Source organism: Cryptomeria japonica, chromosome 11 (assembly GCF_030272615.1).
Source record: "Cryptomeria japonica chromosome 11, Sugi_1.0, whole genome shotgun sequence".
In the NCBI taxonomy this organism is placed as follows: Eukaryota; Viridiplantae; Streptophyta; class Pinopsida; order Cupressales; family Cupressaceae; genus Cryptomeria; species Cryptomeria japonica.
Genome location: NC_081415.1, coordinates 51393574 through 51465662, shown reverse-complemented (window position 1 = coordinate 51465662; position 72089 = coordinate 51393574). Strand labels below are relative to the sequence as shown.

The following is a 72089-nucleotide window of genomic DNA, read 5'->3' as shown; positions in this document are numbered from 1 at the left end:
GACCTTACCCAAAACATCATATTATGAACCTCAAGTCAAACCTTCATGGTGGAGGGATACTGAGCATTGCGACTTCCATCAAGGGAAAGGACGTAAGACAAGCAATTGTCACAGATTGAAAGTTCTTATTCAGGATCTTATTGACTGAGGTGAAATCAAAATTGAAGGACATGACCCAAAGACAACAAACAATGATCATCTCATGTTTAAAAATCCACTTCCATCACAAGATCAAAGGGGTCCTTCCACTTTAGGGAGAAACACAAATACCACCGATTATACGCAAGCCGCATATAATTACACTGTGAATCACCTATATGATGCCAGTGAACAAATTGCAACTATTACCATCAAAAATCCCAGCTCCACTTGCAATGTTGTTACATGTCGCGACAAGATTACCATAAAAGCAGCTCCACGAGACATCACATCTATCCCAAAGCAGTATAACCTTGTGGACCAATTAGATAAAACGCTCGCACGGATATCTATCTTAGAGCTATTGCGCCTATCTCCATCTCATAAAACAATCCTTCTAGCAACCTCATAACGCCTCACTCCACATTGAAGGGTTTATCAACCAACATATGATCAAGCGAGTCTTGATCGATAATGGAGTAGGCCCGAATATTTGTACACTACAATTAGTCACTGCATTGGGATATGCAATTGAATCAGTGGATCCCCGCAAGAAGATCACAATCAAAGCTTATGATGATGCAGAGCGTTCATCAAAAGGAGTTGTTGTACTACCAATCCAAGTGGGCCCCGTGGTGAAACACATCATATGTCAGGTTCTGGACCTTCCTCTACCATACAATTTGTTGTTGGGAAGACCTTGGATACATGCCATGCAAGCTGTCCCATCCACTTACCATCAGTGTATCAAGTTCTCGCATACTGGTGTAGAAATCATGATCCTAGGCGATGCAAACCCCTTTGCATATTGTCATAACATAAGTCATCAACCAGAGATTACCATTCCCAACAATAGAGAAGCCATCTCCTCCACATCATACGTAAGTCCAATGTCTCTTTCCAGTTCAAACACAACTATACCCAAGCAAGAGAAGCTCAAGATGAAAATAGCAGAGGAAGGTCCTGGAGAATACAATCTAAGCCAATTCTATTGTGTTGGGCAAATTCCTACTTTTCCTAAAACACATGGCAAACCTCAACAGGTACTACAAATGTCACTGGTCCAACCAACATGTACTTTGATACCTTTCATCCTTGGAAAGAGTCAAGAAGAGGAAACCAAAGATGAAGACTTAGCAGAATGGATCTATAAAGATCCTATCACCACTGACATTCCGCAAGCTATGCTTCCCACATATCAATATGGCAAAGGTCTTCTTATTATGTAAAGAATGGGATATGATGGCCAAAGTGCTTTGGGGCATTGTAAGCAAGGGCGACATGAGCCGCTGCAGCCGAAATTAAAACCCAAAGATAACATAGGCTTAGGCTTTCAAAAGGAGACCCTTCCTGAGCTCAGATTTAAAGCGAAACCCAACAAACCACTATATCAACCTACTACAAAGAGGTCGCCTTTGATTATAAAAGCAGCACCCAAAAACATAGCAATTGCCCCTTTAAGGCTAAAAATCCTAGCAAAACCATCTACAATGCCAGTCATCCCATTAATCGAACCAACAACACTATCAACAGTGACAATAACATCAGTAGTCCCCTTAGCAGGAGCAACTATATCAGAATTCCCAACAGTATTGACAACACTGGCAGTTCCAACAGAAGCAGCAGATTCATCACTACCAATACTTCCTGTATCAGAGTCATTGATCCCCATAATTCTTCTTGTAGCACCGATCATTTCATCTACAAAAGTACATCAACCGATCACACTTGCAGTATTTAACTCAAAAGATATCCCAGTATGGTACAGTAATCGACTCCTGGAAAGTGACTCAGAAACTGACTCGCATGAGTGGGAATTTGATTTAGTGCAGCTTAACACTTCAGATGAGGAAGACACATCACCACCTCCACCCCACAAAGACATCCCTATTTATGGAGAAGCACAAATAAAGACCTCTTGGGTTGTTGAACCGGAAACTTCTTCCACAGACCCTACGTCACATCCTACGCCTGATTCTGACAGGGAGAGTACCATCAACGACCTTCACCACAATGTCTTAACCCTCACTGACACATCTAACAAACTCAACCTAATCAATGAGGCAATGCCCATTATCCATCCTAAACTCATCAAATGGAACCAACCTAATCTCCCATGTCTTGACCATTTCCAAAACGATGAGGCGCTCATTGACTTCTTGGAACTATGGGATAACATACCAAGTGGGGATCACAAAGCTGGATTCGCCATTGACCTTAATAGTGCAACATACTTTGGGGCGGATGCCAAACCTTTTAGCTACAAATATATAACAATAAAACATGGATCTTCCAGTGAAAACCACACTGTGGCACTGTTTGATCCCACAAAAATAAAAAGAAAGAGTGTATCCAATGGTGAAAACCTCTCTGAGGTACCTGAGGATGAAAGGTTTGACATCCTCCCCTCTCGTACACAGCAGGAATGATCAACGATTCTCATCGAAGAAACCAAAGAATACAATGTGGGGACTCCTGAAACTACTCACCACATACATCTGGCATCTCTTTTAACTTCAGAGGAAAAACCCAAGTTTGTCGAATTCTTCTAGAAGCACCAGATTAACTTTGCATGGTCATATGCAGACATGTCTGGTCTTGATCTGGATTTAGTCATGCATCACCTCACTGTAGCAGAAGGAGCCAAGCCTGTCAAGCAGAAGCTTCGCAAGATGCATCCTCATGTTGCAGTACTAGTCAAAGTAGAACTTGAGAAACTCCTAGATGTTGGTTTCATTTGACCAATTGATTATGCAGATTGGATCTCCAATATTGTGCCTGCCGGCAAACCAAATGGGGGCATTCGTATTTGTACTAACTTTAGAGATTTGAACAAGGCATGTCCTAAAGATGACTTCCCCCTACCAAATATCATCACAGTAGACCTAACAGCAAGACATGCCATGCTTTCACTCATGGATGGTTTTTCAGGATACAATCAGATAAAGATCGCACCAGAAGATCAACATAAGACAACCTTCACATGCCTATGAGGCACATACTATCGGAATGTAATGCCTTTCGGTCTAAAGAATGCAAGAGCGACCTATCAATGAGCAATGACCACTATCTTCCATGATATGATGCATACCACAATGGAAGATTGTGTTGATGACTTACTGGCAAAATCTCTCACAAGAGAAGGTCATCGGGAAATATTAGAGAAAATCTTTGATAGACTGGAACAATATCATGTTCGACTCAACCCAAAGAAATGTGTCTTTGGAGTAACCTTAGGGAAGCTTCTAGGGTACATTGTCTCGAGCAAAGGCATTGAGGTTGACCCAGCAAAGGTCAAAGCAATCATGGACATGCCACCTCCAAAGAACATTAGCCAGCTAAGGACACTACAAGGGCGGCTTCAATCTATCCACAGATTCATTGCACAACTGGCAGATAAATGTCACCCATTTACACACCTTCTACATAAAAATATCTGCTTTCAGTGGGATGTTAGATGCCAGCAAGCATTCCAGATGCTTAAAGATTATCTCATGAATACGCCATTGTTGATCCCACCAGATCCCAGTAAGCCTCTATTGCTCTATATTTCAGCAACAAGTACAACATTGGGTGTACTATTGGCACAACACAATGCAGAAGGGAAAGAGTGTGTTGTTTACTACATCTCTTGCACATTGGCTGGCTATGAACTCAATTACACCCCTATTGAGCGAGCTTGCCTAGCAGTAATCTTGGCAGCCACTAAACTAAGGCACTATCTATTAACACATAAAGTATAACTCATTGCAAAGATCGATCCACTCAAGTACTTACTCAACAAAGCAGCATTGACAAGCCACTTGGCCAAATGGGTAATGATTCTTAGTGAATTTGATATCGAGTATGTGGACCGTAAGACTATCAAAGGACAAGTCATTGCAGATCAGTTGGTCGATGCTCCCCTCATAGGCGATCATCCCCTCATTTCCAATTTTCCAGATGAAGAGATATTCATGATCACAACAACACAGCCATGGAAACTCTACTTTGATGGTTCATACACTAGGCTTGGCTCGGGGGTAGGCATTTTGTTTATCACACCTCAAGGTGACAACATCCTTAAGTATTACAGGCTCACATTTCCATGCACAAACAACATAGCTGAATATGAGGCCTTGATCACAGGACTCAGGCTAGCCATACAATGGAAGTTACAAGAACTACAAGTATATTGCGACTCCCAACTAGTCATTCGACAAGCCATTGATGAATATCAGACTAAAGATGACAAACTCATGTCGTACAAACAAATGGTGGAAAGTTTAAAGGCATCATTTACTACTATCACCTTTGAGCAGATACCAAGAGATCAGAATCAAGCTGCTAATGCTATGGCTACTATTGCATCTCTTATAGATCTTTCAAAAAATTCAACACGCTATGAGTTCTTGGTCGAACAGCTTTGGATTTCCGCTTATGATATCCCCGAATCCGAGATGATATATCATCTTGTCAGTTCTAAATTCCCATGGTACGGTGAGTTTTACACCTACCTCCACGATCACACACTTCCTCCTAATCAATAGAATAACCAACGTAAAACCTTCATCCGTCAAACCGCTCGATATACCATTATTGTTGAAACCCTATACTGACGCAGTCTTGATGGTACTCTCCTTCGATGTCTGGAACAGGATGAGATAACAAAGGCCTTGGAAGAAGTACATGAAGGAATTTGTGGAACTCATGCAAGTGGCCCGTCACTAGCTAAGAAGATCATACAAGCTGGATACTATTGTCCATCAATGGAAAAAGACTCCTACTACTTTGTCAGAAAGTGCAAAAAATGGCAAGTTCATGGAGACCTGATACATGCACCAGCACAGGAATTGCAACCAATCACAACACCATGGCCCTTTTGTCAATGGGGACTTGACCTTGTGGGTAAAATCCATCCATCTTCATCCAACGACCACAAATTCATTATTACTGCCACCAAATACTTCACAAAGTGGATCGAAGTTGTTCCACTTACTCAAGTTACCGACAAGCAGATCGCCTCATTCATCCTTAATTACATCATCTGCCGGTATGGTGTACCCATGTCCATCATCACAGATAATGGGCTTCCTTTCAAAAATCAGGATGTCTGTGAACTCTGTGAAAAATTTCACATCCAACACCACTTTTCCACTCCCTATTACCCACAAGGCAATGATCAGGCCGAAGCATCAAACAAGAACAAATTAAGAATCCTCAAGAAGACTGTCAATGATGTCGGTCGTGATTGACACGTTCAATTGAATCCAGCACTATGGGCGTATCAAACTAGCATTCGAACGCCTACAGGCGCAACTCCCTACTCACTAGTCTATGGCGTAGAAGCTATCTTACCTATCGAGGTTGAGATACCATCTCTACGGGTTTCCTTGCACTATCTCATCGATGATGAAGTATACAGAGTATCCCGTCTCCAAGACTTAAAGCTACTTGATGAGAAACGACAAGCTGCATATAATCACCTCAAGGCCTATCAACTGCGTATGAGCAGAAGCTATAATCATCAAGTTAGACCTTGCACATTCGAGGTAGGTGATCTTGTTCTTCGAGAGAATCCTCGTAACCAACTAAACAGAGAACATCAGGGAAAGTTTGAATCAAACTAGCTAGGTCCATATGTTATCACTATTTTATTTGGGTTCGAGGCATATCAGTTGGCTACTTCAAAAGGAGGACCGCTAGCAGATCCGATCAACAACATGCACCTCAAATGGTTTTATACCTAAAAAGCTATACAAAGCATCAGGCTCCCATACATACCAGAAAAAAAAACCAAAAACATTCAGAAAAATGTCCTGAAGAAAATACAAAAAAATCAAAATTGTAAAGAAAAATCATGCATCCAAACGGTGAACAACCACTCTGGTGGCACCTTGGGTAAGTGCGATGGTGAAAACATGGCAAATAGGTGCCACTCATAAAGGCTATCACTCCATTGTCTTTCAAGCTTGTTGCGATCACATTCATTTCATACATACATCCATCAGTCCAAAACCATGGCTTCTTATTGATCTGCAATCCAAGATAGTACTTCATGCGTCTTGCATCCCACTTTTTCATAGTCATGTCTAAACTGGGGGCAATGCCCTGAATCTATTGATGGAAGTGGATTCTACATTACTTGTGATTCGTTGGGTTCTTCATTCAAAACTGTCTCACAAAATACCAAAAACATTCAAAATCACAAAAATCCAAAAACATCAAAAAACATCAAACAAAAACATGGCAACACCTTGTACATACTCATCCGAGCTGATACCAAACAAACATTGTGAAATACTCAAAATGATGATCACTTATCAAATTGACCAAACAACCAACATCAACACACAAACTGTCTTAACAAGGATGCATCCTTCCTTACCAAAACAAAGACAAGATGACATTTTCTTTGACAATAAAATCATGTTTAAGATATCAAGTACTTGGTTGATTTGTAGGTTATTTATTCATTTATATCAGGTTCCGATGCTACTCTGGGATATCCACAAGTGATTAAGAGTAGCCGAGATGGTTCCGATGACATTGTTTGTATGTCTTCTGCAAATTATTCCGATGAAGTTCTGGGGCATGTACTAATGGTGTCTACGTGGGAAGTTCACTAAGTTACGTGATCTTATGCAAAAATACAGTCACAGATCACTACGGCTTGCTGACTACAACGTATACCTCAACCATATGAGCATGAACCATTATCGAGGATCCATATTCTTTATTCTTTATATATGTTGTTTGCTTACAGGTACAATGCTCCATCTTTGGTTCCTACTGCCTCATCCATGCTCGATAATGATTTATCTCTTACTACGGTATGAACTTGTCTTAGGATATGATCGACAAAAGATCAAGGAGGATGTTCCAAGTCATGCATGAAAGGAGATAATCCTTGTCTGTTCTGCAAGCAATACTCAGGTCAACTTGATCCATTATATCAAGTTGCTTGTATTAACTTGCTATATCAAAATCCATGTAAGAAATACTCAGGTCATCTTGAATCATTATGTCAAGTTGCTTGTATTTTTCTTATAACATTTTAAAGCTCAATGATGAAAAATAAAGCACTATGGATTGTTATTCCATCTCATCTGTATATATTGCATTTTGTTGCATTCCATCCATCCATACATTCATAATAGATGCATATCGTGCATACATAGTAATGACAATGGATACTCTATTTTCCTCTTCTTCCATAGGAATGCGTCATAGGTCCTCCATTTCTTCTATCTAACATCGAACCCCACCCTCACCCTCCACATATTGGTAATCAACATCACATACCCTACATCATCTCCCATCAACTTAATCAAGCCAATTACTTTGTCTACGCAGGCACATTAACTCACACACACCTAGACTATCAATAGATACTCTGATCAAGTATCTTCGGATCTCAACAGGTAATCGATTATGGCAAACCTAGACTACAACAAGCATTTAACATAATGACCTAGTCTCAACGGGGCTACTATGATTCACCACAACCATCCATCACACGCACACACTATCAATTGATCAACCAATCAAACACAATCATAATGGACAATTACATCAATTTTCTAAGTCTCAATGAGTATTTTGCTTCAAATACCTTGACTTCATCGGGCAATTACATCAATTGTCTAAGTCACCATCAAGTCACTTTAATTCACTTACTCAGACTTTATCCTGTCCAAGTGAACAACTAACATCAACTATCATGCTTTGACTCGACCGAGACAATTAAACCGATTGCACCAGATTGTCCAACCAATTTTGATCAATTGTACAGTATCAATCAAAAGCACAACACCACATTTGCACCGTATCTCCTGCATAACCTACGGGTACTCAATGGCTTGCCATTTCTCCATATTCACTCTGTTTTCTTCCATTCTTTCACCATTATTGCTAATTTCTTTTATTCTACCTCCCCTCCACTTCTTTCTCTTTTTTGAGAGATCACTCGATTTTTCAAAAAAATTTAGCCCATCTCTCGAGGGGGCATACCACCCACTAAATTAACATTTATGGGGCATATTTCTTCACACATATTTTTCTTTCTTTGAAACGACGCGATAAAAATGCACCGTCTCAAAGAGGGGCAAATGTAGTCACATAAATTTGTCCACTTAATTAAATGAATATTTAATATTTATTTGATTATTCAACCATCAACCAGTAATTAATTAAATTAATATTTAATTAATTCATCTTAACCCTCTTCTCATATTAATTAAATAAATTATTCAATTTATTTGATTTAATTCACTTAACCAAATTCAGACCATTAATTAAATAAATAAATCATATTTGTTTAATTAAATCTTCTCTCACATTTAAATAAATTAATATTTATTTAAATCCCCCAAAATTCCATCTCTCACATTTAAATAAATTAACATTTATTTAAATCACCTTTATCCTCCACCCACTTGCATTTTCCTACAAATGCAAGTTGCACAACTATTTTAAATAAATAAATTATTTATTTAAAATCCTATTTATCCTCATCCACTTGAAACCTTTAATGGTTGCCCTTAAAGTCTTCAAACTTAATGGCTTCCTTCTAGAGTCTTTCCCTTAAAGTCTTCAAACTTAATGGCTTCCTTCTAGAGTCATCTTAAGCCTTTAAAGGTTTCCCTTAAAGTCTTCAAGCATTTAATGCTTTATCTTCCTTTTTCTCATGTAAATAAATTAAGATTTATTTAAATCCAAAATTCACATTCACATTTAAATAAATAAATATTTATTTAAATATCTATCCAAATACAAATTATACCATTTAATTGAAATAAATGATTTTATTTCAATTGAAAATCCCAAAATTCCTCCCACTTGCATTCTCCTACAAAACCCACTTGCAATCCTAACCCCCTTCTAGATTCTTCTAACCCCTTCCTAATTAGCCTAATCCATCCCCTAAATATTGTCTCATTCCTAAGCAACTTGGAGTCACTTCTCAAAGCCCTCAAAGTCTTTGAAAGACATTTAAGGCTTTAAGTCTTCAAATGGTTAACCTCTAAAGTCTTCCAAACCATTAAACACTCTTACATAACCATTTATGGTTAACTCACCTTTTACCTTTGGTTAGAGACTTTCCTCTAACTTAACCATCCTTTTGACTCGTGTGTCTCTTCAAATCATTTATTTCTTTGACTAAGGTAACTATTTAACCCTTGCACATTCATTTATCCCTTGGATAAAAGGAATATCCATTAACCTAACCCTAACTCAACCCCCTAGGGTAACCATCATGTCCCCTCAAGCATTCAATGCTCCTTATCTCTCCTCTCAAGCCTCCTCATGGTGACACTTGTCAACATGGGATTGGGTTGAAAGTCTCACATGGATTGAATATCTTTCAATCCTAACCCTTGTTAAGATTGCTCAATCTTAACCCTTTATTTCCCCATTTCTTCTATAAATAGAACCCTTCTCCTCAAGCAAAGGAAGGAAGCATTAGAGTATTGTTGTTATAATGGTATTGGCATAGAGATTTTTCATAGCATCACTATCTACACTTGCATAGCTTTTGTTTATCATTTTCAACCATCTTGAATCTCCATATGGCATCCATGGCTAGTTCTAAAAGCTGAGAGCTACACTCGTGTGGAACTTGGAGAGGAGAGGAACAAGGGAGGAACAACTATGAGCATCTTGATTAGCATTTGGAGGAGTATAGTTTATCTATTCTATATTTGTATGCTTTCTATTTCATGCTTAATATCTCTCTTGATATGCCTGTTTAGGATAATCTTTTGTTGCTAACACTAAGGTTTGTTTCTTATGCTCTTGTGTGTGTTGTCATCAAACAAATTTTTTAATCTTTTTTGTATAGCATCAGGTTGGATATTCCCCCCTTGAGACACATGGCACTTTTGCCACATGTCTCCTCCCTTGGACACTTGCCCTCTCATGAACAAGGTTCCTTGACACTTATCACCACAGAGATGACAAATGTCCCTTCCTCCAACCTCTTCTCCAACTTCTCTAATCTTAGCCCTTCGTATCTTTTGATCAAATCTGGACCGTCGATTCCTGCCACCTCAGCTTTGGCCTTGTAATTCCTATAAATACCCCTCATTTTGGAGCAATTAAAATCCCTTGCATCCTAGATTTCAGCATCATTACTATAGTCATTTTTAATCTCAATCATCTAGCATAATTAGCATCTTAGATTAATCATGCATACAATCATGTGTCTCATATCATTTTAGATTAATCTAGCTTGATTTGTTAATCTTGCATTCATTTAGTTTTGCATTCATATAGATTAAATCCTCCGTCTTGGTGTAGTCAAGTCACTGGTATTGCTTAGACAAATCTGAGAGCAAATCTATACTCGCATCTTTTAGGAGGCAATAGATCGATTTGTTATGGTTTTACATTTATTGATTTTGATCAACTAACCATGCATGTAATGATTTATTGAGTGTTTGTATTGCAGATGCAGATTCCAGATTTCACGCAAACACCTAGTGTACCTCTTTTCTTAGAAATTATGGAAAAAGAGTGCCAAGAAGAAGAAGACAAACTTAGCAATCTCTCAAAGGGAAGTTGTCATAAGGTAGAACCCTTCTAGTCAAACACCCTCATAATCACTAATGTTCGATAATCCACAACTTAAATGTATGTTCACATCAAGAGATTAGATGCCTATGAATCCCAAAGTGCTCAAATAAATATTACCTTCATTGGCTCAAAGAATGTGACAGGGGAACAAAAACATTCCTACATCTCCTCAATTGCAAACACCATACAAAATGTATGTATGAGATAAAAGGAAAAGATAATGCCTTGTTTAACAACCAAGATAATATTATGTGGATCTTTCATGAATATTATAAATATCTATTTATTTTTAAGAATATAAGAAACAAACTAGGGTGTTGAACCTTAAACACAAAGGTCCCAAGGGCATATCAAAATAGGCTCATGGGACTTTAACAACACACTAACAGTGTAAAATTGTTCATAGTTTTTATCAAAAAAAAAAGCAGAGAAAAACATATAATTAACCAAACAACTACCTCCAATCTTTAATAAGGAACTTATAAATTTCTCCATGGTTGGTACTAGTGGTAGATTTCATATCACTCTCGTGGCATTCGAACTTCGTTGCCAACAAGACACGGAGTGTAGTCGTCAAACTATACATGACTTTCGAGTTGGATTGAGAGATGATTCTCATATTTCCTTCTAGTTTCTCGACTTTGGTAGAAGCTTCCATACTTTAGCAAAAGAAGACTCTTGATTTGCTTAAAATATTTGACATGGTAGATTGCAAGCATGCATCCACTCTATTGTATTAAGATATGACATTGTCTTCCAATTTAATTACAACCACAATTGATGTTACATTATATCAAGGTAGTTAGTTGGTGGTATTTTTACTTGAGACACAATTGATGGATGTTGTGTAATTCACCCAAATAAGTGGTGATAAAACTATGATAATATTTGTGTTTAGAATGTAAGAAATGCTTTGAAGGTTATACCTTATTTTATAGATGTTGGTAAAATAAATCTAGGGCGCATTATTATGATTTGGGATAAAATAAAGAACTAAATCTTAATTTGAATGAATATCAAGTTTTTTATAATTTTTTCGTAACCTATATCTTATTTTGATGAGCTTGTGAGATGTCTTGTCTCATCCCATTGATTATTTGGAGGAGTGAAATAGCTTGTTGGGATCTTAGGTAGGTATTAGAATTTTTTTAGTAGTGTACAAGGTTGATTTGAATGTGTGTATGTGTGTGTTCAAATCATTATATTTGAGTATGAGACTTGGGAAATATCATTCATTCAATTTATAGTTAGGACTACAATGCCATAATTAAACTTTAGCACTAGAACTAAACACTAGAAAAAAGCTCTAGTATCCTTCCTAGGTGTTAGCGTCCCTCTAGGGAGTTGTAGTCTAGTTATTTACTCAAATTTTTGTGAACCCTCAAACAACAAAACTTTCATCACCTTTTTATACTAAATATCCTAAGTAAAAATTGTCCCCCTCATTCTATTGTCTCACATGTTGTCACTTCATTGATAAGTGTCCAAATACATAGGTTATCTTATGTTTTGTATTAAGAAGCATTCCCTTACATAAAATAGATCAATTATCATTCTAATTGGTTGAGGGATCACACACCCAAGTTGTGTGAACTCTTGTGTATTTTTTCCCCTAATATTTAGGTTTTATTTGAGTTGTCATTGAATGAACCATTGGTATCTATCATCCTCATCCTATTCCATGTGTTTGTAAGAGAATGAGACCATGGACTTGTGTTCGATTATCATTGTGGAGTAAATACCATCCTATCATATGATCATTGTGGTGACTTTATCACATGATTAACAAAGTCTTTTTCTTGTGGCACCTTTTTTGGAGCAATTGTGATATCACAGTGTGTGTTATTGTGATTGGCATGACACTTTATGTGCACTTTAGCATGCATCATGGTATATAAATGTCGTATCGTAAATGCATAAAAAACAAATCATCTAGTTTTGTTTGTCAATGTCTTGAGCATATAATTGGAGGTTATATTTATGATGGATTTATTAAACATTATGATAATATAAGAGCATGTACCCTTATTAACACGTTGACTCATCATGTAGGGGGCTTTAGAATTTGGGCACCATATTTGGATCATGGAATTGGTCTATGATTGTTTATTATATTAGATTTCCTTAAACTTGGGTGTTGAATTGGATCCATGCACAAGTTGTATGATTGACTTGCAAGTATTGTTATGCTATCAAAATATAACAAGCTCATTGATAGCAAGTCAAAATTTCACAATTTTTTTCTTGTTTCAGAATTTTAACTAAATTAGATTATTTTGGTTGAGTTAATATTCAATAGTATTGAATAAATACTTAGGAATCAATAGTAGCCAATTTGGACTAACTTGTCCAATATGAGACAATAAATGAATATACAATTCAAGCTCTTCTATCCATTAGACGATCAAAACAACATGATTAATTCATACCATATCTCCATCCAATATGGGATGGGCACTCGAAGTAGCCGTATAGGCCTATAAGGATAATAATAAATATACTCTGGCTAGAGACTTTAACACATCAGGACCAATTGGGTCCTAAGTAACAAAAAATTACAACATGCCCATTATATTGTACTAAGGTTTTTTAATGTCTTGAAAATATATTGCACCCTTCCTTGGGTTTTTGGGAACTAGGCAAGTACAATACTAATCCACCATGAATATTCTCCTAGCTAGAAAAAATTATCATAATTTATTCTTATACCAATTAGGTTAAGAATTTTGTCTTTAGGAAATAAGTCATAAAACCTCACAATATCCTTTGTATTTGAGTATTGGAAACATCCATCATTTTCTAGACTACCTACATATCTTGTATCCAATGGTATCAAGATACTAGAGAATTAGGCATATGAAATATGTAGTTTTATTTGAAATTTTACACTTGACCTTTTCTAAGGTCTTATTTCCCTAGATAGTTCTTCGTCGGGTACCACTCACTCAAATGAATTAGAGACAAAAACCCAAAAAAGCATCTACTTATAAAAAATATTTTCATGTGTACATACCTAAAACATATCTTCAATTTTCTTATTCCACAAGGTTACTAGTTTTATGTATTGGATGAAATACCCAATACTTTAGAAGTATACTTTTCTAATATGCATCTTAAATTCAATGGTTTCATTATAACTTTACTCGAGTGCAAGAATCTAATCCTTATTATAGCTAACTATAAAATAATTCTATTTAACTATGAATGGTACATATACATGATAAAAAAATTAATTATACATATAATCATAACTATTTTATCAAAATTAATATAATTTTGGCAACACTTGTGAAATATTACCATTGATTGAAGTTATACGTAAAAATTCATTCTTTAGTGTAAATGAAAACATTTCCTTAAATCAAAACCACATCTCAAACTAATCATAAATAAATGTCCTGATTTCCAAAATGAAATGCAAAGACTTATTGATAATGGTACTATTAAAATGAGAGATGAATAACACTCCTTTCATCTATTATGTTGCTCCTCACTACGTGATCTTAGTAGCTTACCTTTTGGGGGCTCTTTGTCATTCTTAGTGGTACAATTTCATGTACAATCATACTTGGTTAGCAACATAATGACCTTTCTTATTCTTGTCACCATTCTTGGGCGACAAGAATATTGTTTCAATCTTCTATCTTTTTAAGGATCTCCTTCTCATTTTTTGAGTTGCATCTTTCATAACTTGATGTCCTTTCTTGCATAGAATTATCCTCCATGTGAGTACACATGTGTCCCTTGGTTAGGATCTATTCCTTTCTTGAAACATTTCATCTTTTATGATTAATCTCTCCTTAGAGAATGTGTGTAATCCTTCACTAAGAACCCACTTTTTCTAGCATTGGGGAAAGTGTGCATTCTTAGTTACCTTTCTCTTTTAAAGATGTCATCTTTACTAAAGATTTCCTCTATTTGTGGAGGTAGAAATGTTTAGGCAAATATCTCTCCTCCTTTCACTATGCATCCCTCAAAAGGATCCTTTTACACATGTTACAAGATATTCTTTTACAACCATCTCTTCAACGCTTCAAAAGAGTTATGCCTCTCCAGCTTGGAGTTATGTACATTACTACCTAAAGGACATCTCATTGGAATTGAAGGTGTTTATCCTTGTTGTTCTAACTTAATGTGTCAACATAAGGCTTCATTGACATCTTGGGGGGGGGGGGGGGGGATATACATGTGGCCTCCTTATTGCTTATGTTCAATTTATGATTGTGGATTTCCTTGCATACAATGCTTTGCTTGGTCATCCTTGTTCAATTCATGTTTCAAAAATTTCCTTGCATACAATTCTTTGCTTGGATATCCTTGTTTAATTCATGTGGTGCATTTCCTTGTATACAATGTTTTACACGGTTATCATTGTTCAATTCATGTGGCATATTTTATTGCATAAAATGCTTTGCTTGGTTATCCTTGTTCAATTCATGTGGTGGATTTATTTGCATATAATGCTTTGCTTGGTTATCCTTTTTCAATTCATGTTGTGAATTTCCTTGCATACAATGCTTTGCTTGGTTATCTTTTTTCAATTTATTATGTACAATTTCCTTACATACTATACTTTGTTCAGTTATCGTAGTTGCGGTGTCCCAATAACACCTTTGCAATTGCTTGCCTTGTGATTAGAAAGCTTCGCTTGGTAAAATATTTTCTTTCAATTTGTGCAAATCAATTGCTTTGCAATAAGAAAAATTTTCTTGGCACCCCTTTGTAGGATGAGTGGAACTAGCATAACACAACTTGCTAGACTATTTTGACTCTTTATTTCTCTTTCCACATGGATCACACAACATAATATAACTTGTTGTCTCGTAAGAATCCATGCTCCCATAGATAACCTAACATTACACAACTTGCTAGCTTGTGGAATCTATGTTTTCTTTCTTATTCCCCGTGAACCGATAACATAACATACTTTTCTAGTCTTTGGATCATGGTTCATCAATCGATGCATGCTATTGTTCTTTCCATGTGGCCACTTGTGGTCTTGCAATAACATTATGAGAATGACATTAGCAGTTGAGACATTTTGATTATCGAGGTCTCTTCAACCAGTTGACTTGGAGCCTTTGTTTTTAGTACTAACCCCTTTTGTGTGTCTTTTGTCTTTATTTGCCTTTTTGCCTTTTGTTTGTTTTGAATGTCCTTGTATGTGATTATGTGAGTTAAGATCTCAATATTGGGGGATTGTTCCTTCAAATTTAGTGATGTCTCATCTTCTTGTAATCTTGTTATTTGTTGCTCATATCTCTATATATCTCTTTCTTCTTCTTTCTCGTGAGTATGCACGTAGGCTCATACTCCTAATAAAGTGGGGGCTAAATGTAGCATGGTAAATTGGAACCCTGTACGGATACACCATTTTTTGTGCCCTTCCTTAGTGTGACCCATTTTAGCTCCTAGCCAAGCCTGTTTATGGTCTTTTTACCTTGAAATTGATGTCATCTATTTGCACGATGATTTGAGTCCTTGTCTCGAGTTGAATGCACCCTATCCTTGGCTTGTTCACCCTATTTTGGGTGGACAAGGGTGATTGGGGCTTCCTTGTCCTCCTAATCAAGTCCCAAATTTGAACATGTTGGTGCCCACTTCCCACCAATTGGTTTTAGATCACAATGCCTCAATTTAATAGATGGAGGTCGATCTAATCAGAGAAATACCTTGAGAATCCTATATAAGAGCATTATTCTAATTTATTTTGATATCCACAATTCACTATCCACTACATTCAATTCAAATCCACCTTCAAGCATCCATTCATATGGCATCAAGGCAACATTTTGTCCTAGACCATATTCTTCAAGTATTCTCTAGGATCTAGACATCACGGAGAAACAAATTACATTGATTTTCATGCAAGCATATGTTCATGTTTGAGTTCCTTTAGGTCTTGTCATGTCACGTCATTGTATCAAAACTTGTGATCTCACATTCAAAGAGCATTACATCATCAACCTCCAATCATCTCAACAGATATGAGGTATAATAATTAGTATTTACTTCAATATTTTAATTCAATTCAAGGGTTAATTCAGAATTAGGCAAAGTGGACAGAGATAATCAGATCTAGCTTTTGCAGGTGTAAAAAGTGGAGGATAGGGTCACCCCACACACCTATGTATGACAAATTTCTAATGAAACTTTTGGGGTAGATATAGTGCATCATTTTGATTTTGGAACAATTACTTTCGTTCGTAGATGACATTTCGAGGACAGGTTTGCCTAGAGCATCCTTGTCCCATATTTTAGGCCTAGATTCCAATCATAGATTCTACTAATCTTCCTCACTCTAGATATGTGTTTACAACTACACATCAAATCTGAAACTATTTGTTCATGTCAATTTATGTCAATTTTCCATCTTTAGCCCTTGATCTAGCATTTAATTTACATCTTTGCAATATCTATTTCAACTCAAACAAAAGAGGAATGAAATCCAATCATTATTCAGCCCTTTTCATCCATTAGGAGTGAATCTATTGATTCTATCTCCTCCTTATGCAATGTTACCTGGAAATAGGTCAATTCCTCATTTACATAACTAAGCTAGTGAATCCCATTTCCACATCATTACAATTGTTTCTATCATTTTGTTTTCTATTTTAGTTGAAAAAGATTGACATGCAGGTTTTTAATCATTATATAACTAATAGGTTTTTGTTATGTAGAGACAATGTATTCAATTTTATGTTGAGTTACTAAACTATTATGATTCTCTAAAAATAAGAAATATAAACTTTATTACATTTTCGATGTTACAAATAAGCTATTATTTCTTTGGGATATAATTGGTTTAAGTTATCTCTTATAATCACCACTAGTTTTAATTCCCTAAATTATTCTTTACTTTCTTATTCGTTTCCATATTGAAATTTGGCATTCCCAAATATAAATAAACTTTAAAAGCAATAAATTATTAAGAAATCTACTTCAAATTTATGAAGTCGATTAATGATGAATGCAACAAATGATCACTGTCAATATCGAGCCAACAAAAAGCCTCAAAATGAATTATATCACTACCCTTATATTGTAGAGAACTAGACATCTTCTATTTGCTCCTTGAGGGTTTTCCTCAAGCCAAAAAGAATATAATGAATGCTAAATTTTTGCTAAACACCTAGAATACTTTTTTGTTCTTAATCTTCTTGCATGCCCTCCTGCAAATGTCTTCTATGTATATACTATAATGAATCTTGAAACATGTTTATTCTTTTTGCTTGCCCTTTCTTGGATGTTTTCATGTTAAGATCACTCATTTCAAAAATGATTACAAAGGTTTCCTTGTATTTTCTACCACCTAAGGAAGGCATTTTCTAATTCTTTAGAAACAACTATGTAATGGTTACTTTCCATCTTGCATATTGGTTGTTTCCAATTAAGTTGAGGTATACGTTATCTTTCTATCAATCCAATTATACCAACATTTAGTAAATTATTATTATTATCATGTTTTGCTATCCTTATATTTGGTATTTTATAATATTGTATTCAAAAGTGAATATATATATATATATAAGGTCTTGGCTACTTCCTTTAACGCTTGCAAGCATTAATCCTTATGCCATCTTTTATATTGGTTCATACTTGATGTCGAGCTACAATACTAATCTCTTAAATGGTAACCACTATACATATGTGTGTACATGCAAGTTACATCATATATATACTTATATATTTATAAGTTATTTATCATGTTGCAACCAATTATTACAAATGTGCATAAAATAAACATATATATTAGAAACTATATGTTTTCATGAGTATACATGTGTCCATGTTATCATACATGTATGCAACATATATTTGCATTTGGGTTAATGTGATTAACTTCCAACCATATGTGCATATATTAAGTATGTGTTCATGATAGTATGGATACATGTTCATTACAAAAATACATTCATAAATTAATATGATATAAAGACAATATCCAAAAGTAGAAGATTGACATCCACCTTTCATGGAAGTAGAACATTCAAGTTAGAATACAATGATTAAGGGCATGGTAAGTAATCTTTCATATTATATTTTAAGTTATAAAAAGTCCATGTTTTTTGATTGGTAATTGCTTTTGACTGGAGCTATTTACTAGTGAGGCCCCATTTTTTAGGAACCTCATCCTCAGAGATGTTCGACATTAAAACCCTTATATCTCCTTTGCTGTCCTAGTGCTTTCTACTGCTTTAAGTTATAAAAAGTCCATGTTTTTTTTGATTGGTAATCGCTTTTGACTAGAGCTATTTACTAGTGAGGCCCCATTTTTTAGGAACCTCATCCTCAGAGATGTTCGACATTAAAACCCTTATATCTCCCGTGCCGTCCTAGTGCTTTCTACTCCTTCTATGCTCCTTATCACTCAGATACCCCTTAGCAACTCCTTATCTCTCTGTTGTGTTGGGCATCACCTTATCACTCTATTACACAACATCTCCTTATCTCTTTGTTTCATGTTGGCATCTCCCTTATCTCTCTACTAGGCATCACCTCACGACTCCGTTGTGTGGCATCGCCTTATCTCTCCAGTGCATGTTGACATCTCCCTTATCTCTTCAGAGCTCGCTGCCTTTTTTTTCTTCCTTATCTCTCCAATGTGTGATTTGGAATCTCCTCCTTAACCCTCCATCACACACAATCCTCCATCTTCCTTCAACGTATGAAGAGGCTTCAACACCTCCATCTAGTCATCATCGCGACAACGTGGTAGTTTTGTTAGTCAACACCCGCATGTCCTTCTTTTAATTCCATTTAGAACAAGCAACACAATCTCCAACACGGTGACTTCACAACTTCATGGTGGGAGAGCAACAAGTGGTAGAGTCATGAATGCCGAGGCACCAAACTATGTCAAATCTACTATGGAGCAAACAACTTAGGGGGGTTTGAACATAAGACCTAGTATGAACACTGGGGCGCAACTACCGTTGTGCTGCAAGGTCAACCTTGTAAAACGTCCATGTTACATAAGCATATCGATCACTCTAAAAACACTTGTTATCTTTTAATGCATTTACTACATGACCTATGTGGTGCACAAGAGTGTTCCTTATTGATCATATTTTACCTGATTGCTAAGCATTTCCTACCCTAGCCATGCTCTCATATTTGGTTTCAGTTGCATAATTTTGTTCTTTTTATTTCCTATCACACTTGAATGGAACTATTAACAACTCAATCATGATAAGAATTGAAATCAGAAATGCTTTAAGTAACTATCTAATTATCATGCTATTTTATATTAAATACAATTCATCATGTCACTAAATACAAATCCAATATCTAATATCATACTTTTTATTTACAAAATCATTTGTTTAAGTTTTTAATTTCATTCAAAAATTTAATTTACCTAGCAAAATGATTATTAATGCTTTATTCAATAGTAAAAAATAGGGGGATATTAAATTTCCTTGGTCTACATTCAATCACCTTTTGAGGAGAATGTCGAAGACAATGCACTTATTGGTTGGGAATGCATTGATGACTCCACCCCCAATGATGTTTGAGGGAAGCCGAATGATAATGATCCTCCTCCACTAATAGTTGCCTTAACTGCTTAATTTTTGTTGGGCTTGACCCACATTTTTTATTTATATGTTCTTAAAACTAGACCTTTGTACATAGAGCGGTGGGCATACCTTTTAACCACCCTCCTTTTTTTATAGATATTGTACTATTTTACTTTTATTAATGCAAATTTAAATAAGATTATTCATTAAAAAAAATTAGAAAAAATTTATCTTCTTTTATCATCATTTTACTAGAATTTCAATATCAAACTCATAAAAATCTTTTCACAAGACAAGTTAAGTTCTTTAGGAGTAGTGCATGAACCATCTTGCCTTCTATGCATAAAAATCAAAACATGAGAAAAATGATATTTTCAAAACAAAAATAGAACAAATGTATTACCAAAAACTAGCTCTAAAAAAAAATAAAAATAATAAATATAGATAAAATAATTTCAAAATAAAAATCAAAAGTCTATAAAGGAGGGAACATTTTAGAAATATATATACAGATACGAACCGCACAGATTATATTTGTGTTCAGAGGACAATATAGTCGAGGAAATACTTATTCTGGTGTGGAGAAACCATGGTTTCTATACTGGCTCAGGTGCTCAATTCAGTGCACTCTTTTTTCTTTTTTTTTCATCTGATTGGATTCATTCTACGGTATAGTTTTGTTCTCATAATATATTGATTAAGCAACTTATGTGTATGCATTGTAGGAACGCATTCTGGGAGCCTCCTTGGGAGCTGGATTTGCAGCAGCCATGGTTCTGTATGAACAGAAACTCATTTACAGGTCAGCTGCTCATTCACTTGAATCAATCTCTGGGCACCCAGTAGCTCCATCTGCTCCCAAGGTAACAACAAATCTAATATATAATGATAGTCTTTAAAACAATAGTGATACTAAAGAAAAAAAGAAAAGGAATGTAAGACGTCTGATCAAAGTTGGACTTGTGCGTATTTTTGAAAGGCATTTATTTTGGGCTTCTGAATTGAGGTTTTTACATTTCAATTACACCCATTTAGGACTAGGAACAGTTGTCTGTAGGATATCTGATCAGATTATCGACTCCTGGGTATTCATCACAGGGCTTCTTTTATGAATGTGAATTGAAATTTATGTAATTGCATTATACCCATTTACGGTTTGGATCAAATGTTGGCATTTTTCTTTATGATGTTTATTCGTTATAGTCGATTGATTGAAATGCATATAAACCTAGGTGGGCATTCGTTATTTGATTGCAGTTGCAGAGAAATCAAAGGTTCATCATTCTTGAATGTAAATTCGGATGTTCATGGAGGATAATATTTGGGCGGCGGTATGAATTGATATCGAAATGGAATTTGATTGCATTTTTGTTACCGGTTGGACATTTAAACAAATGAAGATCAAACCCTAGGAAATTCGTCCACCAGTTTAGGGGTTTTGGGTAAACTTTTGGATCCAATTTTTTCCGTTTTTTTTATTTATGATGTTGGGATGCACCATTGCATTTTTTGAACAAATAATGGAACTACCAACTTAAAAAATTTCAGCGAAAACTTCTACCACTAATTTTTCTAATAAAATTTATTTAACCATCTAATAATAAAAAGACTCATAAATTTTATTAACAGCTCCACTAATTTTTTTTTAGATAAACTCCCTTCCATAGAATCATATTCTTATTGACCTCTTAGTTGTATCGTTGACGCATGATACATATCAATTAACCCTTGATTATATAGAATTTGTTTTAATTGCAGTCCTATTTTTTATGAGATCTCACAGTAGTTTGAGAATGTTGGTTTAAATGATTGTTTTTTGTTTGGGCTGAATATAAAAGCATTATATCGGAAATATGGACTATCAGGAGTACGGGCAATGTTAAGAATAATATAATTGATTCCTTCCTCAGATGGGGAACGTCTCTCCCCTTTTAAGGTTTCCATTAAGATAAAAAGGAAGTCTCTAGTAACTATGCATTGGATTTCAAGTTGGTGATGAGAGGTGCCAAGATCAGATTAGATGTCCCAGGCCTAGTTGATATCTGGGACAACTCAAAACACTGTATATTAGGAGGCTGTTGAAGAACAAGAACCAAGATAAAGGGACAATAGCAGCTGCAAGACTGTCATCGAAGAGGAAATGAATGTTCTCCAGCTCTAAGATATAGTACTCACAAAACAGAGACTCTAGATTTGTTAGATACTCATCTTAACGAACCACATCAAGGAAACAATGGAGTTATTGCACCCAATCACTAGAAGCCCTGTCGGAAGCAACACTAAACTTGGTGAAAGCAGGAGATTGTGGTGACATAATCTGAGTGCATGTCATCAAACTACACTGCTTATCCTCTGATATTGTGTCCACACTAGATGGCTTACTATGAACAGCATATATATTTGTGAATGGTGAAATAGATGTATGATGTATCTATAGGAGGGAGAATGAGAAATAGGAACAATAAGTACAAGACTCTTCAAGTTAGGAACAACTGGGATTGGAGGATTGCTAGGAACTCCATACATCTCCCAAATCTTGCTGTGAAGAGTGCAGGGACACTCAATTTGCTATATGGACCATCCTATGTACTCATTGAAATGCTAGCCTATATATATATATATATATATATGTTTCAGGATCTCAACTTGCCAGATCTTATAGTTCTTTTTATTCAATTTGATAACAGAAGGATGATTTTTACCCATGATTTACTCCTCACCATAGACCAAACAAGAAAAGAAAAGTAAGAAATCATGAGCACCCAGCCAATGGAACTTTATATTAGTTCATGATTACATAAAATGTCCATGTGCACCAAAACCTCCATGACAATTCCAAGTAATAGCATTTTATTATTAGTGCAGGCATATGTTTGTGAGCAATATGTAGTTCAAATTGCAATTACAATCACCTTGATCAAAGTTAGACAAAACAAAGTACATCGGATTGTACAGCTTTTTGACACCTTTAAGAAGTTGAAAATCTAATATTACAACAAAAGTTATGCTCATTTCTGTGCAAGGTGCTTGAAGAGGGATGAGGAGCCTTAGCCAAATGTGGAACCACAACCAAAATCTCCACGAATTTAGCAAAATCTGCCAGCCTTAGCAATTTTGCCATAATCTTCTCCAAATGTAGAAGTCTACTTGACTTAGAAGATCTCCGGATTTGAAGGAACTGCCAAAAATAGGGGGAACAACTGATTTTCTTCCAAAATTTAGTTATGTTTCCAAGCCTACTACATTTATGGATTTACCAAATATACTACCTGTTAAAGGTGCTTTTACGCACTATGCAACACAGAATAAAATACTAAGTATTCTATCCTCTCTTGAACAAAGACTCCCAAATGCTAGGCCACGTTAAAGTGGGACAACTCCAAGGTTCTCAAATGCCAGGTCTTGATGTGCTCTTGGATAGACTCAGTTGTATATGCTGTGATATTGCTGGAATCACAAGGTGGACTTATGTTGAATGCCTTGAATGCTTTGAGTATCGCTGGAACGTGGGTATTCACTTGGTTAAAGAAAAAGGAAAAAAGGATGAGGGTTGAGGAAGCCAATCTAACTCTAGAAATGTAAGAGCAATGGACAATCTTTGATGAAATTCAACTAAGCTTTGCTTTGACATGCAGCGAACATCTCCACAAGGCTAGTGCGATCTTCTAAGGATAGCTTGATGATTTTCAAATCATCACCACAAGCATAGACACCATCAAGTTGATGCATATCAATGACGGAGCGATAATTGAAGTTAGGCTTGGCTAAGATGGATCTGGTTGACTACGCAAGGCACTTTACCATCAGCAAGGTGTTTGTAGTATGGATGTACGAATTTCACCATTGATCATACACACAGTCTTCCATTCATCTAAACAACATGAAAATCAAATGAGAAATAGAGATCATGCAAATTGTTGAATCAACATATCAATTTCACCATATCTTCAATGAAGTTTACATGCCTTTTTCAACAATGTATTGGCAACAGTCTTTGCCTTCTCTTCCTACTCTACTTTAACTATTTTTTACTCTACTATCTATTAACTCTTAACCTTTACAAATGAAGAAGTTGAGCCTTATATAGTACTCTCATTATGATTGAGTGGCTCAAATTGATTGACAATCAACAACCAAGATTGAAAGATAGAAACCCTAACTATGGTTTGCTACGCCCATTGCATGGCATTTAATGCTTGACCAATTACAAAATTACATTTGATGGGACACATGTCCTTCATTGAACTATTCACCAATAGATGATGATGGTAGGTGCATCGAACTTTGTGCCCATGTGTGGTAGTTATCTCTTGTTGGATGAGCTAGTTACATTGAATTTAGACACCTTATCATAGAATAATATGATTGGATGAATGATGACTAGGCGCCACCTCAATTTGCTTGATCTTTGTAACTCATCATAAGTTGTAGATGAATGAGGCATATCTCTTGATAATCAACATTATGAATCGCCTGATGTGATGATGACTTTGCTCAAATCGATCCTCCAACTTGATTAACTCTTCTGAAACTATCTCTTGTCTTGATCACTTCTGCCTTAGAGCTTTCGTCTGGCTATACTGGCAATGATTCTTGTATTTCCGAAGGAAATTCAAGATTATGAAAATTCCTTCCTTGAATGCTTGATGTTGATGCTTATGCTTGATAAGGTTGGTGTGATAGAAGCCTTCTTTATTCGAACCTTGAGCCTTTCCTCCTAGATGTTGTTGAGCTCCATTTGATATGTTCCTTCGAATGTAGATCTTTATGTTGAGGTCTCAAGTACCCTGGAATGTGAATGCTGTCCATCTTCACATCGTTGTTCTCTTGTATCCATTTCCTTGAATCACCATGAGCTGATCCCTTGCATGTATTAAATCACTTTCAAGTTGTGAAGCTCCTCCTTTATGCCTTATGACTGCTTGCATCAAACTTCATGTCAAATTTGATCAATTTGCTGATGTGGGAAGTCAGCTCGCTATGCTTTAAAGACTTTGCCTTAACTTCCAATCAAATTCATCTCACTTATGAGAGGGAATTTGCTGTAACAGAGATCAGTTCGCTGTGAAAAGTGATCAAGTTTGATGCCTCCAATGACCTCGCCTTTATCCCAATCTAAGTTGCCTTCAATTAAGGGAAAGAATTCGATGTCTTCAAATCAGAATCGCTTTTCACTGACCTTGCTTTTGCTTTGATGGAAATCGCTGTGTATGGAGGATGAATTCACTTTTACAAAACATCAATAAACCTGACTGAAAACGCAGTCCTCAGTCAAAGGATGCATGATTGCCTTAAGTCGCCCATATGCTTAGGCAAAGGATATAATATCCTTAGGCTAGGAAGGTCCGCCAAGGCAAGGTTGTCGATATCCATAGTCGAGGGATGTAATATCCTTAGACAAGGAAGGCGTGAATTGCTTAATGCACTGATATCCTTAGCTCAAGGATGCTTGGACAAGGGATGTAATCGGTCATTAGCAAGGAAGGATGTTGGTCATCTCTTAATTCGCTCTTTGTCATTGTCTCAGCTGACTTGGCATAGCAATGGAAATGATTTAATCCTCAGCTCATGTTTTGAAATCATCAAAGAAAAATGGCAAGCCTTAATTGACTTTTTCCAAGGGTGATGATGATTGGGCTTGTGAGGCTGCATTGTTAATGCCTTAAATATTTCACTCTCCATTCTTAGTTTTGGTGGGGTCCAAACATTGTAGTGTGACAGTGAAGGGGAGTTGAAGGTGGTGAGGTGAAGGGATGCCATGAAAGTAAGGAAGGGATGTGGAGTAGGGTGAGTGTTGCGGTAGGTAGGAGGTGAATGGTAAAGAAGGCGGTAGGAAGGTAGGCTAAGGGGAGTAGAAGGGTAAAGGAGTGGTGAAGAAGGTGTCGAGAAATAGGGAGGCATAAGGGTTGAAAGGATGCCGTGGCAAGGAGGGGTATAGGCTAGGATAGCAAGGAAGGTGGGTTAGGGTAGGATAGAGGAAGAAAGGAGGTAGGGTGGTAAAGGCTTGTGGGTAATGGATGGGTAGGTTAAAGGGAGTAAGGGGGTAAAGAGTATGAGGTGTTGGTTAGATGATGTAGGGAATGGAAGGTATGAGAGGTAGTAAGAAAGGTAGGAAGTGGGGTGATGGAAGGTAGGAAGGTGAGAGATAAAGGAAAGAAAGGGTGTAGGGATGGGGAAGGATGAAAGATGGAGAGGTAGTGAAAGGAGATGAGAGTGAATGGTAGAATGGTGAGGTAGGAAGTAAGGATAGAAAGAAAGAAGGTGAAGGAGAATGGGAGGAGGTGAGGGAAGTGGAAATGGAAAGAATGAAATGAAGGATGTAAGGATGTACGGAAGGAAGTGGAGATGGTAGGATAGGAGAATGTGGTGAAGGCATAGAGGGGTGGAAGGTAGAGAAGATGGAAGGGCTGTGGACTGAGATGGAAATGGGTTGATCGGGCTTGAGCATCCACTAGTAGTGCGGGGAGAGGCAGGTCAATCATCTGGTGGTTTGAACATCTTCCACTGCTTCTTTGACTTCCTTGGATACAAGGTAGGCAAAGCTATTACTCACTGTATCAAATTGACCCATGCTATCAGCTGGCCATTATTCTAATAATGCTTCGGGAGGTCGGAGTTGATGATGAATCATGCCACTTGTAGCAACTCGCTTGTCTTGGAACGTGGGCGATGACTCCTCTTGTGCTTCTTCTATGAGGTCTTTCAACGCCCCCTCGAAAGGTTCTTCATAATTGAGCTTGCTTTCAATAACTTGTAGTTCTTCCTTCAATACTTCTATTTGATTGTTTCTCCTTCAAAGTTGCTACATAAAACTTCTTGCAATTCCTTCTCAAGGATCTCCTTTTCTAGGATTAACAAAAACTCTTCAAGGAATTCCTCCTCTTGCAATAGATGCAAATCATTATCTTCCTTGACTGTCAGACTGACATCTTGATCATCACCTGTCACTGCCTTTGTTTCAATCGGCCCACTTACACTATTTTCTTGTGATTCTTCCTCTTGGGATGAAGTTGTAGGGTACTCCTCTTTAGGTGCAAGGTCTACAATGCATTAATTATCATGTGGACTTGTGTTATTGACTTGCAACTGGCTCCCTTCAGTATCAAATGATTTAGCAATGCCTTGTTTTTGTACTCTTCTATGATTAGTAGCTGCAAGGTAGGCATTCCAAGCTCTATCCCTGTTATACTCGTCCCAAGATAGGATTGGCAATCTGAATTGGCATTTGATTCCATTGATAACCTCTTGGCATAGGAGGCAAGTGAATTCGGAGTGGGGTTCATTGTGAATTCTACACCATGACGGTAGCAATATCTTCTCTAAGCGCAGTCTACCTTTCACAGCTAGCTGACTTTCGATCATTCCTATGAATCTTGAAAGAGGATCATTGCTCATCGGGGCATTGAGCCTTCTTCTACCTATGGCCTAAGAACACCCCGAAAGAAGATCTTTCCTTGTGTTGCCGATTCCATCTGTCAAGCAATTCCTTTCATCGTGTTAATTCGTCTCATGGATTCTATATTGTCTTGGCGATGCAAAGTCAGACAAACTATGTGGATGAAGTTGTGCATTCAATTTACACCAAAGTTGAAGGATATCAACTTCTTGCTCATCTTGGTGGTGGTGCTGCTCCATTGAGAAAGCTTTCTTTTTGAATTTTCTTATATTTGATTTTTGAATTTTTTTCACTTTTTTGGATTTTTGGAATAAAAGAGATCTTGTAAATCTCAAATTTGGCTTGAAAGTTCAACTAGTTCCAATGGCGTAAAGTGCTTATTCTTTTGCAAGTCCAGTTCATAGTCTAACGTTCTTTTCTTTCCACTGAATTCGCATGCTCAAGAGTTTGCATTCATGCATTTGCTATTAGCTAATTCTGTTGAGCATAGAGGAGTAGAAAAGTTTGAGATAACTTCCGCAAATATGAATTGATAAGATTTATAGTTCAGTTATTCAGGCATTCACAATGATCATGCCCTCCTAGCGCCAATTTTGTTGATGGTGTTTTTACGCACTATGCAACACAAAATAAAATACTAAGTATTCTATCCTCTCTTGAACAAAGACTCCCAAATGCTAAGCTCCATGATCAAGTGGGATGACTTGAAGATTCTCGAATGTCAGGTCTTGATGTGCTCTTGGATAGACTCAGTTGTATATGATGTGATATTGCTGGAGTCACAAGGTGGACTTAAGTTGAATGCCTTGAATGCTTTGAATATTGCTGGAACGTGGGATTGCACTAGGTTAAATAAAAAAGGAAAAAAGGATGAGGGTTGAGGAAGCCATTTTAACTCTAGGAATGTAAGAGCAATGGACAATCTTTGATGAAATTCAACGAAGCTTTGCTTTGACATGCAACGAACATCTCCACAAGGCTAGTGCAATCTTCTAAGGATAGCTTGATAATTTTCAAATCATCACCACAAGCATAGACACCATCAAGTTGATGCATATCAATGAAGGAGCGATAATTGAAGTTAAGCTTGGCTAAGATGGATCTAGTTGACTACGCAAGGCACTTTACCATCAACAAGGTGTTAGTAGTATGGATGTACGAATTTCACCATTGATCATACACAAAGTCTTCCATTCATCTAAACAACATGAAAATCAAATGAGAAGTAGAGATCATGCAAATTGTTGAATCAACATATCAATTTCACCATATCTTCAATGAAGTTTACATGCCTTTCACAACAATGTCTTGGCAACAGTTTTTGCCTTCTCTTCCTACTCTACTTTAACTATCTTCTACTCTATTATCTATTAACTCTTAACCTTTACAAATGAATAAGTTGAGCCTTATATAGCGCTCTCATTACAATTGAGTGGCTCAAATTGATTGACAATCAATGGCCAAGATTGAAAGATAGAAACCCTAATTAGGGTTTGTTACACCCATTGCAAGGCATTTAATGCTTGACCAATGACAAAATTACATTTGATGGGACACATCCTTCATTGAATTATTCACCAATAGATGATGATGGTTGCATCAAACTTTGTGCCCATGTGTGGTAGTTATCTCTTGTTGGATGAGCTAGGTACATTGAATCTGGATACCTTATCATAGAATGATATGATTGGATAAATGGTGACTAGGTGCTACCTCAATTTGCTTGATCCTTGTAACTCATCATAAGTTGTAGATAAATGAGGCATATCTCTTGATACTCAACATTATCAAGTGACTAATGTAATGATGACTTTGCTCAAATTGATCCTCTAACTTGATTAAGTCTTTTGAAACTATCTCTTGTCTTGATCACTTTTGCCTTAGAGCTTCCGTTTAGCTATACTGGCAATGATTCTTGGATTTTCGAAGGAAATTCAAGATTGTGAAAATTCCTTCCTTGAATGCTTGATGTTGATGGTGCGATAGAAGCCTTCTTTATTCGAAACCTTGAGCCTTTCCTCTTGTTGTGACGTTTTCACACATTGCCCCATTGCAAATGGGACCCCCCTGCTTTTTTGGTCCTCTTGGTCTTTTGGTTGTGGTTCTTTGGGTCTTTTCGTGGCAATCCCTTCGATTATCCTGATTTGCAAGTGTTTTGATAAATTTTGATCAATTTTGCAAGTCGTTTGAGCAAATTTGGCTAAGTCTGAAACTTGTTTTGTCTATTTTAGGGTTTTTCCCTTCAGACTTAGATTTGAGGTCATTTCTTTAGGGTTTTGGGAAATCTGAATGCTGCAATGAAGTGTGAGCCCGAAGCTCCTATTGAAATTTGAGCGAATTTTGAGCACTTACTATTTTTAGTAAATTTCACTACGTCCCGGATAGGCCTAATTTTGTCAAAATAAACTTATTATTTATAGCAGTTTCTATTTTTAGTATGTTTCACTGCATCCTAGATTGGCCTAATTTTACTAAAAATCAAACTTACTATTTTTAGCAGTTTTTATTTTTAGTGTCATCTTGCCCCAGTTTGCCCTAATTTTGATGTTTTTAAGTATTTACTATTTTTAGTAAGTCTATTTTTGGCATGTCCACCTTAGGTAGTGGTCATGACATTGAAGGCCGAAAATCGAAAAAGCATACAGTTGATCAAAAATGGCTAAGTGCAAAGTTCGTGAAGTAAAAAAAAGCACGAAAAATCTCCTAAGACAGAGGAATCCACTTCAAAATCCAAAAATGGCATCCAAATCTGGAAAGGTGAAAAATGGCTAAGTCAGGGAAGAAAATCAAGAAAAATCCTTTACCTTGGTAAAAATGGATTGCAAAAGAAGAATGGATGCCAAATTTGGGTTGTGGAGGAATTTTCCTCCAAGTCAAAATTTCTTCCATCACATGAAAGATTTACCCAATCCAGGTATGGAGCGCCAAAATGGCCTTGTGGGGGAATTTTCCTCCAAAGGCCAAATTCCTGTAGCATGTGTTTTTAGTGCCCAAGTTTGGGATAGAGTGCTAGATGAGGGGTGTGGAGGAATATTTCCTAAGGCAAAGGGTTCTTGCATGGGGTGGTTTTAGTGCCCAAGGTTGGATGGATAGCGCCAAACAAAGGTCAAGGAGGAACTCCATCCTCCAAGTCATTTTCCTCCACAACATCAAAATGCCACCCAAACATGAAGGAGAGCGCTAAATCAAGGGCATGGAGTAATTTTCCTGCAAAGCATTCATTCCTCCACATCATGGTTTCAATGCCCAAGCAAGGGGTCAGAGCGCTAGAATTGAGTGGTGGAGGAATTTCCTCCCAAACATGCTTTTCCTCCACAGCATGGATTTAGCACCCAGGATTGGATGGTGAGCGCTAAAATGGTGTCATGGAGGAATTTTTCTCCATGACATGAATTCCTCCAGAGCATCAAAATTCCATCCATGCATGGAAGTTGGGCACCAAATTAAGCCAGAGAAGGAAAATTTCCTCCAAGGCAAAATTCTTGTGAGGTATGAAATCCACACCCAGTTGGAGATAGGGCACCAAAACAAGGCAGAGGAAGAAAATTCCAAAGGTTTAAAAATTTCTTCCCAAGGATAAAATTGAGAATGGAATTCCAAGCAAAGGGAAAGAATTCAAGACAAGGAAGAAAATCAAAATTCCTTACTCAAGAAGAAGAATTCCGTCAGAAATGAAGAAATTCCAAGGCACTGAAAAATTGAGCAAGTGAGAGAATTTTCTCTCTTGAATTTCGGAGCTCAAAATGGAAAAAAATAGGAAAAGTGATTGATTGATGAGAAATCTCCCTCCGAACAAGATGAACTCAAAAACACGAAAAAAGTTCTTTCAGGATAAAAATCTCTCTAGGAATTTTCTCTCTCAAAAATCCACAGGATCAAGATTTTCTTCCATGAGGAAAAATCAGCAAAATTCTTCTAGGAAAGGAAAATCTTTCAAAATATCCTTTTGAATCCAAAATGGAAAGATTTTCACAATTAGCAACTTGGCAACACAAGTAAAGGGAATATTCCGCATTTATAACATAACTTGAGGAATTATGGAAATTTCCATTTTGAACTGAACTTTGATTGTGGGACTTGTTTGAATGGCAATTTGTCAAGGGAAACATGACGCATTTTAAATGTAGCTGCCAATTTTAACCTTTCGCCAACTTAGTAGTTTTGTAAGGAAATTCTACTTAAACGACGGATTGGAATTCATTTCTCACGTAGGTTTTTAGAGAAGTTGAAGTTAGAAAGAGGTATAGAAAAGTTAGAAGTGAAGAATTTATTTATTTCTAAGAAGTTCTTGTTCGTGGAGGTTCCATTTTATTCCAGATTGGGAATTTATACGTTGGAAATTCCTTCTTCATTATTTTATTAAATTCTTTATGATGATTTTAATGTTAATTTACTTTGTTTTTAAGGAATGGCGGAATCCAGCAAAGCTGTGGCTACTTCTTGGTAGGCACAAATGAAGAACGAGCTCAAAGGATTCCTTCCAGAGTCCAAGATCATTTCGAAGGGGAAGGAAATCAGCGACACCAACTTAAGAACTTTCCAGTTGGGAGGGTTCCGAAACAGAATTTTTGGAACTGCAGGACGTGCTCCGTCAGACCTTTCCATCAAGTTTGTCAAGAGCGGAATTGTTTCAGCTGCTGGCTTCCCTCCAACCATTCTATTCCCAGAGCTGATTTTAGAGTGCGTGTAGCATTATAATCTTGAAAGAAGAGCAATTTTGACATTAGATGGCAAACTTCTAGCTAACTTGACAGCTGAAGCTATTGGAGAGACATTCAGGATTCCAGCATACCAATCCTTGACTTACAAAACCAAGGATAGAGCTGCGATGATATATGATGCTGGCTTGGAAAGATGTGCTGAAATTATTAACAAAGTTTGGATGCAGAAGTCAAGGCCACATATTTCCAAGATGTCCAAACAAATCACTAACTTTGACCTTAAGCAGGAGTATGCTGACCTCGTGATGATGCTGAGTAGAATTGTGGGATGTCCACATGCCTTCATGTTTGAGACATGGATGTTTTTCTTCATTAGTGAAGTGATGGACGACAATGGGATAGTAGATTGGGCAAGATTGATCAACCACTATGTGCATGAGCAGCTGAGAAATTTGAAGAAGCGGACCCAATCTTTTTACATGAGTATATACACCATTTACCGACTGGCAAGAAAGGGGCTTGTTGATGTGTTTTTAACGCACATGCGAACATAGAATAAAATACCCGAGAGTATCTTATCCTCTCTTGAACAAAATCTCTCAAATGCTAAAGATTGGCTTAAGGATCACTTGAGAAGACTCCAAGGTTCATGAATGTAGGGTCATTACGTGTGGATAAGCACAGTTGATTGATGTGATTGTTGGTATCACAAGGGGACTTACGTTGAATTGTCGAATGCTTGAATGCTTGATTTGCTAGAACTTAGGTCCTATCTACTCAATTGGAAGATGAAAAAGAGCAAAAGAGATGGGGTTTGAGAAGTCTTTGCTACTCCTAAAGCTCAAAATGTAAGAAGATGAGTGATTGACTATGTGGAATCCTACCGGGCAAGGTCTCACCATCAACTTGAACAATTTGGCACAAGCTCAGTGCAATCTTTTGAGGACGTTTCAAAGATGTTCGAATCAATACCATCAAGCATTGATCACCATTCAAGTTAATGCATAAGCAATGAGTGTAGAATGATTCGAAGTTAAGCTCATATCATTCCAATTGACCACACAAGGCGCACTTACAAGCAGCAAGAGGCTAGTGGTATGGACTAAACGGATTACACATAATTACATTCAACAAGTTCCTCCATCGAATCTAATCAACATGAAAACAAAATGAGAAGTAGAACCATGAGGCTTGTTGAAATAACAAATTTCACCATAACTTCAATGAAAAGAGTATCTCATTTACAAGTCATATCAACAATTCTTCCTTCTCCTAATCTATTTCTGTTCTATTCTCTATTCTATTCTTATTCACTAATCATTAGCTATTCTCTATTAGCTATTAACCTTTGCAAATGAGAAACTTGAGCCTATTATAGTGCTCTCAATACAATTCAATGGCTCAGATCAATTTGAGATCAATGGCCGAGATTTTACAATGAAAACCCTAATTAGGGTTTGTTACATCAAACTCAATTTGGCCAAAGAAATAATTACAACACTTTGTCATGACCAATAGATGACAAGAGTAGGTGCCTCGAAGTCTGTGCCATCATTGGTGAGTTAGGTACATTGCATCTAGATATCCTGATGTGGAACTTCTCTGATTGGTAGAGATAGCGATTGGGATGATGATTGGGATGTGACATCTTGCACTTGTAGGCTTGATAGATCATCATGAAGGAATATTTCTTGATACTCAACATTATCCAACTTTTGTGATGATGATGATGATGATCTTCTAACTTTGATTAACTCTTTTGAAACTGTCTTCTCAAATGCCTTGATCATGGAAGTGCAAGGTGTAGATCTTAGCTTTGAAGTATTGATGAACTTTTGATGTCACCATTGTCTCTCTCCTTCGGAATTTCTTCTCGTGACTCCCTTCATGTCATTGATGTTGTAGATCATGTCTTTGTGTAAGTGAATGCTTCTTGTGTGATCTCCTTATTTCATTCTTCGTCACCTGCAAAACAAACAAGCAAGTATTAAATACACTTGATATATAGATTTAATAAGAGCACATAAAGATAATTCGCCCTTATGAAGAGACACTTGAAGTTGTTTTTTTGGTCTTAGAGAGGAGCTCTTGAAGTTCACTCCACCCTTGATGTTCATTAGGTTGCCCTTGTCTTTTGAACTTGCTCTCCTTCATTTTCCCTCAACTCAAAATGGCTTTTCCAAATCTTGCAACTTCGCCTTCTTTTAAGAATACATGGAGTAGAGTTCGCTCATTTGAAATTCGTTCTTGAAGCTTAATTTGTGGAATTCACTCATATCCTTCAAATTGTGAAGTTCGCTCATGTAGGTCAAATCATGAAGTTCACTCATGTCTTAATTCTTGAAGTTCATTCGTATCCCTTGGTTTGTAAAGTTGGAATTCACCCTTGAAGCCCCCTACATGAAGTTCGCCTATCTTTCTCAACTCATGAAATTCACTTGTATAAAATTCGCTCCATTTTGGTAACTCATGAAGTATACTTGTCTTTGCTCCATTTTTTTGACTTGCAAAGTTCGCTCCAAATGTCTCAAACATGAAATTCGCTCCAATTTGTAAACTCATGAAGTTCACCTTGTATGAAATTTGCTCCAAATCTCTCAAACATGAAATTCGCTCCAATTTATCAACTCATGAAGTTTGCTTGTGTTATTGAGTTCATGAAGTTTATTTTCAAATTGAATCTATTCAAGGGTAAATGCTATCAATCATCCTTCACTCTTCTACTCTCAATTTTTCTCATTTAGGCTTGGTCATGTGTGCTCATTGATGAAGTTCACCCCAAATTGTGAAGTCATGAAGTTCGCTCCAAAAGTGCAACTCATGAAGTTCACTCCAAAAGTGTAACTCATGAAGTTTGCTCCAATTTCTCAACTCATGAAGTGCATTTGAAATCCGCTCTAAGGGGTGTGCACATGAAGCATTATTTTAATCACCTTGCTTGTCTCTTCCAAACATGAAGTTCGCTCCAATTCCTTAACTCATGAAGTTTGCTCCAAATGTGGGATTCATGAAGTTCACTCCAAAATGCTGTCATGAAGTTCACTCCAAAAGGTGAAGTCATGAAGTTCTTGTTCTCAAATGTGCTTCATCACTTTATTTCCAATTTCGCTCATGAAGGCTTGAAGGCAAAGTTCGCTTGAAATCCCCAACTTATGAAGTTCGCTCCAAAAGCTCAACTCATGAAGTTGAAATTCATTCATGTGTGCTTATTCATGAAATTCGCTCCAATCTTCCAACTCGTGAAGTTTGCCCTTGAACATTTGAACATGAAGTAAGTGCTCTCAAATTTCCCTCATTCTTTCACTTTCAACATGAAGAAGTTTGCTCCAAATCTCTCAAGCATGAAGTTCGCTCCAATTCTCTCAAGTGTGAAGTTTGCTCCAAATCCTGAGTTCATGAAGTTCGCTTCAATTTGCCAGTTCATGAAGTTCGCTCCAATTTGCTAGTTCATGAAGTTCGCTCCAATTTGCCGATTCATGAAGTTCACTCCTGAGGTTAAGCTCATGAAGTGGATTTCAAACCAAGACCAAACTCCTCTTTGCTCATTTTCACTTACGCTCTCAAGTTCAATACATGATAACTTGCTCAACATGAGATCTTTTAGGGTGAATTTTCACTATGTAGGTAAAAGAAATTCGCTACTACACAAGGAGTGTTCATGAAGTGAAGTTCATTCCTTTAAGAGGAGCACTTGAAGTGACTTTCAAATTGTCAATCCTTCCTTACTCATGGTTGAACTCATGATATCCAGACTTTGCAAGCTTACATCACACTCATGCAAGACTATCCACCTAACTCCTAGCCATTTTAAGCGCCTATACCTCCCTAATGCAAAGGCTAATAACCGAGGACTCAACACTATCCTAGAAAGCGGGAAAAAAGTGGGGGTCCCCATTTTCAATGGGGCGATGTGCGAATACCTCACAACAGGGCCCATGGGCTATGGACCAGATCAATTGAAGGTTCACGAATGCTATCCAGAGTTACATCTATACAACATTGCATCTTTCAAGTTAGTTAGCAACACCTTCATCATGCATTTAACCAGATTATTACAAGGTGAACCCCATATAAGGTTGTCACAGGCAGCCAAAGTGCTGATACAAAAGTATGGAGCGTGGTATATTCAATTCTCGAAGTTTACCTATATCTCGGTCCAATGATTCTCTTTTCTGCCGCATAAGCTACTGAGGTATCCGACGGACAAAATGGTGCTGTTGGAGCTCACCAGATAATTGACCACCTATGACAAAATTCAGAAGAAGAAGAAGAAGCTGTCCGTTGAATTTCCTATTGTCGTAGGTGATTATATTGAAATGTGTTCGACATTGGTGGCAGCTGAGAATTCTATAGAGGAATTGGCATTTTATCACTTGACATCTCACACGGCTAGATCCTACTTTGATCTGTACAACAAAATAAGGATGGTTGCTGGAGTGAATTTCAAGCACAAATTCCACCTGGAGGACTACTGGGCTAATGCCAGAGATGATCTTGAAATCAGGTGAAGAATGTTTTCGAGATTGCCCCTTGACATGATCAGAGTTGGTGAAATTATTCAGGTTCCAGATCAAGTTAAGGAGGACAGAAATGTGGTCCAACTAGAATATGAAAATTTGAAAAATAGACCTATTTAGGCCCTGGATTGGTTGGAACCATAAGTTGATGATCTGGATGTTTTGACTAGACTAGTCCTAAAATTCACCAGACATTGGGTTGATCAACACATCGCAAGGTTGAAGGCAGTAAATGTTCGCCTAAGTTAACAATCGATGGGAAACTTGGATTCCCATAGTGAAGCCACAAAGGGATCATCACAAGCACAAGCTGAAGAAGGAGAAATTCCGTAGGAGGGAGTTGGGCAAAGTAAAGAGAAGAATGTTCCTAAGAAGGCATGAACAAAGAAGAGAAAGGAAGCTCAACCGGAAGAGCTTCGACAGAAAAGGCCAAGGATGGAGGAAGCATAATCACTAGCTAGTTCCTCTAGTGTGCATGAAGTTGAGATGTTTGCACAAGAAGTTCCAAGGAGTCAACTTCAAGACGATGTTCTTGATAATGTGCAAGCACAGGACATGCTTAGCTTCAATGCTTCTCACAAACCTGTTCAACAAAAGAATCAAAGGCAGGAACTTCCTCCCAATCCAGAGCAGCAGGAGCATAGAGATGATTTTTGGAAGACTTGGAGGAATTTTCGTAGGAGCAAGTGCCCATGGAAGTTTAGGATTAGCCAACAATCACTCCAGATTGGTTGAGGGAAAGAATGAGGAGAGAGCCGAAAGAAGAAATGGATCTAGCACAGGAGTTGGAGAATCTTCTCAGCGGAATGGACAGACCAACAGAGAAGAAGGCGGCCAGGAAGTTCTCAAAGATTACAAGGGACGAGTTAGGATCCAGAACATTGCATTTGGCTGAACCTAGAGTTGATAAAGATGGAATTGAAATCATGCCTTATGAGTATGTAATTAGAGAAGTCAATTTAGGGCATGCATCCACAACACAGGTGGTGGAAGATTTTGATGAATCCTCCTTGACGATGAAAGAGCAAATGAAAAAGATGAAAGAAAAGATTAAGAGGCTGAAGGGCGAAAATAGGGCCTTGTGTGAATATGTGTGGAGTTTTAAACATCCACTCAGAGAGGAATATCCGTTCTTTGTACTTCCCTCCTCTCTTCCTAAGGAATCTATTGATGACACTGAAGAAGTCAGGAAAAGTGCTCAATGCTCTAAGGAGTGGGTGGAAGATGTCTTCACCTCAGCTGGAAAACTTATCAAAGACTTGGCTCAAATACAATGGAGGATTCGGGCTATCTTGAACAAGTTGGAAATTGCTCATGGGAGGATGTGCACATTTACCAAAACCTGACTATTCCGTGACTTAGAGAGCATTAATGAGAATTTCCAGGCAGACATTAATTGATGGGAAGGTTGTCCAGGAAAGTGAAGTTTATGACTTCCCGCGGTGGTTTTATGCCGTCTACACTGGAAAGGAGTCTTTTGAAAAATTCAACAAGGAGTCTACATCTTTGAAGGATTCAGTTAGGAAAATACAAGAAGTCCTCAACGCAGTTGAGGCATTATTTGTTAGAAGGTTGACTGAGGATGAATTAGCAATTGACTTCTTGAAGGGCAGATGTTTGCCCTCTCGGGTGAATACTTAAAGCATAAAGTACGTAATGCAGAATAATGCCATAGATATCAGACAAGTATCAGATATGTTATTCCATTCATAATTCGTGTGTTGCAAGTTACATTCTGAAGTATATAAAGATACCGAGGGGGTGCGAGCACCAACCGTCGCACTGCAACTACCACCCCTTGGTTGCCAACTAACCACAACGATTACACATAATTAACTAGTCCTATTTCCATGTACAATAATGCGGCTAACATCATCCCCCCCAAAAAGAAAAGTCGTCTCCAGGCGACTTACAACAAAATGGAGAATACATGGAGCTTGCAAAACCCAGAATAAAAAACTAAGGGGGTGCAGAAGGCGTCCCTGATGAAGAAGGCGCCAGTGGTGGTGTAGCGGTGGACGCCAAGCACCCACAGAGCTCATATACCTACTCCGTCCTCCTCTTTAGATCCCGTTCCGCGACCAACTGCAGCTCCATAGCGGTCTTTACCATATAGGCTGCCTCCAGCACCTCCTTATCCTTCTTGTCGACACTCTCCAGGGCACTAACCAATCGAGCCTCCAACAGCTCTCTGGATGCCCTCTCCTCTTCCAACTGTATCAGCAAGGCAGACTTCTCTGCTACTAAGTGTCCATAGCTGTCTGGGTCTGTGCCATCGTAGCCTCGAGCTCTCGAAACCTGGTAGTCAGCTCCTCCTGAGTAGTTATTGCTGCCACCCGTAAAGCCTCGACTATGGTTGCCGTCTGTTGTGTCCTCCGAAGCTCCAGATAACCTTCACGAAAGCCCTGCTCTACCTCTCTCACCAACGACTGCATCTGGGTCTCGTCAACCCCCTCAGTGAGGCGCCAAGTCTCCAGCATCGCCAGGCTCTCCGTGTCAGGCCACCCGGCACACTCAAAACACCTCTCAAACTCAGCTCGACATCTGATGCGGGCAAAGGTCAGTAATCCCTCCATCCGCTCAACCATGGTCGCATCGGCCTGGAGCGTGGCAGATGACACAAGCCGCTGTGCTCCCAGAGTCATCTCGGTAATAAACTGCTCCAACTCTGCACCTTGCTGACTTCCCACAGACACCCCCACAGGCACCCCCTCTGCTCTGTACTGACTGGTTACTACCACTGCAGGGGGTGAGACAACCCTCTGAACTGCCCTGCTGCTCGGGGAACTCCCTTCCTTGAGATCAATGACATCCAAGGAATACATGGTCCGCCCTGGAGATAGAGTGGCCTCTCTCGCAGTTGCCACGGGTGCCATCTGGTAACGGCTCAACCAGGCAGTGAGGTCATCATGAAGAGTGCCTGCTTCCTTTATTGCCTCCTGCATATATCCGGGCAACCCTGGCACATCCTGTCCTGTCACATCCGACACATCGTGCACCATGGAAGCCTCTGGCACATTGTGGGCCATGGAAGTCTCTGCACTCGCCAAGGTCTCCACTCGTGGTGGTGTCATCGCTATCGTCACTCGACGTTGCCCAAAGCTAGGAACTGGTACCGTGGTGACGACACTCACTGTCTCGACGGACCGCGACACCGCCAACTGACAAGTCTCCGGTAAGTGGGCTGGTGTAAAGTGGACCTGCACCTGTGATGCTAAAGTAGACCCTACTATACCTGCCGACTCCACTACCCCCTCTTCAGGCAACTGGTCGCCTCTTCTCCCTGTAAGTCGAAAGCTCCCTCCGCTTACCTGGGAGGTGTCTGCGGATTCCTCCCTGCCACTTTCTGCATCCTCAGCCTCGAACTCTTCTGTGTCGGATTCCATATCGGACATGGCGGCCTTATTTCTTTTTGTGCCCAAACGTGCCTCCGTGCCATGTGCCAAGACGTCCAAGTGTGACCAATAGAATATGGGCAGTTGGTCTGGTGCAACACGCCCCTGCGGCTCCAATGGCTGTGAGCCCGGGGTGATCTGCATGCGGACTGTGTCGAGGAATAATCTGATGGCGTGATGCAGCATGTAGAACTTTTTGTATTGCAGCGTCATGAACTCGTCCATCCTATCCGCCAATAGTGATGCCCAATCGTATACCACTCCATTGTGCAGCCCGTTCATCAACACTATCTGTGCAATGGCTATGTCCGACGCGCGGCTAGCACTTGTGAGGCGACTCTTCACCACGGACAACAGGCATCGCCATACTCCCTTGGCGAAGAATTGTTTCTTCACCCCTTGACTCTTGCTTGCACTCTTGAGGCTATCTTTTTCTCCCTGGGTAAGGTTATCGCGCAACATCAACTGCAACAGTGTGGCATGATTTTCTGGGGATATTTTCTGTGAAGTGTCTATTTTTTTCCCTTTCACCCCCTGTATGCCAAATACCCTAGTGAACTCGCCTGCCGTGAATGACACTGTTATCCTCTGGTGTTGATAATCAAATACCGACTGGTGGCGATGTCTGTCATAGCTACCAATCATGGCACGCAAAACCACCTCAAAGTCCTTTATAGAAAAAACTGGCATCTGGATGGCCCAGTGTACCTGTGCCTGGCGAAGGCTTTTCTTTATTAGATCATCCTGAGGTGTCTTCGCCCACTAGTTCCGACAGTCTATTCCATTCAAACCCTCGAACACAATATTATCTGCTGTTACCTCATCTTTGTCTTTTGTCGCCAAGGGTTTTGGCCGATGCTTCTTATTTTTCTGATCGCTGCTCATGGGTTTTGGCCGATGCTTCTTATTTTTCTAATCGCTACTCATGGCGAGGCTGCCTGCAATACGCACCCCAGATGGCAACACTTGTTTGCCTGTTTGCCCTCCCTGCAATTTGTCTTCTAATGGCTACAACCGTTTTCGCCAATCTGCCTTGTTCTTATTTGTGTCCATTAGTCCCGGATTAATTCTTTAATCCTGCTTTAAAAACCAAATCCGTCCGCCACTTTTCTAAAAAGAATAGGGTTAAATTAATAACCTCGTGCCTCTTCTCGGATTATTGTAGGCGTACGTTGTTTCCTTGTGCGGTTGGCTGCTAGGTGGTGCGACATGTGCGGGCTTGTGCGGGGGCTGGCATGTGCGGGTGTGGGCATGTGCGGGCTGCGCTACGTGTGTGGGCATGTGCGTGCTGCGCGTTGTGTGCGGGCTGCGCATCGTTTTTGTTTTATTTTTTCGCTGTGCGGGGGTTTTATTTGTGCGGTGTGCGGTGACCACCTTTGGTGGCATCCACCGCCGGTGGCCCCACCGTCGATGTGACCACCGCACAATGGGACCACCTCCCACCATATATATATATTTTTTAATCCATACGGTACGGTCAGCGTACGATTTTTTTTTTTGTAGATTTAGTCTATCATGCATCCTGACTGGATGGTCCAGGCTCCCTCCGTTCGTGGTAAACTTTTAATTTTGACTCGTTGACGGTGTCTGGTATCTCTTCCCCGTCCAGCATCCACAACTTAATCGCCTCGTTGGTATTGACCTCGCGTACCTTGAAGGGCCCTAGCCAACGCACTTTGAATTTCCCAGGTTTGATTTCGTTCCTTTCGTTGAATTTCAACACCAACTGCCCAGGAGTAAACTTCATTCGCTGGCGATGCTTGTCGTGCCAAACCTTCCGTCTTTGCTGGGCTGTCTCTGTCGCCCACTGAGCCATCATTCTTCGTTCATCCAATTTGTTCAAAGCGTACAGTCTCTCTCTCTCAGGCTTTCCATGTCACCAAGTCGATTATTGATGGCGATCCAGAGACTCGGCTCCATGAATTCAACTGGCACCACAGCTTCTTGTCCATACATTAGCTGGAAGGGAGTCTATCTAGTAGTTACCTTGTAAGTTGTTCGGTATGCCCAAAGTATTGACGGTAGGCGCTCCTCCCAGTCATCCTTCGCCACTTCGCAAGACTTATAAATCACTGACATGATTATTTTATTGGTTGCCTCAGCCTGCCCGTTCACCCGCGTATAGTAGGGGCTTGATAAGGAGTGGAAGATTTTGAACTCTGTTGTTAGCAATCGAATTATGTGATTTACAAAATGTCCTCCTTTGTCACTTGGATTGGAATCCCATACCGCGTAATGATGTGTTCATAGATGAATTTTGCTCTATTGATCGCCGAATTGTCCGGTAAGGCCCGTGCCTCCACCCACTTGGTCAAGTATTCTGTTGCCACTACAATGTATCTGCATCGTCGGGCTCTACTTGGTTTTAATGGTCCGATGAAATCCAATCCCCATCTCTTAAACAGTTCCTGGGCATTCGATGGGTTGAGGGGCATAAAATCCCTCTTTAATGGCCGTTCGACCCCTTGGCATGTATCACAGCTCGTCACCCACTCTCTGGCATCATTATGTAGTGTCGGCCACCACAGTCCTGCCAACAGAACTTTCCTGGCCGTGGTGTCGGGCTCCATGTGTCCACCTACGGGCCCTTCATGTGATTCCCTTAGGACGCTCTGAATTTCCTCTTCTAGGACGCATCGTCGTAGGATCTGGTCGGGTCCCATTTTGTACAAGAGGCCATTAATGAGTTGGAATGTCCTGCTCCTCAGTATCAGTTTCCTTCTTTCTCTTGGTGGCATCTCCCTCGGAAACCGTGATGTCGACAAGTATTCCCCCATGCTTGCGTACCAGGCGGGGAGAACCCCGATGCGAAATAAGTGAGTGTCTGGAAAATCTTCATTCACTCCTTCGGCTGGTTCTCCTGACTGGATTCTCGACAACTGGTTAGCTATCACATGGCTCTTCTTAGGTCTTACGATAATGTTGAATGTAAATTCCTGCAGCAATAGTAGCCATCGGCTAATTTGTCCTTGGATAATTGGCTTGTTTACCAGGCACATTAACGCCTGGTGCTCCACATAAAATGTGAACGGGGTGGCTAGCAAGTAATGTTGAAATTTCTGGACGGAGTACACCATCCCGAGGGCTTCCCTTTTTGTGGTGCTATAATTTTTCTTTGCCTTCGACAGGAGTTTGCTTGCAAAGTAGACTGGGTGATCTAGCCCGCGGTCGCCAACCTGCGCCAGTGTGGCCCTTATGGCAAAATTGGATGCGTCAACGTGTACGTGGAACTCTGTCCCGGTTAGGATATGTTAGGATTGGTGCACCCACCAACCGTGACTTCAGTTCTTGGAAGGCCTCTTCCTGAGCTGTCCCCCATGTATACCGTTCACCTTTCCTTGTCAGCTTGTCCAGAGGGCAGGATACTCGAGCAAAATTTTTGATAAATCGCCTGTAATACCCTATGTGTCCTAGGAAGGATTTGACTCCCGTGACATCTGTCGATGCCTCCATTTCCACTATCACCCGAATCTTGTTTGGGTTAGTCTTGAGTCCAGCCTTACACACTATGTGTCCTAACAGCTTCCCTTGAGGCACCATGAATCTGCATTTTTTGGGATTGAGTACTAGGCGAGCTCGCCTGCATCTCTCCATGCATTCGCCAAGTGCGGCCAGATGTGTATCTTGGTTATTGTAGATGGACCAGTCGTCAAGGAACGCCCTGAAGTTCCCTACTGACATCTTTTCAAATATGTGAAGGATTATCCGTTGAAATGTCGCTGGCGCATTGCATAATCCGAACGACATTCGATTATACGCGTACATGCCATCCTCCACTATGAAGGTGGTTTTTAATTTGTCCTCTTCGGTAATGGATATCGGGTTATACCCAGAAAATCCATCCATAAATGAATAAATTTCATGACCGGCCACTTCCTCCAAGATGCTATTCGTAAATGGTATTGGAAACGGGTCTTTTATGGTGATCGCGTTAAGGCATCTGAAATCCATGCAGATTCGGATCTGGTTTGCCTCCTTTTTAAGGGATATCACTATGGGCGACACCCACTCGTTGGTCTGCACTTTAAAAATGATCCCGGCTTCGAGCATACGTTCAATTTCATCATTCACTCTCGCTGCATAGTTTTTATTCATTCTGTATGGCCTCTTCCTTATAGGTACGGCCCCAGGTACGAGTGAAATTTGGTGTACGCACAATTCTGGTGGCACCCCTTTGAGGTCCTTATACGTCCAAGCGAATACATCCTTGCATTCCATGAACATTTTAAATGTGGCGGCTTTCAAGACTGGATTCCAGTCGTCGCCAACCAGGATGTTCCTTGGCTCTGCTTCCATGCCGAGGTTTGTAGGTTTTACGGACTCTTCGTACCGGATTGGTTTCGTCATGTCAAACTTGTGCGCTGGTACTTCGTTGACCGGGGCATCCCCTAAGGTGTATTCCTCGTATGTTGGTGGAAATTCGTTCTCGTCCGGTTCCTCGTCAACCTGCAACATGTTGCACCCATATAGCAGCTTGTAGTCCTCCATTTGCCAGTGGAAGAGCCCATTAAGGGAATTGGTCTCGTCCTCGAAACATCCTTGGATTCCCAGGATGCTTCCTCGTTCTGTTCCCTTCCGTACTTTCCTTCGTCAAATCCGCCCTCGCTGTCTGATTCCGATTCTGACGCGAGTTCTTCACTCACAAGTTGTGTTTTTAGGTCGATAATAAATTTTCTCCCGACTTTCTCCATTGACAATGTGTTACGCTTCCAGTTGTGATTCACTTTGGTTGCCATCAACCACCCTCTGCCCAGAATGGCGTCGTATCCTTTCTTGGCGAGCGGAATCACCACAAAGTTGAGGACAAATGGTTGTGTCTCGATGGTCACTTGTTGCACCATGAGCGTTCCAAGGGGTTTGATACCATGTTGATCCGCTCCCAGTAAGTTGAAGGTTGACGACCATAGTGTCGGCTTGCCAAGCTGCTTCCAGGTTTCTTCCGGAAGCACATTCACTCCCGACCCGCCGTCGACAATAGTGTCAGTCAAAATGGTGCCAAGTATTCCCATTTCTACCATCGCTGGGTGCCGGCCTCCGTATAGTGTCAGGACCAATGGGTCTGTAGGTGTTCTGTCGGAAACATCCGTATTTCGGGTCGCCTGACTGTGTGGAGTTACTTGTACCGTACGTAGGAGTGCCGTACGTAATTGCGACATCGTTTCCAGGAGGTCCTTCATTTTCACAGGTACTTCAATTTGCAGCATTTGCTTCAGGATATTTTCCTCGGCCTCAGAGCGGAAAGTACTTGCCGCTTCCTGGGTGTTCCCTTGTGCCAACATTTCCTTCGCTACTTCAGCCTTTGCCTCTAGCGCCCGCTGCTTCTCCATGCGGGGGTTCGGGTATGTAGCCTTCTTTGCCTGTGACCGTGTGATTGCCAATACCCGTTCCTCCGTCCTGTCAATGTTGAGCAGGTTCACTCCAGACTTTGGGCAAGTTCCATCATCGTGGTCTCCAGGCCCACACCACTTGCATAGTTTTTGTGAAGTTTCTTTTGAGGTGCATTCCCTGGCGAAGTGGCCCCATTGATTGCAGGCTCGGCACTGGATCATTGGCCGTCCCTTTGCATCATATTGGATCCGGCTCCTATTATTATTATTGGTCTTCCCCCCTCGCCGGTTGTTCCGGTATCCGCCCGATGATGCACTATTGTTGGTGGTTTGCGAAGTTCCGATGACCGACTACTCTTGCGTGAAGAGAACTTGTTGGCTCCTGGTTTTCATATTGTAGGGACATTCCTTTGTCAAATGTCCCGCAATCTGACAAATGTCGCAGAAAGCCTTCTTGGGGTAGGACCCCTTGGTGTGTCCGACACTCCTACAGTCGGTACACCACACGTCGTTTTCTTCAGTCTTACTTGTACTCCTCTTCATGGCTTTGAATTCTTTCAGCATTTGTTCCATGTCCTTTTGGAGAGCGTGCACCTTTTTACTGGATTCGCCACTGCTGCTGCTATCCCCGTTAGAGTCTTCATCGTCAGATGAATATTTATTACTTTTCTTCTTCTTTGATGTTTTGTATTCGCTCTCTAGGTCCATCGCCCTATTATAGGCGTCGTCATATGATGTCGGGGGTACAATTTTCATCTTTTTTCGTAGGGAGAATTTCAATCCTTCAACGAACCATCGTTTCTTCAATCCCTCTGTTGGTTGGCTTTCCATTTTACCCAGCAATTCCTTCAGCCTCCTGCTGTATGCCCGTACTGTCTCCTTGGTACCTTGTTTGGTACTGTATATCTCCATTACAATTTCATTGTCATCACGGAGCAACCGAAACTCCTTCGTGAATTCCTTCTGTAGATTGGCGCACGTGGCCACTTTTTGCTTGTCCACATCGGAGTACCAATCTATGGCAACTTCACGTAATGTGGCTGGGAACTACTGTACCTAGTCATCCTGGTTTGTCACTCTGTTGGCGGACCAAATGGTTTCACATGTACGACAGTGCCGTAAGGGGTCTTCCTTGCCGTCCCCTGTGAACTTTGGCAATTTTTGTTTACTTGCCATCCCGGGTTGTCTTCCTGGGGGTGGCTGTGCTTGTGTTTGAGACCCTGCACTGCTTCCGTAGGTGGTGTGTCTTGCGTGGGCGACTGGAGGTACGGTGTTTTGCCTGTCATGTGTGGCACCTACACTCGTACGGTTGCCCTCCCCTTCGCTCTCACCCGTGCCCACTCCTGATTCCTGTTGGTGGTCTTCACTCCGTGGTGTAAGGGATAAGTTTCTAAACTGATCCCGAGTCTCTTCGACTAGATTTCACCGTAACCTTGTTTCTTCTAGAAACTCTTCGTGGCTCCACGTCCTACGATGCTCTGGCGACGCATAGAAATTTTCGTCGGCTTCTGCACCCTCTGTGACACCTCCTTGGTTCCCCTCGGGCCACCCTTCGGCAGGTCGTCCTTCGGCAAGTTGCCTCAGCCTCCGTCTACGTTCTACACATTGCTCTAGAATCAAGGCCCTCTGCGCGGCCTCCCACTCATCCGTTTCTGCTTTCTTATTTCTATCTTTATTCAAAAGGTTGGGCATTAATTGCCATACATTTCCATACTTCGCAATACAAAAATACGTCTTTATTAATTCATTTGTTGGATACAATCTTGTGTCAATGACACTTTTATTTAAATATATAAAGTTCAAGTTTCAATTCCCTCCTAGCCTGGCGCCATCCCGTTCCGCTTCCCGTCGATTGCTGTCTTCGTATTGTTGCAGGATTTGTTGGCGTCGCTCTTCCTGGGCAGTCTCCTCCAGGGGAGCTTGTTGTGCCAGCGATGCTTGTGCAAGTAACCAGGGAAGATGGTTCATCAGCCGATTTACTGCCGGGCTCACCTCCAACGCTGTCCACATGGCACTGGGTGGGATTTCCGCCTCCGTCGCCTCTCGTCGGATGTAGATCTGGATGGCTTCCTGGAGCAAAATTGAAAATTCTCTTGTTGTCGTATCTTCTCCTGTGTAAAGTTCTGTTCGCGCGTCGTTGGCCTCTGGGTTTATTTCACCAATGGGTAGGCCCATCGAGTCCTTGCACCATCCGCATCTTTCGTTCCCGAGTACGTCTAGGCAACGGAGCCAAATGTTTGCCCTCTCGGGTGAATACTTAAAGCATAAAGTACGTAATGCAGAATAATGCCATAGATATCAGACAAGTATCAGATATGTTATTCCATTCATAATTCGTGTGTTGCAAGTTACATTCTGAAGTATATAAAGATACCGAGGGGGTGCGAGCCCTCTCAGGTGAATACTTAAAGCATAAAGTACGTAATGCAGAATAATGCCATAGATATCAGACAAGTATCAGATATGTTATTCCATTCATAATTCGTGTGTTGCAAGTTACATTCTGAAGTATATAAAGATACCGAGGGGGTGCGAGCGCCAACCGTCGCACCGCAACTACCACCCCTCGGTTGCCAACTAACCACAACAATTACACATAATTAACTAGTCCTATTTCCGTGTACAATAATGCGGCTAACAGCAGATTCCATGAATATTTCTTTGTGGAATCATTTTCCAAGGCACATCTGGAAAATGTTTCCTTGTTTTCCAGCACTACGTGGAAGACTCAGGAGGCCGTGACAGATTGGGAGAAGTTTTTCTCCAAGTGCGAAGAAGATATTTCCTTGCTGGAATTTCAAATGGAAAATGTGCCAAGCGTCTCCGTAGGAGAATTGGACGTAGTTATTGCTAGATTCATCGCAGTTGCCATTAATGAGCGAGATAATGGTCGTCCATTTTTGGACGAGAATCTTTTGACTGCATGAGGTAGTGGTGCATTCATTGCTGGAATATTTGACCAAGTGGCAGTTGAGTCAATGCATGGTGAAGGTAATGAAGCATTTATTGCATATGGCCAAGCATTCAGGGCATAATGGGCGGTTTATTGCATGATGGAGCATTTATCACATTGGGTGAATTTGAAAGAAATTGTGCATTTAATGCATAGTGGACGCCATTTTTGGTAGGAATATAATTAATTGATAATGTGCATAATGGGTCGTTAATGTTTATTCCCACCTTGTTGCATCGTGTGTGGAATCTTTTGGGTTAAACCCTAATTAGGGTTTGCATGTCATCAAGGATGGAGGCCTATATAAGGGGGTGACCCCTTCATTTGTAAACAAAGGAGATTGTTGCAATAAGCTATTGATGTGATAAATTGTAATACATTGTTCTTTGATGGTGTATACTTGTCTCATTTCATAGCTTGCATGGTTTCACTTTCCTCATAGTAGATTTATTTCAAGTACTTAGGCGAACGAAGTTGATTGCAGTGTTATAAGGAGAAGATCATATGCTCATACCTTTTGTTGATAGCTGATTGTTATCAACAGTGAAAGGTTGGACTGAGCCATTTTATGTGTGCATTTAATCCAAATTATTGAATGGATATTGTTCTCTGATGGTATTCGTTGATGATTTGAAATGTTTCAATCACAACCCATGAAGATTGCACACGCTTCATGTAGTTGTCTCAATGTGGCGAAGTGAAGTGTGCTTGATCCTATCCCAAACATTGCTATTTATTGAGTTCTTAGTTTGAGAGTAGTTTTCTAAACCCTCTCATTTACTTTCAGCATTATTCAATCGAAAAAGTCCACCCCCGCTGAAAAAAGAGCCATTCATAGCTAAATCATTCACGTAAACTCTCCTTGAAAGTCATAAATTTGTCTTAATCTTCTTCAAGTGTGCGTAAGTCCCCTTGGATTACCAGCTACATCACCGCACGAGCCTATATCCACATAAAGTTGCTAGTACGCAGTCGGAACCTTGGAGTCATTGTATGATCTTCTTGCAATCTTAGCATACATTTGACTTGATCAAGAGAGGATAAGGTAGAAGTTGGGAAACTTTATTCAGTGTTGGGCATGGTCACAAAACGCATGTCAACGCCTCCTAGATGTTGTTGAGTTCCATTTGATATCTTCATTCAAATGTAGATCTTCATGTTGAGGTCTCAAGTACCTTGGAATGTGAATGCTGTCCATCTTCACATCGTTGTTCTCTTGTATCCATTTCCTTGAATCACCATGAGCTGATCCCTTGCATGTATTAAATCACTTTCAAGTGGTGAAGCTCCTCCTTTATACCTTATGACTGCTTGCATCAAACTTCATGTCAAATTTGATCAATTCACTGATGTGGGAAGTCAATTCGCTATGTTCTAAAGACTTTGCCTTGACTTCCAATCAAAATTATCTTTCACTTATGAGAGGGAATTTGCTGTAACAGAGATCAGTTCGCTGTGAAAAGTGATCAAGTTTGATGCCTCCAATGACCTCGCCTTTATTCCAATCTTAGTCGCATTCAATTAAGGGAAAGAATTCACTGTGTCTTCAAATCAGAATCCCTTTTTGTTGACCTCCCTTTTGCTCTGATGGAAATCGTTGTGTATGGAGGATGAATTCGCTTTTACAAAACATCAACAAACCTGACTGAAAACGCAGTCCTCAGTCAAAGGATGCATGATTGCCTTAAGTCGCCCATATGCTTAGGCAAAGGATATAATATCCTTAGGCTAGACATGCTGTACCTCACTTCATCCTAAAGACTGGGATGAAGTGAGGTACAAGAATCCAAAACCGGATCAAGGAACCTAGTCTTTGATTACCCATGCTGTACCTCACTTCATCCTAAAGAGATAGCCTTGTCTTGATTACGTCTTGGCCACCTGAGATACTACACTTCTTCCAAATGAAAGGCTAATAGCGAAAAGACTTTATAACTATACTAGAAAGCAGAACAAAGTGGGGGTCCCTATTTGCAATGGGGCAATGTGTGAAAACGTCATAACACTACCCAAAGTGGTGATATGCCACCAAGTATATACTGCTCAAAATGAGATCTTCCGTCAATTATTGACATTTCATATGTAAGGGGTCACCATGGTAGGAGGGGCCAATGCAAATAACAAAAAACAATGATTAAAAAAAATAGAACGAGAAATTGTTTTTTTTTGGGGGGGGGGGGCATGGTTTTAAGGTGTCACGAAGGCCATGAATAATGGAGGCCGCTTTTATAAAGGCCACCATGTAAATGGGCCATTACTTAAACAAAGCTGCTATGCCAAAGGCATTAGTAGTGCATTATGTGGCCCCTAATGGTTTCATAGAGGTTGTGGCTATGAATGTGGGGCCCATGCGATATAGTGCCAGCCAAAAAAAATTTGCAGGTATACATAGGTGAAGTATATATCAAAGTTTCATGGACATGGATACGGATATGGATACAGATATGGCCTTTTTTGAAGACCCCTAATATGGATATGGCTGGAAATGACGTTCATAAGAAACCCATACACATATTTAACACAATTTTCCAAGTTATTAGAGGATATTTTCATTACTTTAAAAGTAATATAGATAAATAACTGCTACATACATAATTGTAAGTTGTTTTAACAATTTAATGGGTCGCTGAAATAAAAATAAAATTCATTTGTCTTCCTCATTTGGTGTCGGTTTCATTTATGCCAAAAAAATTTAAAAATTGCATGAGTGAAGTTCTTTAAAATTAAGTTTAGGAAGATTTACGTCAAATTAAAAAAAATAAAATCATACTGTATCCAGCACAGCTGGAAAATCAAGGTTTTTTGGGCACGTGTGGGTACAGCATCTGATTTGTATCGACGTCATATCGGATATGGATACGGGGATACATGTGCCCAAGGAGGGGCATATGTGAATTCGGCTACTCTGGTGTATATACACACACACACATTGATTGATTGCTATATATACAAAAAATAGGATCTGAAGAAGAAGTCAGACTTTTACAATTTATGTATGGTCTTAGACATTATGTTTGGGAGCCAATTTTTTTGCCTCTGGAGATAGAGCTAGACATAGAATTGTTTATAGTTGATCCTAGCAGATTTGAGCCTTTCAGAACAATGGCATGGTCCATTTTGAAGAGCAGTTTGCTTCCTACAAAAGATTTCTGCAACAATCAATCTTCAATTGGTCAGCTTCACATTGTCCAATTGAGACAAAAATTGCTGACCAATTGAAGATTGATTTTTGGATACAATGATTAGTTCATGATAGCTCCACCATTCACCAAATCTTCCATAAACTTATCTAAATCATAAATGCTTTCATAACCTAGAAAAAGACTAGCCGTATGACATTTTAGCTTTCATACCATGTTAGAATTTATCATATATAGCAAATCTTCTCAGGCCCTAATGCATATGAACTAATCGCAAAATGAAAATAAAATGATTAAAGATAACTCTATTCAAAATAATGTAACTAATTACAAAGAGTATTATACAAATATGAAATATATAGACAGGGTGTTAAGTCAAACTAGTATGATAAACAGAGTCTAACTCATCCTAGACTAGATAAGTGTTGATCAGGTGCACAAATCAAGGCACGTGGCAGATTGACACAATTACCTAAGTGTGCTTAAATAGAGTAAATAAATAAAATATAAATAGTAATCATCTAGTCTTGTGAATTAACATGAACCTAGCCTAGTGAGATAATGTTGTATTACTCTTAACAATAGCAATAAGTTTAGGATGTAGAATTTTAGTGGGGAAACTCGCTTGCACATGACATTGACCATTTAGTTTTGTGCATATTTTGAGGGGAGTGCTTTGATACATTAACAGACATACTGACAAATTGTGTAATCTTCTGTAAGTTGGGTTCCTGCCAACCACCTAGCTTATTACTCATCTTTCTATACACTTACCACTTATCCCGTTTTGCCATATTCACATACCCTTATACTATTGCTTTATTTAGTTACTTATTACTCCTATGCTTACATTCGTTCCTATGCATATGCTATCCATTTCAATCTAACCCTTTCTTTGCCTTGGGACTTGTTCGTTATTGTGAGGTTGTCCTTGCAGATGCAAACTCTTCCTGTGCTGATTTAAAATTTTAAATTCAAATCTGACCAGCTTCCTACTTTACCTTGCCCACCTAGAGCTGTCTAAACACAAATTTTGAATATGTTGGTGTTTGTTTATAAAGGTATTCAATGCAGTAATTGTAATCAATTAAAAATCATCGAAAGAAAAGAATAAACAATTGCATCAACACACTTCGGTTGGTGTACTAATATGAATCTATCATTTTATAATCATTCTAGGAGCATTTACATGATTGAAGAGTGAAGCCCTTAGTTTGTCTACTCTCAAGGGGTTTATCACAGTGAACAATCCTCATGATTTGGTTGTATGACAACCTAGCAAAGGTAATTATCAACACTGTTGGCCCTTGCAAATATCAAGAAAATATTGAAAAAATCAATGTACCTCAAACGGAATGAAGAAAAGCAGTCTACAGATCACATAGGGTGAGTTTGTAGTACATGAGAAATTTGCAGTCACAGATTTGACCTTTCATCCCTAGACTGAATCTTGATCCCAAGGTAATTATCTATCTAATATTAACTGTTCCTAATCCTGAGACTTTTTAGATCCAAATCGTATTCCTTCTTTATTCTTTCATCCATTATTAAGCTTAATACATTTATTTTCTATTTATATTTTCCACATTCAGTTAATACAAATTATCCATGTTCAGCTTTCATTTCTTTACCTAGGCTGAGTTGTCTTGGAAATCAAGTAGGTAGTGGTTTTCACAATGTGTCAAATTATGTGATGTTCTATCCATTCACACTCACGGGAGATGGGCTCTTGTGAACACTCATAACATATGGTCAATGAGTTGACTCACAAACTACACTGTTGAATTTTGATAAAACATCACATAATGTGACACTACAAAAAAATATCACCTACTTGATAATGAATAAGCTGAGAAGCTCTATAATGAACAAATTAATGTTTCATAAGGCACGACACTAGCTGAAGGTTTTACAAGTGAGGTGACAAATTAATTGGGCTTGATCTTGGGGGAAAATCCATGGTTAAGTGTGCTTGAGTTGGAGTAGGACTAGGACTAGGCTTGGTATTTTCAAAGAATATGTTAAAATTGACTTGAAATTTTTTTTCAAATACAAAACAAATGTAGTATGGTTTCAATTGGCTTCTAACAACAAATTATAAAACATTATTGTAAATGACCACTGCACTCATCATCATATTTTCAAAAAATCCAAACCAATGCTACCTTCAAGGGGTTAAAAACATAAAGCAAGTTGTCATTGAATCCAATCTTGATCACTGCAAACTTTGCCACTAGTTTCATTCTGGAATTTAATGCTTTGGGCATAACCAATAGAGTTTTTGATTGTAAACATCAATCTACACATTTCTCTTGAAAAGCAACATAAATCTCTAAATGACAAAAAAGTGCTTGCAATCATGTATGCTATATACTGACAAGGAGGTAATACTATTTGCATGGTACAATTTTTCACATTCAACAAAATTTATCCAATTCATTGTAATGTTTGCTTCAACTTGGAGAGCGGGCCCTAATCCTATTTGCCTCCATGTTAAAATTTTGTTTTTTGTGTATTTTTAGCAATGCCCCTGTGCTTTGAAGAGGCATAGTTTCTAGGAAAATATGGCTAAATCCCTCCGTCGGTTTATTGAGGGTCGATTCCATTTGTAAGGTTTTGCCTAATCTTCACACTGGTGTCTTTGCTTCAGCTTTTGGGAAGCACTTTTGGACTTATTGTTGTGATGACAGCCTGACAGGCTTTGTGCCATCATAGATATCTAAAATTTCTGCAATACTTTTCTGAGGCCTTAGGCTCATATTATGGAACATAATATTTGCATATGATGGAAGGGTAATTAATAACATCAAGTACATGAACATTAATTATCCGTGTAACTGCTGAGAAAATTGCACAGAAAAGAATTAGATCGATGTTTTGCCACTATTTGTTGTAAATAGACTTATCTATATAAGGAGCTCCCAAATTGAATCCTTACTCAGCATCCTAGATAAGTAATTCTTTTCTACACAATTTTATAGCTAGCATGGATTGCAGAGTTTGAAGTGTCTGATTTTCCAGTTGCTGTCAAATTACACGGTTGTCATTATATTCTGATAGGTCTTTTGTGAATTAAGCAGTCTCTCTCCAACCAATTATTAGGTTTTCTACATGCATATTGATGTACTATAACATTCTACATTGGAAATTTGGAAATGTTACATTTAAAAGTAAGCCAAGTGGCAGTGAGTGCCTCTTCAAAGGACTCCAGTTTGGATTTACATTTTACATGTAAAAGAACCTTTAACCTTATGCCCTCTTGTTCAAAATTATAAACATTGGAATCACAAAGAAGTAAAAGAATTGTAACTCACCGTACTTGTCTGTACGTTAATGGAAATAACCAGGTTTTAATAACAAAGAGGATTCACCCGTCCCGGTTTCCAAGATTCTAATACTACATTCATAATAATTTCATATCTCATCTGGTCAGCAATATAATGTCAGCATCTTAAGCCATGCCATTTTTTAAAAACTCATTTTACTTGGTTATATCTCTGTAAAGGTAACCATTTTGTTTGCATGGAGGATTTGCCAAGTATGTAATTTGCTTCAGCTATCAAGATTTCATCAAGGTTCTTATTTGATGAAATTTCCCTTGTATAATTCATACAAGGAGCAAGGGATGAAGTGCATAGCATGGAGACTTGGACTTTGTGAAAATCAGCAGCTCATCTTTGATTCATAGTCAGACTCAGTGCCAAACCCCGGCAAATATGCTAAAATCCATTGAAAAATAAGGAAAAACTTATTATTTTGCATCTCATATCAAAATAACTTCAAAAGTCATAGTAGCATTACTTGGAATCAAGATTTACTGGGCCTACCAAAAGTGTAAGTTAATGCTCTTTTAATTGATGCAGCCCAAAAGATTTTTTTTATGTATTTGGAATCAAGATTTATTGGGCCTACCAAAAGTATAAATGGAATCCAATTACTCAGGAAAAAAGTTAATGCTCTTTTATTTGGTGCAGCCCAAAAGATTTCTTTTATGTATTTTAAACTAGAGTGGGGGTTTGGGGGTGGCTTCCCCCAGTGGGGCCAAGGAGCAGCACCCCCGGTGCATTTGAGGCCACAGGGACCTTAACTAAAATTTAAAAAAAAAAAATAAAAAAAATATATATATATATATAAAATATATTTATTATGTCCTATACATGTATAAATGATTGAATATATGCTTTTTTATAATTGCTAAATCTGGTTAAATTTGTCGAGGGAATCTTGAAAATGTGCCCCATCTGCATCCACTACTGTATCTGTTTCCATTCAACTCTGGTGAAAACAGTTTGAAAGCAAATGGGTAAGTGAAAATTAGCTCAAAATGGGCTTGTGAGTGGTTTAAAGTGTTGGGGCCAAGGAGCAGCATCCCCGGTGAATTTGAGGCCACAGGGACCTTAACTAAAATAAAAAACAAAAAATATATGTAAAAGATATGTATAAATGATTGAATATATTTACTTTTTTATAATTGCCAAATCTGGTTAAATTTGGTTGAGGAGATCTTGAAAATTTGTCCCATCTGCATCCACTATTGTATCTGTTTCCATGCAACTCTGGTGAAAACAGTTCGAAAGCAAATGAGCAATTGAAAATAAGCTCAAAAATGGGTTGGTGAGTGGTTTAAAGTGTTAAGCCAATTTAAGGGTTGAGAATGATTGTTCTTTTTACTGAGTGGTGGCCCTGCATACTCACCAAGTCCAGGCTCAGGACTGAGAGACCTGCGAATTTAATCCATAGACTTGACTAGGGTGCCTCAGACTCAAACTCAGATTCACAAGTCTGGGCAAGTCCTTGGCAAGTCTCAACACTATGGATGAACATAATTTGGTTATTTTGTCAAGCTTGTCAATTGGATGTTGATGGCCACCAATTTTATTTTGACCAACTTTCTCTAGATTGAGATTTTGGAAGGGTATAAAGATGTCAGTTATTTCAATTAAACGTTTTACTTGTACATGATACACATCTATGCATATGGATAAATATACATGGATGTGTGTGTATTTTTCTGTGTTTGGTTGCTTGGATTTAAACAAACACCATATGGTTCAAATGTAATAGGTTCATTTTAGGAAAAATCTTGTGTTGCAATAATCTTTTGTTTAATTTGTTATTTGTCTTGGAAACAGAATATGGTTCTGATATTTACAAACTGCATCTTGTGTAGATTCCAGAACCATTATTTAGTAAGAAGATTTGTTCAGAACTCGGACATGCCTGGAATATTGCCATTGACAAAAGCTTGGGTTCTGTGATTGCATATCTTAGTTCTCGTGGATGGTGATGACTGATTTTTTTTTCCATATGAGGATACTTGAGAGCATGCATTTTCATGGCTCTCTGATTTTAACATGCAAAAGAACTAACAAGAAAACTGTCATTGAAGCAAACATTTTTATATGATTTCTTGGTCTCTTGGATATCTTTGCACAGACAGCTTTTACATTAGCATAGCTTTAACATGTCTGCATCATATTTAATGTTTGAATATCTGTCACTAAAAGAAATTGGCAATGCTTATTTTTCATGTGCAATTTGACAAGCAATTCTTTCTTGTTTCTATCAAGGGAGGGGCAATAGCTGGGCAAGGTCTTATTGTTGGTATAGTACTTGTGATTATGGGATTTAGTCTTGTAACATATTTATTCTATAAATTGTTAACAACTTTTCTCAATGTCAATCAACAAATGACCAATGTTTGTCAAGATGGACACTTAAAAGAACACATGGGAACTTATGAATGACATTAAAAAATTATAAATACATTCATTAACAAGCGTAATAAATATGTTTTTGCTTTACACAAAATATCATAACTATCTAATTTAAGTTTGTTAGTTATAAAATAAGGAGTTCATGTGAACAAGATCTGTTATGTGAGCAAGTAGTGGTGTGGCAATTCACATGCATTGGAGTACTTAATATTATATGTTTGTCCCATAATAAATAATTTAATTTTGAATATAAGTATCTTAAATAAAAATATGATGTTTTTTTTATTATAAAAAATAAGTAGTATTTTGTGTTAAACTATTGATTCATGTATGTTGGATATGAAGGTTAAAGATAATGAGATTCATGATTATCAAAGGATGTTGAGATCATTTAAGTTGCATAGAAGTTATATTTAAAATAAGAATATGATGACTTCAGAACAAATGATATATTTGGTTTTTGATTCAAAAAGCAGCGACATCTAGGGCGTTGACCCTTAACATAGTCTATGACTATCAACAAACACAACAACAAATGGGAGCAAGCCCTAAACGAACAACTTTCAGACCTTCAACAACCCAAACCCAGCCCAAGGGGGGAATGAACACTCGAGCCTTGACAAGGGAGCGTTTGGGGGGGTGGTGGGGAAGGCTTCCCCTTCCGCCTGCGACAAACAACCATCTAGATGATACTATCATTGGTACCATCAAAAGAATGCTCAAGTGGTAAGGATCTTGCTTGGAAACCATCAGAGCCAAAATTATGTTGTTGTGGGGCAGCAACTTGCTGTAGCGAAGCAGTAGGGGGCTGCAAGGGAACAACAACAGGCTGTTGCAAAGGAGCGGCATTAGGAGCAGAACCAATAGGTGAAGAGCGGAGCTGCGAGTCAAGGGTGATAGTAGGTGAGTCCATGAGGGTGGGAGGGGCCACAGTTTAATCAACAGTAGTAAGAGGCACCTCAACCTCTCGAGAGAGGTCATTTGAATCCGTATTAGCAACATGGATGGTCAAATGATTGACAATAGCGTCCATCCACCAGGTAGCGGCACCTTTGTGGTGTGAAATGGAGTAGTTCGAAGCAAGGTGACCTGTAGAGAAACATTTTCGACAACGAAAGGGGAGGCCCTCAAAATCCAGCGGTTGAGTCCAATGTCAATCCTCAACCATGAGAACCACATCTCTTGGAAGAGGCGAGGAGATGTCAATATCAACTAAGATGTGGGCAAAGGTAGTGTGGTCCATTGAAGATGTAGTATCATTAGCCTTTAAGAAACGACAAATAGAGTTGTTGATAGCCTCATAGCAAGAATGCTCCAAAAAATGAAGAGGGAGATTAGGGAGGTGAACCCACACTGAATGCACATTGAGCAGTTTAGTGAGAGGGTTGAAAGAAGTTGTCCAAGGCTTGCAAGAGAGAGAATGCACTCCCTAGGCCCACAACTTACCCAAAACCATATCCTGATCAGCCAGTGAAGTAAAGAAGTAATGAAAAAGCCTTTAGCACAAGGAAAAAGCTCAATATTGTGAGTCACCAAAGGCTTCAAAGAGTTGTTCACCCAGTGATGGAGGTCTAGTAGTGAAGGCCAGAGCCCATAGAATTTGCACACTAAAGCATAACATTGGTAGAACCTAATGTTGTACACCACATCTTGTCCACAAATCACCACAGGGGAGGATTTGGCATAGGAGGGGATGAACCCCCTTAGAGGGTTGGGCAATAGATCTGGCAACAAAAGCAAAGTTGTGCCTACCAACAACAAAAGGTCTGGGTGGAACCATAGCACCTGTAGCTACCAACTAAGAAGCATTACGCAAAGAGTCAACACCAACAACACCATACAGAATGGAATCCACAGGTAGGGGAGGGCACAGACCAACCACAACCCCCACGACAGTTGAGTCCACACAAGGGGGAGTAGAACCATCAACAAGCATCAAGGGCACAATTGAACCAGCACCAACCAGGTTGTTAGCAACCCCCACACGAGAAGGAAGAGGGGGGAAATCTGATGAAGAGGACATGACAAACAAGACAAAGAACTATGTAGTGCCATTGGCAGCTGCAACAATGTCACAAATCACCACGACAAAGGCATACGACAGGGAGAACGCGGACGGGAAAACACCATGGACGCCACCAACACACACCTCCATACCAAACGACATAGGTGCACAACAAACCAGAGTACAAGGTGTAGTGGCAGAGGGTGAGAAGCAGACGAGGGAAGTTGCAATAATAGTCAAGTTGCAACGGAGAGCGGGAGAGGCCATTTCAAAATCATTACTATGATATATTTTGTTTTTGATTAAGGGAGGACTTCCTCTTCCGCTTGCAACAAACAACCATCCAGGTGATACTATCATTGGGACCATCAAAAGAATGCTCAAGCAATGAGGATCCAGCTTGGAAACATCACTAGGGCCAAAGTTATGATATATTTTGTTAAGTATTAGGGGTTCCATAATTAAATTTTGATTGAATCTTTAAAGGACACTTCTCACTAGACATGTTGTGGTGAGTTGTGTAATGACTCACACATCCAAACTTTAGTTGTAGACACCCAAGCCTTGACCATGGCGGGTGGGAAGGACTTCCCCTTCCACCCGCGACAAACAATCGTCCTGGCAATACTATCATTGGGACCATCAAAAGAATTCTCAAGCAGTGAGGATCCAGCTTGGAAACCATCACTAGACCCAAAGTTATGCTGCTGCAGGGCAACAGCCTGCTGTCACGACGCAACAAGGGGGGCTGCAGGGGATCAACAAGTTGATGCAGAGGAGTGGCATCAGGAGCAGAACCAATAGGTGGAGAGCAGAGGCACGAGTCAACAACGACAATAGGTGAGTCCACGGGGGTGGGAGGGGCCATGGTGGAATCAACTGCAACATCATTAGTAGTATGAGGCACCTCAACCTCTCGAGAGAAGTCATCCGAATCTGGATCAATAGCATGGATGGTCAAATGATCGACAATAGCGTCCTTCCACCAGGTAGCAACACCTTTATGACGTGAAATAGAGTAGTCTAAAGCAAAATGGCCCGTAGAGAAACATTTTCGATAGTGAAAGGGGAGACCCTCAAAATCCAGTAGTTGAGTCCAAGGTCGATCCCCAACCATGAAAACCACATCTCCCCGAATAGGTGAGGAGATGTCAATATCAACTAAGATGCAGGCAAAGGTAGTGTGGTCCATTGAAGACGTAGCATCATCAACCTTTAAGAAATGACCAATAGAGTTGCCGATAGCCTCATAGCAAGAATGCTCCCAAAAATGAAGAGGGAGATTAGGGAGGCGAACCCACACTGGACGCACGCTGAGCGGTTCAGTGAGAGGATTGAAGGAATTTGTCCAAGGTTTGCAAGAGAGAGAATGCACTCCCCAAGTCCACAACTTACCCAAAACCAAATCTCGATCAACCGGAGTAGTAAATGAAGCAATGAAAAAGCCTTTAGCACAAGGAAAAAGCTCAATATTGTGAGTCACCAAGGGCTTCCAAGAGTTACTCACAACGTTGGTAGAACCCAATGTTGTCCACCACATCTTGTCCACAAACCACCACAGGGGAGGATTTGGCACAGGGAAGCGGGCAAACCCCCTTAGAGGACCAGCAATAGATTTGGCAACACGAGCAAAGCTGCGCTTGCCAGCAACAAAAGGTCTGGACGAAACCATAACACTCGTAGCAATCGGCTGAGAAACATTACGCAAAGAGTCAGTAGAAGCAACACCCTCCATAAGGGAATCCACAGGTGGGGGAGGGCACCCAATCACAACCCACACAAGAGCCGAGTCCACACAGGGGAGAGCAGAACCATCAGCAAGCGTCAAGGGAACAGATGAACCAACACCAACCAGGTTCTCAGCAACCCCCACACTAGAAGGAAGAGGGGGGAATCAGATGGAGGGGGCATGCCAGAGAAGATAGAGGACCAAGTAGTGTCATTGGCAGTTGCAACAACGCCACAAGCCACCACGACAGAGGCAAAGGACAGGGAGGTCGTGGAGGGGAAAAGACCATGGCCACCACCAACGCACACCTCCACCCCAGACACCACAGGTGCACAACCAACACGATCGCCAGCCGAAGGAGCAGTGGCAAAGGGGGAGAAGCATCCGGGGGAAGTAGCGGCAAACGGTTGAGTTGCAGCGGAGAGCGGGAGAGACCATTTTGAAAAATGTCCACATGACTATTGTTCCCTCTCCCTTAGTACAATTGTAAAAATGATTGCAACATTATATTGGATTATTGTAAAATTATTAGTTCCATAGTTACTAAGAGTTGAGGATAAGTATTGGCATGTCATTTTTCAAAAAATGGAATGAGAATTCTAATAGACGACAAATATAAAATATTATTAAATATTTAAATTAAAAAAATAATAGAATCATGTTGAGAGGCACAACTACAATGACAACAAGGGGAGAAATGTAATGGAGTGAGTGTGTTAGCAAAAATACTTAATTTTGAAACTTACATATCGATTAATAATTTTTTAATAATATCAAATGCATATCATATCAAATAGATATAATATTTATTTTCTAAGGAGACTTTTAAGAGATTTTAAGATATAAGAATAAACTTCATTTAAAGTTCACAAAGAAATAGAGGTGTTCCTAATGGGAATTGCCTATGCAACAAACTAAAAAGCAATGACATTTATTAAATGGATTAAAAATCAAAATACGTTATATTTTGATTTTTAATTTATTTAATAAATGTCAAAAAAATGTCTTGTTATTGCTTTTTAGTTTGTTGCATAGACATTGCCTTCATAATAAAACGACATATTTCTAATTGAGTTGAATATCAATTATGGTACAAATTTCTATTTAATTACATTTTTTTTCAATGAAAGCGTAACTTAAAAAAATTATTTATAACACTTGCTATAAAATTTTGTAACAGTTTCAAAATGGAATTGTCATCCAAGCCTAATGACTCTCCCGCCTTGTCTGTGTTGAATGCCCCTTTGTGCTCTATGGCCGTTGTAGGGCATCCTGTTGGTTCCGCTTTTGCCACTGCATTTGGGAATTCTATGTTGCCCTCAATGTTTTCTGTGGCCGTGGGTGGTCTCTTCCTATTGTTGGATCCGCCTTTGCCTCTACGTTTGGGGCTTTTGTGCTGCCCTCAATAGTTTCTATGACTGTGGATGGGTTGGGTGCTCCCTTGTGGGTGTTACTATGGATGCTCAATCTGGTGATGTTGTACTTGCCTCCGTTGCTATTGGTGACCTTGTCGTGGGTGCTAAGGTCCCCCCATAACCACCTTTTGTTGGTAAGTGTAGCTTTGCTTGTGTGGCTAGGGGCATTCGTCCTCTTCCTTGTGCCAAGACCTCTCTTGTGGTGGTTTGTGGCAAGGATGTTGTGGATAATATTTGATTTCTACCAACGTTGTGTGTTGGTGTGCAGATTTGTTGAGTTTTGGCTTTCTCTCCCAGACCTGCAGCATTGGGTGAGTGATTCTTGGAAGCTTTTGGTTGCTCATAGCATTGAGCTTTTTCTTTGTGCTAAAGTCTGTTTCATTGCTTCCTTTGCTTCATCTTATAATCATGACTTGGTGTTGGGCAAGTTGTGGGCTTGGGGAGCTCACTCTCTCTGTGTCAAGCCTTGGACAACTTCTTTTAAACCTCTCATTGAACCACTTATTGTGTGTTTGATATGGGTCCACCTTCCTAATCTCCCCCTTCATTTCTGGGAGCATTCTTGTTAGGAGGCCATTGGTAACTTTATAGGCCGATTCTTGAAGGTTGATGATTCCACATCTTCCATGGGTCATTCTACCTTTGCTCGCATTTTAATCAATATTGACATCTCCTTGCCTCTCCTTGGGGATGTGATCCTTATGGTTGGGGAAAGGCCATGGACTCGATCATTGGATTGCGAGGACCTTCCTTTTTGCTACTAGAGATGCTTCTCAATGGGTCACCTAGCTTCGGGTTGTTCTCTCTCATGCCACTGAGGTGTTGCTACTTGGTGGAAGGATGGTACTGCTGATCACTTGACCGTCAATGCTTCTGATTCTAATTTTGATGCCTCCTTTCAAGAAGATGATGTCTCCTCTCAAGAGGATGATGTCTCCTCTCGGGATGAGGTTGTGCCTCTTACTACCATTGAAGCCTCTATTGACCCTCTCGTTACTACTACTGTGGCCTCTTTTGTCCTTGAGGTTCCCACACCCGTTGCTCCTGGTCTATAGTTTCAATCTACTTCTGGTGAATGTGCTCCTGATGTTGTTCTGCAACAATAATCTATTGTTGTTCTACAACAACCATTTGCTATCGTTGTTGACATAAACTTTGCAGGATGCTCCCCACTTGATCCTTCTTTTGATGTTCCTAATAGTAGTATTGCCTCGATTGGTGTTTGTTACAAGCAGAAGGAGAAGTCTTCCCACCTCCCCCAAACCCCTCTTTGTCATGTTTCAGGTGTTTCTCCCCATTTTTGAGCTGGGTTTTGGGTTGTTGCAGGTTTGGCAAGTTTTTTATAATGTTGTTGTCTATGGCATGTCTAACCTTGTTTTGTATTGGGTCCATGTCCCTGTTTTGTTGTCTTTTGCCTCACATGGGTGGTTGTATAAAAGGCCAACGCCCTTGTTTGGTTGCTTATTTGAATAAAAAATATTTACTTTGCAACATTTTTTTTAACGTAATTGCTAAAACAATCGTTATAATTATTACATTTTAAATTAAGTTTTTATTAAAGTTTATTGAAGTTTGTATTAAGCTTTTCTACACAAGTTATTTAGATAATAAGTTTTGCGAGCAAAAATTTCTTTAGTTATTAAAGTTTTCTTTTAAAAGGCAAATCATTTTTTTCAATATTAAAGTTTTTTTTCTTACTAGTGAAGTTCAAATATTAATGTTTTTTTAAATAGTTTAATTTTATTTTTATTTTTTCAAGAAAAAGATCAATCTTGTCAACTTTAGTTCCAAAAATTAAGTTAAATACCTCAAATTATCATTCTTGATAAACACATATTTCACTTTAAGCATATTTTAGATGTTGCAACGGATCCGTTGTGAGAGTCAGTTTCAATTGCACCTCTTGTCAATTATGTAAAATGGAAGGCTCAAAATGAGGAAGCTCTTAGTCTTATAGGCATTTTCATGGTTTTTGAACTTTATGTTCTTATTGGGAATTGCACAAAAGCTTATGAAGTGTGGGCAATTCTCAAATCCATCTATGATAGTTCAAATGAGCCGAGGAAGATACGACTTCAATATCAACTTGAAGATTTAAGCTATATAAATTTTAAAACTATAGATAATTTCTTGTATCTAAATAGTCAATTAAATGGTTTAGGAGTTCAACTTGCAAATCTTAGATTAAATCTTATTATTCTTAAAAAGTCTTCTTAGACAATTTTAACAGTTTATTAAGTAAATTTGACTAGCCAATTTGCTTATGATATTTTTTGTAATTTGGAAGGTAAGTTGATTCAATTTGGTAATCTTAAAAATTGTGAGCATGCTTTTATGTCTAAGAATCATAATTAGAGTTTCAAGTTTCATAATAAACAATGTTCAAGGTTTATATGTTCATGAATTAAAAACTAATTTAATTTTCATAGCTAAGCTTTGCCAATATTACATAATATTTTTTTTTAAAGATACGTGCTATGGGATTGATCCAAATAAAATAAAGTCATTGCTAATGCTAAATTGGACAATGACAATTTGTTGAAGTTTTATGAGTTTGCTCATAAGTGGCTTTCCCTAGCTGGTAAATTCCAACTGATTAAAGTTGTCTTGGCAAGGGTCCCTATCTACATCATGTCATGTTTAAGAGTCACTAATAAGGCGACAAGGATCATGGAAGGAATTATGAAAAAATTCGTGGGTTGGTGCTAAGGAGGGAGAGAAGAAGAAAATTCATCTTGTAGGATGGGACCAAGTTTGCAAATCAAAAGACGATGGAGGCATTGGACTACATAGGATGATCAAACTGAATAGAGCATTAGGGGCCAAATTGATTTGGATAGTTTACAAGGAGCTGGACAAGTTATGGACGAAGTTAATTAGACAAAAATATTTGGACATAGAGGAAAAAGAGAGAATATTGACCAGCGAATCCAATTGGAGGATCTGTAATGTGTAAATTCATTTGTGATTGTAGACTGATCATCACATATCATGTGTCGTGGAAGGTGGGCAATGGCAAGAAGGCCAAAATGTGGCATGATTCATGGAATCGAGAGGAGAGCCTATCTAACTTGCTAGGTAATCCAGACTGGATTCAAGGTCTAGAGGATACAATTGGTACTCAGGTTGGGGATGACGTAAAGTGTGACCCAGGGAATGTGTTTGATGGCTGGATAGACTTGGGGGATAGGATTCCTCTTCAAGATTAGGAGATGGTCAGGGAGTTTCTCAATTGTAGGCGAATCAAGCTTTCAGATTCAGAGGATGAGGTTTTCTGGACGACGACAAAATCTGAGAAGTACTCTGCGAAAATTGGCTACTGGATATAGAATGCTCTTCCAATTGGTGGGGATTGGTCGAGAAGATTGTGTTGGCACAAGTCTATATTGCCAAAAGATGGAGCCTTCTTGTGGGTGGTATTGCATGATGATGAGTTGAGACATTGTCATATTTTTATCCTTAGAATTTTTGTCGTATTTTGATTTACATAGTAGTAATGATGTTTCAGAAGTTTACTATATGTATTTCAGATGTTAGTCTGAGCCTATTAAAAACATATTTTGTCTTTGCCAAGTTTATTCCTGCAGCCATGCCATTTATTCCTGTTGCCATGCAAATTGTTTAGGGCAATATCATATGTGAAATTAATAGATGTCTTGATTAAATAAAATACGCATGTATGCTCTTGTATGTTATTTCTTTTTGAAATGCAGGGAATAAATGATGTTGTGGTGGAAGCTAGCCTATCACGCCATTTGGAGGAAGAGATACTCATGAAGATGACTGAAAGATCGAACAACAATAATGTTGAGAAGCGCAAGGAACGACACAAGAGGAGCAATCAAGCGATGCTACTGATGTTTAACTTAGGTGGACATTGAAGTTGCAAATACCGCCACAGTATTTTATGGCTGTGGTTCGGTTTAGATCCGCATTTCCTGTAGCATAACTCCAACTATCTCCTTTCTTGATTAGTTATCTGCCTCTTCTTTTCGACGTGATTTGTGTTGTCTGCAGTAGATGATTTCTTTTTAATAATAAGCTCTTTATCTTCTCAGAGGATAGATAGAAAGAGGAGAGAAAAAGAAGCAGAGCAGAAGATTTTGCATAAGTGTTTTTGAGTTTCTTTTCTTATTGAATCATGTAATGACTTCCAAAGAACGATGAATAAAAATATGTTATTCTGAGCATTTAGAGTTGTTTTTGGGAAGCCTGGAATCACTCGCCCAAGGGGGCCCACTTGCTGAGTGTTCCTGAGCAGTTGTTAAGATTAGTTTTCTTTTCCTAGCTACAGTAAACGTTCTTGCATTGACTGTTACTGCAACCATTGTGTTAGGGTTTCAACCAAGTCCGAAGCAAATATGAACTAACAATTATATGCAGATTTAAATACAAAAGATAAAGGAATAAAATAGGACACAGATAACATAGAGATTTAACGTGGTTCATTACGTCCACCATACACAGCCGTCCAATCTTTCTTATTATCCAACAAAATAGTACATCAACTTTACAATGCCTTAAGCATCCTAGCCGCTTATAACATGTGTTTTTAGGGCAACAAACAAAGTCGACCTTTTTAGGGTTTTATTACAATGTCGGTTTTCATCAACAAAAAAAAAACGACAAATTTTTTTTATTGGTCCACAGGATATTATTGGCCCACATTATATAAGAATGCAACACAATATACAAGAAAATGTGACAGATGCCAGCGCATGGGGAGACCTACTAAATCTGATGAGATGCCATTATATCCACAAATATTAGTTACACCGTTTGATAAGTAGGGATTAGATTTTGTTGGCCCAGTTGATCCTCCTTCTAATGACAAATCTTACATTTTGGTATGTACAAATTATGTAACAAAATGGGTGGAAGCTCGTGCCATGACTCATGCAAGAGATAATAAGGTAGCTGAGTTTCTTTATGAAGAGATATTTACAAGATATGGAGTACCAAGGGAAATTGTATCAGACCAAGACCCATAATTTACTTCAACATTGATTGCAGCCTTGGTCAATGAATATAATATAAGACACAGGAAATCTACTCCATATCATCCACAAGCTAATGGACAGGTGGAGGTTACAAATAGAGAGCTTGAGGCTATTCTTACCAAAACAATATATGTTCATAAAAAAGACTGGTCTCATAGGCTTTCAGAAGCAATCTGAGCATACAAAACAACTTGGAAAACACCAATTGGCTTTACACCTTTTGAGATGGTTTATGGCAAAGCAACAATGATGCCTATTGAATTTGAGCATAGAACTTTGAGGACAACTTTGCAATTAAATATGACACTTTCTGAAGCACAAAAGGAACGCATTCAACAATTGAATGCTTTGGATGAAATGAGAAAAATGGTCGTCCAACAGATAAAATTGATACAAAATCAAAGAGCAAAATGGCATGATAAATATATCAAAGAGAAAAAGTTCAAAGCTGGTGACTAGGCACTATTGTATGACTCCAAATATAAAGATAGTATGAGAAAGCTGCAAACCAGATGGTTAGGTCCATATGAGATTGAGGAAGTTTTCCATAATGGAGCTGTTCGTTTGACTACAATTGACCTAGTTCGGTTTAAGCTTTTGGTGGTTGGTCACAGATTGCGTCTTTATCATAAGCCAACCAGTAAAGAAGAGTTCCTGCAACAATTTGCTAAGAAAGATCAAACATAGGTTCCTATAGCAACTGATCAGGTTCATGCAGTCACTGATCCAGTTCCTTCAACAATTGACCAAAGTAACAGAGGTAAGGTTCCTACAACCACTGCAGTGAACATGCTTGCCGCTTCATAATTCTTCTCGCGTATTCACAAAAATACTTCCATGTCTTATGAAAACATTCTTCTTCATAAATAAAATTTCCATCCACGTCATCCCATCTCATTTTCTTATCTGTCATTTCATTTCATTTCGCCTTCTTCTCATACGACTGTAGGTATGTACATATTGTATTTTATTTTAGTTATGCATTTATGATTTCATTATGATTATTGCCTTTCTTAAATCTGCGTACACTCCCCTAAATCTTGTAAGCTTGTGTGAACACGTGCTAAGTTAAGTTGGGGGGGTGAGGGGGTGTTTTATGGTTCGGTTTCCAAAATTGGTAATTATTCGTCCTTTTCGGTACCTTGAATTGATTGCTTGCTATCATTGTTTTTAACAAGATATTCTTTCACACAAGGGAGTAATAAAATCTGCCGCCAAATTTGGAGACATGTATGGAATTTACAATTTTTAGTTTGTTGGATATTTTGGTTCTCCGTTTCTCAGCTGTAGAGTGTGCTATACTAACAGAGTAAGGAATGGGTGGAGATCCAATCCGCCATGAACCAAGGGTCCATGATGTGTTGCTGCATGATGCTCTTTGTGAGCATTATTTTAGGCAACATGGATGGATTGTTTACTTTCTAAAAATCAAGGATTATAATGAAGAAATTGCCGCAGAGTTTATGCATTCATTCAACGAAGGAGAGACTGCTGTTAAAGGATTAAGGGTCATTGCTACGGAGCAACGTATAGCTAAATTTATAGGGCTGCCGCAGTAAGGAGAATTGTTTCCAGAATAAAAAAACGCCAGAAGCGCCAGAGCAGAGTTTACACTTCCTGCAAATGGACCTCTAATGGTGGACAAGCAAGGAACCAAGAGGGTTTCACTACCAATAGAGTGGCCCCAGGTGGCTTTATATGTAATGAAATACATTACTTGCAAAGGGAGGTAATCAAATCTACATTCAACACATTTTAAATTACTTAGTCATCTATGACATGGCCGGAGAGTGAATGTCCCTAATTTTCTATACCACCTCATTTCCATAAGTGCCAAAGAAACGCGGAAAAATGGAAATCGTTCTGTCAGCCATCACGTTTTGATTAAATTGCTTGTAGAATGTTCTCTTAGAGATGTTTCACAGATGGAATGAGGGGTATTTGAAGATATATCGCAATTTAGGGTTGAAAATGCTCTTGTTGCAGATAACCCACCAGAGGAAGAAGAAATTATTGAAGAACCCTCTTCTCTTGTAGTGTTTGCAGAGAATGAATTGCTCATCGTTGAAGGAGCTGTGGTTATTATGGAAGAAGAGATGGTTGAGGCAAATGTGGAGCAACCCTCCACTTCTCTTCAAAGAGAATCACCATTTTCTAAAAGAAAAGGGAAGGAAAATGAAATAATCGATGTAGATGAAGAACCTATGGTTCAGCCGCATGCAACTCAAGTTTCTCCTTTGGCCAAGAGACATAGGTCAAAAAGAAAAACTCTTGCAGCAAAGCCACAGGTAGAAACCATTCCTACAGCCACTCCAAAGGTTTATGTGAGAAGAACTCGGAGTAGGACCCAGAAGGCTCGTCTAGTAGGTGATCCGACACAGGTTATTTCAATGGAAACATCAGAAGAAAGGAGCCCTACAGATGTTGAAAACTAGAAGGAAGATGATGTAGATAGACTATCAAATCTTGCATATGTGGTAGAGCATCTCGAGGAGCATGTTGAAGAAATTCCACGGCCTAAGGTAACACCTATTAGACCTCCATCATCCCTAAGCAGTTTATCCATTGCGTTAACATTTTATAGACAATGGAAAATAGAGAGGGCTAGGTTGCAAGGGGTTATTGACAAACAACAAAGAGATTGAAAAGAGGGATAACAAAATTGAAGAATTAGAGACTAAAATTGATACAATCACTAGTATGGTCCCCAAATTGATGCAATGTAGAGCACCACCAAGGGTTTATGCTATGCATTTAAGAGAGCGGTATTTGAATTTCAAATTGAACCGCATTATCAGGGACCTTAGCCCCTCTTTAGAAACCCTTGAGGAATTTTATGATGCTTACCTGACTTCTCCAGCAGCTGTGAAAAACTTGTTATGTGAATTTAATTTACATAACTATGTTGTAGCTTCAGATAGTGAGTGGAATCCTTTGCTATATATTGGTGATATCCATATAAAAGCTTTAATGTCATGGATTCAAAATGAGATCAGCATGGGGGCACAAGCCAGAGCATACATGGATTTTGAATTTGATTGTCCATTGCCATTGAGGAAGGAAGCAAAAGAACCAAGAGTTCTTTATTATGAATGACAAAAATTACTGGTAAGAAATGATGCTAGGAATCTATTGTTGCCGATGAGGGAAGAAATAGACCAGGCATATGAGCATTTAGTTCAGACTGACAGTGCAGCTGCAATGGATGGTTTAATTCAGAGCTGGAATAACTTGCCAGAAGAATTGAAGCAGGGAGATCCTCATTCACTGCCAAATTTCCAAGCAGCTATGCAAAGAGCCCCCAAATATATACAACTGGGCAGAGAGAAGACCAATAACTGGTTACCATTGATCTTTCAACCTCCTATTCTTATGTGGCCACTATTGAGATGTAAGACTACATATAAGCCCTATGAAGCAGTTACAAAAGAAGTCAGATGGTCCAGGTTGGAAAAGATGAAAGGATTTTACTGGAATTTAGCTTCAGGAGAAACAGGTCAAGAAACCATTGGCGACCTAAGAGTTAGTGCAAGAATCAGAAATTTTCCTCTTGCTGGAGGATCAACAAGATCTTAAAGTTGGGGGGCATGATGAGTTGAGACATTGTCATATTTTTATCCTTAGAACTCTTGAGTTTTTGTCGTATTTTGATTTACATAGTAGTAATGATGTTTCATAAGTTTACTATATGCATTTCAGATGTTAGTCTGAACCTATTAAAAGCATGTTTTGTCTTTGTCAAGTTTATTCCTGCAGCCATGCCATTTATTCCTACAACCATCTCATTTATTCCTGTTGCCATGCAAATTGTTTAGGGCAATATCATATGTGAAATTAATAGATGTCATGATCAAATAAAATACGTATGTATGTTCTTGTATGTTATTTCTTTTTGAAATGCAGGGAATAAATGATGCTGCGGTGGAAGCTAGCCTATCGCACTAGTTGTAGGAAGAGATACTCATAAAGATGACTGAAAGATCGAACAACATAAATGCTGAGAAGTGTAAGGAACGACACAAGAGGAGCAATCAAGTGATACTACCGATGTTTAACTTAGGTGGACATTGAAGTTGCAAATATCGCCATAGTATGTTATGACTGTGGTTTGGTTTAGATTCGCATTTCCTGTAGCATAACTCCAACTATCTCCTTTCTCAATCAGTTATCCGCCTCTTCTTTTTGGCGTGATTTGTGTTGTCTGCGGTAGATGATTTCTTTTTAATAATAAGCTCTTTATCTTCTTAGAGGTTAGATAGAAAGAGGAGAGAAAAAGAAGCAGAGCAGAAGATTTTGCATAAGTGTTTTTGAGTTTCTTTTCTTATTGAATCATGTAATGACTTCCAAAGAACGATGAATAAAAATATGTTATTATGAGAATTTAGAGTTGTTTTTGGGAAGCCTGGAATCACTCCCTAAGGGGGTCCACTTGGTGAGTGGTCTTGAGCAGTTGTTAATATTAGTTATCTTTTCCTAGCTGCAGTAAACGTTCTTGCATTGACTGTTCCTGCAACCACTGGAAATAGATCCACTGTTTGTTCTTGCAGCCAAAACAAAACAGAGTAATTCCTGTTTATTAGCATTGAACTTAGCCAATATTGTTTTATGAATTTATGCA

The 72089-nt window shown here is 39.0% G+C and overlaps 1 protein-coding gene across 2 annotated transcripts; it reads left to right on the top strand.

Annotated features, from left to right (window-relative positions):
• Positions 1–20695: 20695 nt before the first annotated feature.
• Positions 20696–57030, top strand: LOC131051407 (uncharacterized). Of its 2 annotated transcripts, none has more exons than XM_057985926.2 (3): positions 20696–20826; positions 20942–21079; positions 21474–21653. In XM_057985926.2, exons 1-3 carry the CDS (start codon positions 20806–20808, stop codon positions 21612–21614), a joined length of 300 nt encoding a protein of 99 aa, XP_057841909.2. In that variant the 5' UTR covers positions 20696–20805; the 3' UTR covers positions 21615–21653. The 2 variants fall into 2 exon arrangements, with proteins under 2 accessions (XP_057841909.2, XP_057841911.2); XM_057985928.2 differs by lacking the exon at positions 21474–21653 and adding an exon at positions 56776–57030 and having other exon boundaries at positions 20730–20826.
• The last annotated feature ends 15059 nt before the right edge of the window (positions 57031–72089 follow it).

Excerpts from the sequence above, each read along its gene's own strand:
- LOC131051407 (XM_057985926.2), top strand. The coding sequence starts at position 20,806 with ATGGTTTCTATACTGGCTCAG. Across the intron at positions 20,827-20,941 it reads TGGTTTCTATACTGGCTCAG|GAACGCATTCTGGGAGCCTC; the intron begins GTGCTCAATTCA and ends TATGCATTGTAG. Across the intron at positions 21,080-21,473 it reads TAGCTCCATCTGCTCCCAAG|TTGCAGAGAAATCAAAGGTT; the intron begins GTAACAACAAAT and ends ATTTGATTGCAG.